The 60,948-nt window shown below is 43.1% G+C and overlaps 1 protein-coding gene across 1 annotated transcript; it reads left to right on the plus strand.

Annotated features, from left to right (window-relative positions):
- The first annotated feature begins 31,627 nt into the window (after nucleotides 1-31,627).
- On the plus strand, nucleotides 31,628-60,354 carry apln (apelin). The gene is made up of 3 exons (XM_023992771.2): nucleotides 31,628-32,235; nucleotides 47,518-47,693; nucleotides 55,956-60,354. The coding sequence occupies exons 1-2, from the start codon at nucleotides 32,169-32,171 to the stop codon at nucleotides 47,685-47,687; spliced, it is 237 nt and encodes a 78-aa protein (XP_023848539.1). The 5' UTR covers nucleotides 31,628-32,168; the 3' UTR covers nucleotides 47,688-47,693; nucleotides 55,956-60,354.
- The last annotated feature ends 594 nt before the right edge of the window (nucleotides 60,355-60,948 follow it).

Raw genomic sequence — 60,948 nt, forward strand, 5'->3', positions numbered from 1 at the left:
CTATCATTACAGGGTACAATAATGGGGGGGGGGGAATTGCCTGAGGTGTTCTTGGCCTCTCTTGGAATAATTTTCCAGAACAGGAACATCCGTCTTGAGTCTCTGTACTCTCCCTGCTCACCCTGTTCAAAGAGCGCTTGTCAACAGCAGGATGCCATTTTAATATAAGCCTGCTAGCCACTCTGTACCCACCAGCAYCCCTAATCTGGTCGAGGAGGAGGTGATTTGATCTCAGTAGAAAAGCAGGGGCATCTTTAAATCGAAAAGTTTGGGAACATAAAGGAAAAGCCCTGTCGGTTTGACCTCGAGTTGTTCTGATGTTGGAGGGACACTCTCCCGAGGCTGAGATGGTCACAGCATTCTGTCAGACACCTGGGTACTGAGGATCTCCTGTGGCAGCTAGCAAACCCTCTCATCTCCCCTTCTGAGTAATGCCTATCAGTGGCCATAGAAATGGTCGCCCAACAGGCCATTTCTCTTGGAATAAAWTAAATACAGTAAATGGATCACAATGTTAAAGACAGAATGCGAGGCCTGTTAAAGTATGGAATGTAAGAGGATTTAGAATGGGACGCATCGTATTTACAGTGACACCAATGTAACTTCTGTTCGGAGAAAGTGGCTCTCTTTTCAACAGCAAAATCTCTACGAGGTATATGTTACGTTCATTTGAGAGGAATGCTGTGTATATTCCAATTGTGATTCAAAGGGGATTACCAAACTGTGCTAAGAATGTGTCTCACCCTTGAACTTCCAGGGGAAAAGAGCATACTCAGTGTGTCATTGGGTTCAGCACAGGTGACTAATATGCATATCTGTCTGATTCAGTATTTAGAAGGTGTTTGACCCTTTCCATGCAGGTTCCTATTGCACTCTGTTCAATGTCAGAACACCTCACGCTTTCCCATGTGTCTTTTCTCTCCCAGACCCTGACTGCGGTCCCTGCGGTGTTTCCGTCATCCGCTCTGATTGTATTTGAAGTGTCGCCCCCACGGGTGTAGCTGCACCTCGCGCTCACCACCAGAGTTGCCCTTGGATGCCGTCTCAGGTTCCACTGCACATGAGACTGGGGGACACAAGGATCATGTTCATTAGGGCACATAATAAAAATGTTTAAAAACATTTACAATTTTAAATCCAGTTAGTCCCTCCTTGTTTTAGACTGATTTATTTAGTTTGATGCCTAATGGACACAGGGCTCCTCTGGAAACCAGGAAACACGTTCTCTCTGCTCTCTGGCAGGTGGCCAGGACCCCCTTTTTCCACAGGCAGGCAAGCTTCACATCTGGAGGCTCCGGCTGCAGCTGGGGTGGCCTGGATGGAAAGGGCAGATGGAAAGGTGCTTTGTGGCCTGGTGGAAGTCCTCATTGTCCTCTGTCCAGCCTTTACTCAAAGGTTCCTATTGGAGGTCATTAATCCTCTGGCCATCTCCAGGGTTTCGTGTCACTTCTGGTCAGACGCGCACACATGCGTGCATGCACAAATGAACGCACGCACAAAGGTTATTATAGTTTTGTGTTTTTATATTTGGTTTTTATTTCAGTTTTAAGATTTTATTTGAAATGAAGTTTAGTTTCAGTTAGTTTTCAGATCCACTTTATTCGTTGTTATTTTGTTTAAGTTTTCTAAACACATTTCTATTTTGATTTTATATTATATTAACACAACATGTAAGATCCCAGAAATGTTCCAAATGCACAAAAAGCTTATTTCTCTAAAATGTTGTGGACAAATTTGTTGACATCCCTGTTAGTGAGCATTTCTCATTTGCCAAGATAATCCATCCACCTGACAGGTGTGGCATATCAAGAAGCTGATTTAACAGCATGGTCATTGCACATGTGCAATGTGTGCTGGGGACAATAAAAGGCCACTCTAAAACGTGCAGTTTTGTCACACAACACAATGCCCCAGATGTCTCAAGTTTCGAGGGAGCGTACAATYGGAATGCTGACTGCAGGAATGTACAACAGAGCTGTTTCAAGATAATTGAATGTTCATTTCTCTTCCATAAGCCGCCACCAACGTCGGTTTAGAGAATTTGTCAGTACATCCAGCTGGCCTCACAACCGCAGACCACGTGTAACCACGCCAGCCCAGGACCTCCACATCCAGCTTTTTCACCTGCAGGATTGTCTGATGGGGGGGGGCGGGGGGTGTGTTTCTGTCTGCAATAAAGCCCTTTTGTGAGGAAAAAGTAATTCTGATTGGCTGGGCCTGGTGGACCTCACTACCAAGTGGGTGGGCCTATACCCTCCCGTGGCTGCTCCCCTGCCCTGTCATGTGAAATCCATAGATTAGRGCCTAATGAATTTATTTCAATTGATTGATTTCCTGAYATGAACTGTAACTCAGTACAATATTGAAATTGTTGCATGTTGCATTTATATTTTTGATCAGTATGATTTCAGTTTTAGTGTTAAGGACAGAAAGTTGCCTATGGGAAGATCTCAATTGAATACTCCTTGTGTCCTCATCTTCWTCTCAAAGCCCATTAGATGAGAAAACCAGAGGTCCCTCCACTTTGACCTTCTCCTCCTTTAAGTTTTGAGAAGGCGACGAGGAGAGAGGACGCGAGAAGTATGCAGTTGAGATTTTCCCATTGGCTACTTTCTGTCCCTAACACTAACAATAAAACTGATGTCTGGGAGGCTAGGAGACATTTATGTTTRGTTTTGATGTTTTTGGGGATGTTACTTCTTGCCACTGTGGGACAGTAATGCATAAGGTGATGGGTCAGGTTATAGGTTAGGTTTAAAGGTAGACTAAGTGAGATGCCGGGAGATGTCGTAGATGCAAGAAGTAAACCGTAGTAGTGGGTCAATTTCCACAATAACCAGCAGTGTTGACGCGCAAGGCTAAACTTCTCTGCTGTTTTTGGTCCTGTAGCTACCACGCTGTAGCAGCATGAAGCGCACCTGTGCACATGCCCAGATGCTCTGTGTGACTGTGGGCGCGTTCAACATTGCAGCTGACATTAAAGGAAGGTTGAGACTGACTGATCTACAAATCACCTTGCATCATTAAAGACTACTCAATATTATTTGTAGATCAGTCAGTCAAAATTGTATCATGGTTTTGATACTATCGAACATGGCCAGTGTGAGAGCAAAATCTTGTATCGTGCTCATCTCAATGGGCGTGTTCGAGTAGATCACTCTTGTCAAGTCGGTGACCACTGTTGGTCATCGCCTTTCAAAGTGTGCCGCATTCTGGGGATAAAAATATCCTGACATGTCAACTGCATGAACTTCATTAGGTCATTAAGGTCATTAAGTTTTGACTGCAAGTTTYTGCAGTTGCTCTTCACCAACYTCATCCTAYAGCCATCGCCTGCATTGTGGGAGGGTCTATTGTCACCCAATCATTAGGGTGTTTTTGTTTGCGAATGTGACCAAAGACATGACTGAAACAGCAACCAATTTGCAGAGATTTATCTGTTAAATGGACATATAAATAAATGTGATATTTGTGGCTCTCTCGCTAATTGATTGTACARTGTACAMGTCATGGTTCCACCTRTCACCAGAGGGTGGCAGAGACYGTYSTAGAGACATTAACRACACTCTGGTGTGTCCAATTTACTCATTATKATTTCCCTGTTAAAAGAGGCGTGTTTTCTGTTGTCCTTTGCAGAAGCTTGAATTGTTTACCGGGTATGGTTGTTTCCTGAGTGAGTTGTTGAGATGACGGCGTAGTTTCAAGTGTACTGTGATCCTGCGGCTTCTGGTTCTCAGTRAAGTATTATGTTTATCCTTAATCACTGATTCCTCGTCTGGTCTCTTCTCTGCACCTGGGTMCACCCAGGTTTTAGTTTGTGAGTGTGTGATATGGGCTTCAGATACATGTTTATTTTGACATTATAAAGAAAACCTTTTATAAACAATGGCAACACTAGTATGTTGATCTGAGCCTATGTTGATCTGAACTTCCGGCTGTCACAGATGCACATCCCCCGACTTCACTCCTCGACTTTCTGTTAGTCTGTTGCTTTAGCCTTACCACTCAAATGCGCCCAATATCTGAGGTGCTGCTCATGGCAACGTTATCTTGCTGAGTCTCCCTTTAAATTATAAAGGCAATCTCAATGTGACCAATCTCCCCCAAGATAAATAGTTTCAGTATAGTTTTTCAAACAGTTTTGTTTATTTTATTTCAGTTTACTAAATCATTTTTTCATGATTAGTTTTAGTTTTAGTTTACTATAATAACCTTGGCACACACGCATGCACACGCGCAGGTACGTACGCACACACACACACACACACACACAATCTTTCTATCTCTGCTGAGAGGTGTTGTGGTGGGACAGAGGCAGCCATGCATAAGGGGTCCGCTGGATGTTTTCACTACTGGCACCACGTGAGTCAGTGAGTGGTAACCGCATCAGCTCAATCACACTGAATGACTAACACTGTGTCTGTGTAATTCATCTGTTATGTCTTCATCATGTACATGGGATGTTCTGTAATTTCTGCAAAAACATTTTTAAAGATAAAGGTAGGATAACGTGAGAAACAATTTTATTTATGAGTAGAAAAAAAACAGATCTAGCTAACAGTACACTTGAAATGAAACCACTTTCTGTCAAAATTAGAAACGTGTAATATCTGAAAATGTAGCTAGCTAGACTATCTTACTAGTATACATCATGGTTGGACGCGTCTCCTGTCATGCCATGCATGGTTGCCCTTAGTTTGACGATGTAATCCAGGTGTTTTCTCCATCTCCTTAGCTATCACACTCTTATTCCACTGATTTCAAAACTCGGTCCTCCAGAAAGTGGAGAGCATACACAACGTCAGCTAGCGAGCCAGCCAGCTAACGTTAGCTARCTAACAGTACACTTTAACTTGACATTAGGTTTATGCAATTTTACTACGTGATACATTACAAAAAGCAGCGTTTGACATGATTACCTACACATACTAGGTAAATAAAAGTGAAATAAATAAAATAAATAAACGGGCATATCTTTTACTCCAGTGTTAATGCTAAATTGTAATTATTTCGCCTCCATGGCCTATTTATTGCCTTACCTCCCAACTCTTCTACATTTGCACACTGTACATAGATTTTTCTATTGTGTTATTGATTGTACGTTTGTTTGTGTAACTCTGTGTTGTTTGTCACACTGCTTTGCTTTATCTTGGCCAGGTCGCAATTGTAAATGAGAACTTGTTCTCAACTGGCCTACCTGGTTAAATAAAGGTGAAATAAAATAAAATAAAACAACTGACTAGCTCCAATAGACTATATGGCAGACCAATCCAAACTCATCTATCGGCATATCCAACCCACTCATTATCTCAGCCAATCATGGATAGCGGGAAGGTTGCTCAYTAAACAAACTAGGCTCGTAATTTAACAATTTTATTYGTATTTCCAAGGCACATGAAATTTCACATGTTCGAGAAKGCATTGCTGCCCAAAAAAACGCATTTTGATAAAAAAATATTTTTTACGTTCAAACAGCTCTCCTGTGAATTCGCAACTTGCGACATACGCCTAGTTTCCTGAATCGGGTCACATATTTGTATTGGCTGATATATATTGTACGGTATTCATATTCCCTAACRCCTCGTAAAAATAAGTGCTAAATAGGAACTTTCTGGGAATGCAGGTTATCATGGTTTCCCAGAGGTAGACCCAACTCTATCTAATGTACTCCTTTCCACAGTAGACAAACCAAAAATCTGTCAAAATCTATGTAGCCCTKTCCTGTAGTCAAATGATAAAATTAATAAATATTATACTTTTTTTTAACACCGAAAATACGTTGTTTCTATGTCAAASGATTTTGTTATATTTCAGTTTTCTGCGATGTATAAAGTGTATATAAAGTGTAATATTGGGATGCAACCTCAAAATTGAATACATTTCAAATCGATATATAACATGCTACAGGTGTCTTCTTTTTGTTAAGCCCATAACCATGTGTGTGAAGTGTATACTTTTGTTTCAAAGTAGATTTGTTTAAGATTACCAAGAAACACTCTGTGACCCTGATTTAGCCCACTGCAGTAAAAGAGTATAGCATAATACAGTAAGATGATGAAAGATCAATCAAAATGTCACTGAAACTACTGTATAGCTCCCTCATTGAACAAAATGTGGATGTAGAACAAGCTAAAATGAGGTACAGTATTTCCCGAGAATCCAGTCTGAACAAGAGCAACTTGTCATGTCATGCTGCTTCCCACAAATAGGTCTCTCTGTGTTTTAGTGGAGATAGCATTAGACTAAGTGCTCTACTAAATACCAGCAATAAGAGCCGATCAGGTGGAATGTAAATGTAAAATCTGGAAATTTTGGCTAATGACATATTGAACACATTTGTGATAATCCAACCACTTTTTAGGACGACGCAGTTAAATCATTTCATTTTGCAATTGTGAGGCTTAATCAATATCCAACAATACAGGTGCCTGAATGAACGAACTTGGCTTTTTAAATAGCATTTTATTTTCCATATTTTTACTGTGCATCAGGCCGAACAAATGGATTCCTCTGTAGTCCTCTGGTTCTACAGGAGGTGCAGATCCTCTCAAGGGAGCTTGGTCCTAGCCGTCAAAAAGTGATGACGACTCCAACAGCTGTCCTTCGTGTGCTTCTAAAACTATTCTAAAACCCTCGTCCTGTATGAGTGCACACGCGCACGACAGCCTCTCATCCTGCCTTCCTGCTCCCCGCTTGTTTTAGGTCTGTCTCTGCTTCAGGAAGAACRTTGTAATCTTGCCTCAATGTCAAATGTGGCACATCCACTCTCCCTTGTCCCCCAGAGAACATGCTCCTTGTCTTTGGGAATCATGTATCAAGTCAAAACAGCGGGGGAACTCGAAATAACATATGGGTTGAAAGTGCCTGGGACCCTTTGAAAACGCAGATTGACTACAAAAAACCATAGCTGCTCTGTGGCCCATGAACCCTGAGATAATTGGTCTGGTTTGCAGGGGCTAGAATCCTACTTTAATACCAAATGTTCATCACATGTGGGAAATGCCTCACTACCTCCTACGTGTCAGTATTTAGAATGGAAAACCTTATCTTAACTAGCCTTCTCAATTGGCTCGACACTACACCATGCACATGACTGCACGTACTGTGTATTACTGTATTGCTCCAAAGCTTTATGGCCTGCTGACTTCACTATTACTTCTAACCAGAACTGCTGGTAGTTGATGGAATCTTACAGGTGTGTTAGCTACTGTAGGGCACATTGTAGGCCTACTTAATGTTCACTCATGTGTGCCGTCCAACAAAGTCAGTGACAGTATATTCTTGTCAGTTGTTATTCTTTCCCCCCCCCCTCTCTTTGGTTTGGTTGTAGGAACAGATTATGTTCAGGAAGTTTAGTCAACACTTTAATGCCAGCCATAAATCAGCCACTCGGTGGATTATTGAACAGAATCCTATGGAGCAGGCTGTTGGTGCTGTTCCAACTCTCACGAACAAAGGGGTTCCTCTCTTCTAGCTTCTGCCAAACGCATCGCACTTGTTAAACTTGGCTTGAGGGTGGTCTTCTTTGGCTTTCTGTATTTAGCGCTGTAACTACACTTCTGGCTCTCTGCCTTTTAAATGATTTTCCCTCCTCAGTTTCGCCTCCATCCTCTTTTCTAAATTGTTGGTCACAGTTAGAAATCATCCAACTGAGACTTGCCAGTAATTGAAGTCTCCGCAGTGCCTCTGCTGCACTAAAGCGCACAGAACAGCACTTGTTGACAGCTGCCTGAAATAGACCCTGAAAAACACCTCCTCGCTCCCAAGAACAGAGAAATAATGAGACGAGTGTCCTTAGCATGTTAGATTTCAGTTTTTCCAAGGACGGAGGACGACATGAGAAGAACAACTGGGAATGGGCTACTCGCTATAGACAAATTGCATCAGGGTGAGGATGAATAAACTCACAGTCGGTCAAGTTGCCGGCTGACACCAATTTAAGTCCGGAATGTGGCCATAATCCAATTTGGAGCCATCAACATACTTTTCTGACATCCTCTGCTGTACCGAAATATTGACTGAGCTGCACTTGAGTAATAAAGGGCATTAAATGGTGATACTCCTTCCCCTTTGAGGATTATGTGCTTACTTGATAGCCTACTGGGCACCAGAGTGAGTGCAGGAAAAAAGTGTTAATTGCAAAAATGTATTCTCTGCCAACTCAGCAGTATAGCAAGTCCCCCCACTTCTCCACTAAGGTCTCGCCCCACGGCTAACAAAGAAGCGAGCAGTCGRCAAGGTTTCGTGGGGAAGAAAGGATAAAAAAAGAATTTCCCTCAAACAGCTTTTCCAATATATATATTGTTCTGCCTCTTAAGATTTGTCCCAATCTCTGGAAAGTTTAATGCACTGCGTCAACTAGGAAAACGAAAACCAGATCCCACTAGTGCAGTTCCGTCTCTCTAGAGTGTGAGTATACATTCTGACCTGAAGCCGAGCTTCTGGAGCCGAGAGCGTATACATTATGACATCCAGACCCACACTGCTAAAATGGATCAGAGCCAGTTGCGATCATTTCCTGATCGGGAGCCAAAAATGCTGGCACCCCTCTCACACCTGGCAATGCACGCTGGGAGCCTGACGGGCAGGCACACGGTGACAGTGATGAATGACTGGGTGATGGAACACAGAGGCTGGGTGACCCCCCCCCCCCCATCCACTCCAAACAGTACCGCCGACCCCTAGGAGGAGAGAATATATTACACTCAGAGCCTATGGCCTTGGAAAAATGTCAATATGATGAAGCAAAATTTGAGAGGGAGATGTTGGGCCTCACTCAGTTTGCCACACTGGACAGATTTCCTCTCATTATCAAGGGAGCCTGAATATGATACTGTATCCCCTCAGCAAGTCAAACAAAAACTTTTACTACTCGCAAAATTCAAGGCATATTAGGTCCCAGTGTGGCCCAAGCTGCAATGAACTCACACAGTTCCTTGTCTGTAATCATTGGTGGGGAAGGAAGCTGATGACGTGATTGTCCTGTCGAAAGGGCCAGCTCTTCCTAATTAAAACAGGAAGAGTGACGACTCGGTTCATCCTTGGTGAGTTATCGCTCTCCAGGCCTCTCTGCTCCTCAGTGACTCAGCTCTCTACATCTTCCTCCAAGATAGCAGAGCCAGGGCAGCAGACTTCGTGACAAGTCGCAGTTTCACGGTGTCACACCACCCTATATGAGCCACTGTCGACTACAGCTTGTTATGAAACAACCATTATCCAATGTTCAAAACCAAGGCACTGTAATGGGCACAAACATAGGGGCTGGAACAAAAAACTCCCCTGTAGATTATAGATTTAGTCTTCAATTAAGGACTCGAAGCAGGCTGAGGGAGTGAGTGACACTGATTTTTGAGGTGCTTTGGGGAACGTGCCTTAAGAGCCCAAATGGCCATAATTCAGGGCTATTTAAGGGTTCCCCTTGGCCTAATCTTTAATGAGTCTGTGTATATTTAAACAAGCGGCTCAGCCAAGTCACTCAAATGCAAGTCCACTGCTGCAGCACTGACATTAATCCTGAGGGTAACGTGGCCCTTCCTGTGGCTATTGAAATCTAAAGCCTAATGACACTCCCTAACAGATTTTGAATTAAGCAACCATAGCCATTGGGAGCATATTCATATTTCACCCAAAGCTGTCTCCATTCACTCACTTCATCTGATCCCTTCTCATCGCATGTTTCGGTCTGATCATTTAGATTGCTGCTGCCTCCTGTTAGCCTGCTACTATGATAAATCCGTAGGTGAGGACGTTTGCTAGCAAGCTATCAATGTGCATCATGTCTAAGAAGCGACCTGAGAGTAGGGAAAGAAGAAGAAACGCTAATGTGCATTCTGACTGACAGCCAACTTATTTGCCCGCTGCAAGTTGAGGACAGGACACAGACACACACACCTCCGTGCATTGCTCCAAATCTGGTCTATAAACCTGCAGGGAGATAGGTATATTTCCAACATCTACTACAGTTACGTTTTTTCTGATCACAAGTATCAACTGTCAATTTACGGATACAATTAGAAGTATAGCCAGATTTACCTAGGTTGTCACACCCCTGATAACAACACAGTAGATGAATCTGATACTTTGGCTAAAGGGGACACCCAACAGCGTGTGTCACGGTTGTCGTAAGAACGGGACCAAGGATGTTGAGTTACACATATTTATTACAAAGTGAAACTTTAAGCAAAATCAATAAACGAACAACGAAATGTGACTACGTGGTGCACATGCACAAAACAATATCCCACAAACACAGGTGGGAAAAATAGCTACTTAAATATGATCCCCAATTAGAGGCAACGATTACCAGCTGCCTCTAATTGGGAACCATACTAAAACACCAACATAGAAATTTTAAACTAGAACACCCCCTAGTCACGCCCTGACCTATTACACCATAGAGGCAACGAGAAACAATGTCTCTCTATGGTCAGGGCGTGACAGCGTGTTACTTTAGCACTTAGAGGTTCTAGTGTGTAGTTGCCTCAATCTCGCACTATCCCTTTAAGGCTTCTAGTAGTCACTGACCAAATGTAATAGATACCCCTAATTTAACATGAAACCAGCAAAAATGGGAATTGACAAGTTATCAACAAATGCACCATTACCAGATCCCACATAGGCCTACACTGTTTCCCACATAGGTCTTGCAATATTTCTATCCTTTTATTTGTAATGATACAGGACATGACTGATTCTCTACACCTGAAATACATTGTCGTTCAATTATTTCATCCAAATGAGATATACCCAGATGTATTTATTAATGCTACCAATTCTTAATTTTATTTAACTAAGCAAGTCAATTAAGAACAAAATCTTATTTACAATGACGGCCTACACTGGCCAAACCTGGGGGCAATTGTGCGCCGCCCTATGGGACTCCCAATCACAGCCGGTGTGATACAGCCTGGATTCAAACCAGGATGTTTGTAGTGACGCCTATAGCACTGAGATGCAGTGCCTTAGACCACTGCACCACTCAGGGCTACATATCTTGGGGCTAAACCCCGATTGGACATTTAAAGACATCCAAGACATTTCCTACATCCTGAATTATGCTGAAACTATCTGTAAACTTCCTGAAATAATAGTTGCTGCATAGAGATTAAAAAGCAACTGCCCCTGAAAACAACTTCAAATTTTGAAAACAGCCATTGTGGCATCGATAAGAGTCAGAAACATTTATTCTACTGTCAAAATTTACTACAAAGTGAAAATAGGATCATTTTGGTCATAAAGTCTCATCCAAAAGGATTGCAATGCCTGTGGTAAATTTCTGTTAACTTTGGATATCCCTGTAGGGCTAGTTAGGGACCATTGGTAAATTACACAATGTACATATGACAATATGTTAAAATTCCAATAATGAAACATTTTAATGACAACCTTAAACTAACTATAAATTGTGGAAATGCATATACAAATATTGAAAGCATTTAATTAGAAACCTAAAAGGTGTGCAACATGAAAATGTTGTCTAATTTACATTGTGTAATTTATTGAAGGCCCCTAACTATCCCCGTAGATAGGCTATCCAAAGTCTAATTAATTTTAAAAAATGCGATCTCACACCAGCCGGCTGAATCTAACTGGCAAAATTATTTGGCCAACTCTTCCCACCTGCAAACACACACACGAGACATCCACATCAAAACACACCCCGAAACCAACTCATGTTTCAATTCAGTCATGGCCGCTAGCATTTCTAAATTAACCAAATCTAAGCAAGGCAAAATCAGAAGGTGCAGTCGTCCTTTAATGTTACATTTCCTGGGCTCACGAGTTGCGCGGTGGTCTAAGGCACTGTATCGCAGTGCTAACTGTGCCACTAGAGATTCTGGGTTTGAGTCCAGGCTCTGTCGCAGCCGGCCRCAACCAGGAGACGCATGGGGCGGCGCACAATTGGCCCAGCGTCGTCCGGGTTAGGGGAGGGTTTGGCCGGCAGGCATGTCCTTGACCCATTGTGCAGTAGCGACTCCTGTGGCGGGCCCGGCACAGTGCACATTGACACGGTCGCCAGGTGTATGGTGTTTCCTCTGACACGTTTGTGCGGCTGGCTTCCAGGTTAAGTGGGCATTGTGTCAAGAAGCAGTGCGGCTTGGTTGGGTTGTGTTTCGGAGGACGCACGGCTCTCAACCTTCGCCTCTCCTGAGTCTGTATGGGAGTTGCAGCGATGAGACAAGACTGTAACTACCAATTGGGTATCATGAAAAATAAATACAAAACAGTTTAATAAAAAATAMATTTCCTGTTTGCAATTTGGCACCTTTTCTTCATCAACAAGTAGATGAAGGTACTAGAGAATATGGGAAAGCTATGGAATAAAGTTAATTATGTGCAAAACATAATCTTTATCACGTATAAATTATGGTATTTTCTTATCTGGTCCCAACTTCCATTTCACTTTACATATAACACTAAAAGGGTACAATTTACTACCTAGTATAACATGAATATARAGAATATACCATTCTTTAAAAAACATCTTACATAAATCGCCTTGAGCATGAAACGGGGAGAATCATGCCGTTTTAGAAGTCATACTGACAGAGCTAACTTGATAAGGAACCATGGCAACAAATAATGACAGGACCAGTCGTTTATGCAGGGGAGCAATCATTGTTCTCCCACATATAACATCATTTTGACGATAACGGCGCTCTAACAGAAAGGCAGATTGCTTTGAGATTCAGGATATAAATCAGGATATTAAGATCAATGTTTAGTTTACATGTAATCCGTTATGTTACCAGCAAAAGTATTGAAATTCGATTACAGATACTTTTTAAAAACTAGATGATTACTTCTAGGACTACTTTAAAATTCAGAAAGTATTTTTGATAAAAATCTTTCTGTTTCCTCAATGACATTCAAATAAGCATTGAAAAAAGGCACAGGTTTAAAGGAAAACTACACCCAAAAACGATCTCAAGATGTATAACTTTCACAATACAGAAATACAGCTGGTATGATGCATTTTGCGTCATATGATGCTGCTTTTTCTTTTTTTACATATAATTAAGAGCCACCCCTCTGTTTTGGTAAAAAGATGAAGGATTGACCTGGATCAATGTAACCACTCTCAGATTAATAGATAGAGCCATGGATGCTCTATCTATTAAAATTATTGTTWGAAACATGTTTTGAGGCTGTACAGTGTTTGTTTAATTTACAATGTTTACAAACATTGGAGATAACAAGCCTATACAGAATTTTGGGTTTTCACGGGGTGTGATAGTCGAACTAAAATCATGAGGCATTAAGCGGTTAAYCTCTCTTGGGTACGTGAGACGTTAGCGTCCCACCTCTTCAACAGCCAGTGAAACTGCTGGGCGCCAAATTCAAATACAGAAATACTCATTATAAAAATTCAGAAAACAAAACATATTTTACATAGGTTTAAAGATTAACTTCTTGTGAATCCAAGCACGGTGTCAGATTTTAAAAATGCTTTACGTCAAAAGCATACCTTACGATTATTTGAGAACATAGCCCAGCAGACAAATCATTACAAACAGTAACCAGCCAAGTAGAAGAGTTACACAAGTCAGAAATAGAGATAAAATTAATCCCTTACCTTTGATGATCTTCATATGGTTGCACTCAGCAGACATTCATTTACTCAATAAATGTTCCTTTTGTTCGATAAAGTCTCTTTATATCCAAAAACCTTGTTTGTGCGTTTTCTTCAGTAACCCCACAGGCTCAAACGCAGTCAAACAGGCAGACAAAAAATCCAAATTGTATCCGTAAAGTTCATAGAAACATGTCAAACGATGTTTATTTCATTTAGTTGTTTTTGCCTAAATAATCGATAATATTTCAACACGGACAATAACGTCGTCAATATAAAAGGTAAACAAGAAAGAACTCTCTCGGTCGGCGCTCATGAAAAAAGCTCTGTGACACTTTAGGGCCACTCATTCAGATTGCTCTTACTTCCTAATTTTTCAGAATACAAGCCGTGAAACAATTTCTAAAGACTGTTGACATCTAGTGGAATGCATAGGAAACGCAAAATTGAGTCCTAAGTCAATGGATACTGTAATGGCATTGAATAGAAAACACAACAACAAAAAAAAACGACTTCCCGAATGGATTTTTCTCAGGTTTTCGCCTGCCAAATCAGTTCTGTTATACTCAAGAGCACTATTTTAACAGTTTTGGAAACTTTAGAGTTTTTCTATCCAAATCACCAGTTATATGCATACATATCTTCTGGGCCCGCAGAAGCAGGCAGTTTAATTTTGGGCATGCTTTCATCCAAAATTCCGAATGCCTACCCTAGAGAAGCTAAGGGAAAGTCATCTAAAAGTAACTGAAAGTAATCCGATTATGTTACTGAGTTTAGGTAATCCAAAAGTTACATTACCGATAACAATTTTGGACAGGTAACTAGTAACTGTAACAGATTACGTTTAGAAAGTAACTTACCCAACCCTGCCAGTAGCAGTGTCCACTAGAAACATTAGGATTTTATATTCAACATTTTCATTCATTCTTGAGATTAATAATATTTTCGGACCAAAATGTCTTTCAAATAATTCTCACATTTCGATTAAGGATCGGCCCCTTTTTTTTTTTTTTTTTGCCTAAAAGGACATACCCAAATCTAACTGCCTGTACCTCAGGCCCTGAAGCAAGGATATGCATTTCTTGGTACCATTTGAAAGAACACTTTGAAGTTTTTGGAAATGTGAAAGGAATGTAGGAGAATATAACACTGCTAAAAGTTAATACAAAGAAAAAAAACTTTTCTTGTATTGTTTTTACCATCATCTTTGAAATGCAAGAGAAAGGCCATAATGTATTATTCCAGCCCAGGTGCAATTTAGATATTGGCCACTAGATGGCAGCAGTGTATGTGCACATTTTTAGGACTAATCCAATGAACCATTGCATTTCTGTTCAAAATGATGTATCAAGTCTGCCCAAATGTGTCTAATTTGTTTATTAATAACTTTTCATGTTCAAAACTGCGCACTCTCCTCAAACAATAGCATGGTATTCTTTCACTGTAATAGCTACTGTAAATTGGACAGTGCAGTTAGATTAACACAAATTTAAGCTTTCTGACAATATCAGATATGTTTATGTCCTGGGAAATGTTCTTGTTACATTCTAATCACATTAGCCTACGTTAGCTCAACCGTCCCGCAGGGGACCCACTAATCCTGAAGAAGTTTAAGAAGATTAAACCTTTAAGACAGTTAAACTTCTATTTGATATGCATCTACAGCCAGGTGCGTAACTTGCAGGAGACAGGGGGGTCATGACCCCCCCCCCCCAATATTAGAGACAGGACAATTTGACCTCCTCAATAATATACCATGATGAATTTGATAGATTGGAAATGATTTTCCCACTGTATCTTCTGGCAATCTGCGGCTTTACAGTACACAATACTACTCAATTCCTTATTTCACGATTGGATCTCCCGGCCGCGAATTATGCTTTGGTTTGGCCCGATCCTCAAAGGCCTGCACAAGGCTTGTAAGGAGAACAATGCAATAGCTCCTAAAGAAGTACAGTCACTGTCGTCATACGGAATGGACCAAGGCGCAGCGTGGTATGCGTACATTCTCTTTTAATGAATGAACACTGAACAAAAAACAGCAAAATCAACAAACGAAACGTGAAGCTATACAAATAGTCCTGACAGGCAACTAAACATAGACAAGATCCCACAAACACACATGAGGAAWTGGCTACCTAATTAGGATCCCAAATCAGAGACAAGGATAAACAGCTGCCTCTGATTGGGAACCATATCAGGCCACCATAGAAATCCAAAAACACCTAGATGACCCACCCAAGTCACTATCACGCCCCAACCAACACAGAGAATAAACAGCGTACTATGGTCAGGGCGTGACAGTCACATTTGACATGGTAAATTCATAAGCAAGAATAAGAATTATATAAGATATTTTTCAAATGGAGAAAGTTTCTATTGCCAAGTGATGAGATCTGGCATGTGAGCACTGGGCAAAAACTAGTTGAATCAGCAGTGTTTCCACGTCATTTCAATTTAACCAAAATCAAATGACATGGTGACATTTACTGTTGATTTCACGTTGAATTCATGTTAGTTGACAACTCAACCAAATGTAAATCAAAACTATACTGAACAAAATTATGAACGCCACATGTAAAGTGTTGGTTTCATGAGCTGAAATAAAAGGTCCAGAAATKTTCCATACACACAAAAAGTTTATTTCTCAAAAATTGTGTGCACGAATGTGCCAAAATAATCCATTCACCTGACAGGTGCGGCATATCAAGAAGCTGATTAAACAGCATGGTCATTACACAGGTGCATCTTGTGCTGGGGACAATCAAAGGCCACTCTAAAATCTGCTGTTTTGTTGCACAACACAATGCCACAGATGTCAACATTTTTGAGGGAGCATGCAATTAGCATGCTGACTATGGGAATGTCCAACAGAGCTGTTGCCAGAGAATTGAATGTTCATTTCTCTACCATAAGCCAACTCCAACATCGTTTTAGAGAATTTGGCAGTACGTCCTACTGGCCTCACAACCACAGACCATGTGTAACCACGCCAGCTCAGGACCTCGACATCTGCGTTCTTCACCTGCAGGATCATCTGAGGGTGGGTGCTGAGGATTATTTCTGTCTGTAATAAAGCCCCTTTGTGGGGAAAAACTCATTCTGATTGACTGGTATGGCTCCCCAGTGGGTGAGCCTGGCTCCCCAGTGGATGGGCCTATGCCCTCCCAGGCCCACCCATGGCTGCGCCCCGGCCCAGTCATGTGATATCCATAAAATAGGATCTCTTTAATTTATTTCAATTGACTGATTTCCTTAAATGAACTGTAACTCAGTAAAATATATATTTTTTTTTAATGTTGCATTTATATTAGTGTTCAGTATAAATAAACTGATGTCTGTGCCCAGTGGGCTATTTCTCAAAACAAGTGATAATATATATATATATATATATATATAGAATGTTCCCCCATGATGAAAGGGGGTCATGGCTGAAAAAGTTTGGCAAGTACTGATTTACTAATGATATGCAAAAATACAGATGGGCAACCCCGTGCTTCAATCTATTTATTTATAGCCACTATGCTATCCGTTGGGCTAYAGGTAATAATGTACAGGTAATAATGTTTATCGCTAAATAACACACCAGCCTGATAATATGGACCAGTATGTTGTTAGGCTAGGGGACATAGTATTTTAATGATGTCACCATCATTTTATTTTCATACATTTTGGAGTAGAAAAGTCACCAGGGCTGCATTCAGTATGAAAAAACATAATGCAACGTTCAATTAAATGGAAACGGTGCTGTTCTGAACGACCAGTTGAAAAACGGGCAGGGGTTGGGTTGTGGGTTGAAAACGCACCGCTGCCCTTCAAATATGTCACTCATTGCTTCAAGCCACACCCACCAAATGGAGAAAAGGTAGACTACCTCAAAGTCTGTTCAAGAACATTGAAGAACGTTTTGGGGAAACGTGTCGTTCAGTACAAGCCATTACACAAACGTAGCAAACGTTAATTTAAACTGAACCTTCACCAGAACTGACTTTCTCACATTTGATCAACAAAACAATTGCCAAGCATGGTTACTTTCTGAACTGTTAAGAGTTAGACCAGCAGTTTAAAGTAATACAGAAATTATTGGTATTTCAGTTGTGGGTTGGGATATATTGACCAAACTATCAGGAAAGTGTGGGATGTATTTTACCTTCAGAATTCAACAGAAACAACCATTTCACAGCTATTTTTTTTATATATTTTTTTATTGACCCCTCCAATATGCAACATTATGCTGTATACATTTAGTCACATTTTGCTACCTTTGAAAAAAAATATTGGTTGCACTGTGGCGAGCTGCGCATTCTACCCGGGCATCTCAATCAAAACGTCCTATTTGTTAGGCGGATAAAATCATGAAACAGGAAAGTGCTCGTGATCGTCGCTGTGCCTGCCTGTTTCGCTGAGGCCAGCTGCTGTAATGATGAGAAGAGCCTCAGACAATCTCTCTCCACCCTCAACATTTCAAAATGTAAATTGTGCCTAACAAACACAACTAGTTGTCCATATTAAAGAGAAGATGTTCTCAGCTTTCTGCAGGTATMATTTTTTCCCTCAACTATCATTATTGAGCTTAGAGCACACGGTTTTACAATCAAGATATCTGATATAGCTGCTTTAAAATACGAAGTGAGCAAAATACGCATCGGCCAATCTCGAGTGCACTAGGCTTCATTGCAAAGTTCTTTTTTGGATATTACGTTCACTGTTAGATGAATAAATGGCTACKAGCAGTTGTGGGTATATTTAGAGTTAGCAAACTAAATAATGTGTTTTGAGTTTCCACTTCCTCAGGTGGTGAATGAGCACCAACTGAATTAGGCCTTTATATGTTATTAATGCACATAAAGATGAAGGCAAATTCATCTCTGTTGAAAAAATAAAATAAAATTCTGGAGCTCTATTTTCAGGGTAAAATTTAACAAAAATATTCTAATTGTCAACCCAAAATTCATAACAATCACATTTTGAATCATGCATTCCCGCTTGGACAAGTTAGATGTAACAACATATTTATTGAATGCCATCTCAGTAGCCTATTACACTTCTTAGTTAAGCATTGTGAAAGACTTTATAAGGACTTTATGAGATGATTATTCAAAATGTTTCTATTGTGCGATGCTGCAAATGTTTTTTGGGGAGGTGCCGTGCCACCAAATCATGGGCTGGTGCCATCAACTGAAAAAGTTAGTGGCACCAGTGCTACCAGGGAAATATGTTAGTCTGAAGCCCCGATCTGCAGTATGAATCTGTAGGCCTATACCTGTATCCTACATCGCTGTAGTGTTGTACAGTACATGCATTGGATTCAATGAACACGATCACAGTACAAAAGAGTTACAGTGCCTAGTAAAAGTCTACACAGTCCTTGCACGGTTGTCCAATTTTGCTGCCTTAACTCTGGGGTTTGAAGACATAAACAATGAAGACATCGTGGTTTTTTATTTGAAATTAATTTCGAAAATGGTCAATTGCTTTTCTTTCACTTTGAAAGTCTGGAGCAGGTTGCCTAGATCAGTAKGAAAAACATGTAATTGAATCCCTTTTAGGCACTGTAAATTGTCATACAACACAATGGCTGTTCAAAGTTTGACTCGTGTATTATCTAACTATAGGCAAGTTCTATAGAGATCCTCTTTTGTGCGTCACCAACAAGAAAGACATTCTCTGTCACAATTAGGTTGTCTGAGCTCGGCATTATCAGTGGCAAATGTAGCATTGCTAATTTGTCATGTTACTACAAATGCCCAGGATTCAGAGAGCTAATAGGGACCGAGAATTTTGACTTGCACACCTGACGGTTAGGATGTCTGACAGCCCCCTCTTTGCTGTGTTAGCTATCACGGTAATAAAGARACGGTGACTCATCAATTCTCAAATGATAATAAGGATATATGCCAAAGTATACGTGTGGGGAGATTGATCTTATTGTATTATAAACATACAGTACATGCCTGTAATTCAATACATAACAAATTACAACTCCAGCTATGTTGTTGACATATTCTACATTGACACCTCCATGTTCTTCCCATGTGTATACATTCTTTCCTGTGGTTAGAGGCCTCCAGAAAAATGGGTAAAACATATTTTCTCCTCAAATTGCCAAAGATGTCATATTCCACACCACGAGAAATTATGATGAGAATACCAGAGACCAATAAATGAACGACCTGCTGAAATATACACCCAAAAGCATCACCAAATGCATACAGGAGCACATTCATAGCAGATTTTTGTTTTCTTTGCAGTATAAATATCTTGTATTGTCTTGCCTGTTTTCAAGTTGTCAAGCATACAGCTATTTACAACTGTGGTGCAACCAGCCAAACGGCTCCTGAAGATAGTCAAGCTTGTCATAGCTGGGTATAAACATGACATTTGAACCCACATAATTTCAGACATACAGTAGTTTATCCAAGTATGTAATGTTGTGTGCAATCTTCCACAGCCAAATAAAGCAGTCCATTTACCAACAGCAAACCACAGAAGGAGGTTTCTCTTGGAGATTTCCTACACTGTGCCATGGTGAATACACATCTGTTGAGGAGCACTCAAGCCTATTTCTTTCATGTACAACAAACAAACCATTCCAGCAAACCACCGAGGCACAGGCTGCAGCTGGCAGCCAGGGGAGATTAAGTGTGAAAATGGACAAGAGAAGCAAAGCAACAGCATCAGAAGAAAAAGAGAAAGATGATAAAACAGTTTTTCACATACACTCCGGGAATGAAATTCTGAAGGGAGCGTTTTCGAGAAAACTGTCAAGTGATGCTCGAGGAAGAGAACCTCCCTTTTGATGGGAAAGGGTACTTCTCAATACGAACAAAATCGATGCGTATTTTAAAGTAACACTTATAGAAAGCATTCCAGGCTTATCTGAACTACACCCTCCCACAGTACGAAGTAGTGTCCTGACAGTGAACAAGCCTCGCAGGTCCAGATACTTCACTACCTAAACCTGCTCACTCAACTATGTTGGCAGTAGCCAGAGTGATGACCCACTACCTAAACCTGCTCACTCAACTATGTTGGCATTAGCCAGAGTGATGACCCACTACCTAAACCTGCTCACTCAACTATGTTGGCAGTAGCCAGAGTGATGACCCACTACCTAAACCTGCTCACTCAACTATGTTGGCAGTAGCCAGAGTGATGACCCACTACCTATACCTGCTCACTCAACTATGTTGGCAGTAGCCAGAGTGATGACCCACACCTATACCTGCTCACTCAACTATGTTGGCAGTAGCCAGAGTGATGACCCACTACCTATACCTGCTCACTCAACTATGTTGGCAGTAGCCAGAGTGATGGGAAAGGAATGTGCTACCATGCTGGAGCCCTTGCCAGGCACACATGGGGCTGCTTTCCCAGCAAATGCAGCTGTTGCCCTGGATAGACTTTAACACAGTTTGCAGCCTGGGGGATAACGTCATCCTCCCACCCTCTTCGACACCCTTCCGGGACAGACAGGGGCTGTCAGAAGGCTGGGGTGGCGAGACAGATCTGGAACACTCTTCTCAGTGAGAGACCCCAGGGCCAAGGGATCCACACCCAATGACACAGAATACAGTGAGCCATGTGACCATGGAGGAACATGTCCACCAATGACCCAATCATGTGCTGTCCTACAGCCCTTAAGTTACAGTCAAGAGTCAGTTACAGTGTTCTTGACCTAGGCTACATAATGACTGTCCATTTATTTTCTCAATTCATCAGTTGTAAACTGTAATTCAAGGTATAGTGAATTTGGGGGACTCCACACACTACACACTCCAGCCACGTTCCTCTTCCATGGTTTGTAACCAGCGGGTTATGCCACATGGGCAGGGTAAGGTTCTGAGCCATGTTTCCTATTGGGTGGTGAGAGGTTGTGTTGGCACGAGTGAAATTAAACATGAACCCGATAGCTGTGACATGAGGCAGTGGCATTCGGGATGTGGTGTGAGCCCAGATTCAAAACACCCTGGGCTTTAAGTGACAGCCTTGTCATCAGTTTCACTCTCACAACAACTGAGTAGTCCTCTAACTTCAGTGGTTACAGAGATAGGCTGGCATCTCATGTGTGTCAACATGGTTTTGGATTGTAAGTGTCTCTGAATATCGCCCTCTCAAGGAATTGACTTACCAACACTAGTTTTCATTTCCCCATAGTTTTCCTGGTCGGCCTCATACTCTGATGAAATTGCTGAAATTGAAATTGCTAGCCTCCAGTTTGTGCTCATTCGATTTTTTCTCCTCCAAGGATGAGTTTTTGGCTTTCTCTCTCAAAAACGTAGCAAATTTAGCGAGCAGGCATTTCGGSATACCTCACAGCAAAACGACTCCACACAGAGTCTCTCAAGCTGGAAGTCGGTGATTGCATAATCTATTGGGAGGCTGGAATTCCCAGTACAGTAACCATAAATGTTTTTCTCATAATTGCTTTGGATGGTGGCCTGGAGCCTTTGAATTAAAGTCTATTTTATAATAAATTGTCTGATTCAACTGGTAACATTTATGCACTTCAAATCAGATTTTTGGGGGTTGATTTCACTAAACAATAACAAATATTTGAATAATTGTCCCAAATGTTTTAAWTGTCYCAAATGTCCCAAATGTTTTAATTGTCCCAAATGTCCCAAATGTTTTAATTGTCCACTTTTATCATGAGATCAGAACAGTCAAGTCTGAGGGGTTGGTGGGAAACGTTGTGTTATTAGATATTGCTACTAGTGCTGACATGGGGTTCAAGAAAATGTGAACACATGCCCACTTAGATTTATGATTTGTGTTCGCTAATAGACAAAAATTATGTGAAATACAATTCCTGTCGAAAGTCTAGTTTCTACGTAACTGAGAAGGGTCATACACGCTGTTCTTTCACCAGAGAAGTCCATTTATCAAGTGCCGCCAACGTGCCAAACACACAAAGGACAACACATCCTTCGCTGGCTACATTTCCCTTTTTCTGTCTCTTTCTCTGCTATTTTATTATTTTGAACTCCATTGCAAAGGTTTCTTTAAAACCTTAACAACTACTCACAAAACAAAGAAACAACCCTATTTCTTCTTTGTGAGAAGGACATGGACTTGACTCGAGAACTGATATGTATCTTTAACTGTGAAGAATTAAGTTATTTAGGTCTAGTGTTTTCCTTTCTCTAGGGGCCCTATCCTTCCTTTCCTACCAAACCAAACACGCTTTCAACTACTAGACTACAGTTCTTAAACAAATGTAGCTGCTTTATATATTCTATTGAATTTAACTGCCATGTGGGAAATGTTCAGGTTTTCCCATCTGTATTTCGTTGAGGTACAAAGTAAACTTTTCTTAATGGGTCCCTGAGCCCATGTTGAGAAATGCCTTGAAACTATACTGCCGGAGGCAGGTGAAGACCAGAGTGGCACAACACAAAAATAAATGATTCATGATTGGGATATCTGAAGTTCCAAGTTGGCCATGAMACATAGGTCATCAATGGAGTTGSCTTATCRTGCCCGTTTCTCTTTCAGTTGATARCAATACACAGCTGGGGGGAAAAGTGTCACAAGACCTATTGGCTTTGACTTTACATGTGACGGAATATAAATTACTTTTATTACACACCATATAGCAGAGAAAATGGTTCATTATGAATTGTGACTCGTGATATTATTCTTCCCAAATGTGAGCAAAGATAATTMTTTGAAGAAAAAGTGACAGCGCGTCAAAGACAAACTTCACAAAGGCATAAGAGACAAAAAAACAATGGGTTCAAAACACCGCCGGTCTGCTGTGGCTTTTGTAGAGCCTGTTTATTTTCCACTGACTCAAGTCGAAAAGGAAAAGTTTCCCATTTCATCCTACTGCTCCTTCTACCTCACGCCAAACTCAGACGCGAATCTCTGACCATGACACAGGGGGCACTCAAAGAAGCACAATGGCAAACCATCAACGAGCGGTCCAAGAGGAGGGCGGTTTCAGCAGAAAGGAGGCCGTGAAAAAAAGAGACCTCTTTTTAAGTCGGCATACCCCGTAGCGGCACTCGCTAAACCCTTCTCTTTATTGACTCTTCTCCCTCTCTCTGCTTTTGTTCACCTTGGCCTGGTTGCATCAGCACCAGAATCACCTCTGAGAGAATGGCTGCAATTTTCCTGTGAAAGTCTCTCTGCATTTGCAAAGCATCGAAAAGAGAACGTTGGCTAATGATGAAATTTACAACACGACTCAGTACAGCGGTAATGAGGACAGGAAAAGGATCATTTAAAAAAGGGCCAAATCAGCTCACAATAACATGCTGGTTTTTATAATTACTTTTTGAGTGTTTTTAAGGCTGCCCACTGAGCATAAACTGGTTGAATCCACGTTTTTTCCATGCCATTTCAACAAAACAATGTATTGTGATGACGAATCAACATGGAAATGGACTGGATTTACAAAAAGTCATAAACTTAAAGGAATCCGGGAATTGTTGTCTTTTTTTCACCCAACTTTTACTCTAAATCCAATGAGATGGTTACATTTTTCGCTGATTTCCCTTTGAATTGACGTTAGTTGACAMCTCAGKGTTGAACTGAAATCTGTGCCCAGTGGGTGCTGTTCAACAGSTAATTCTGCCAGCCTTAGATTACCATCTTTTGGGACATGTTAGCCGAGTTTCATGCTCAGAACTGAGTTTATCCTTGAACTTTTCCGAACTTGTATCAGAAAGGAAGAAAAAAATKTAAACAGGAAAAACTTCCAATGAAAGGTTGAGTGTGTAGAGAGCGTAGAGAGACAGCAATCTTCAAGCTCTTATTAACTGATGGAGGCTCGGGCTTTGTGCACTTTCAAAAACCCATTCAGCAACACCTTACGCCTGTCTGCCTAGTCTTTCCTCCCCCATTCCTCTTATCTCTCATCTGTCAAGTCGCATCTCTCCGTCTCTCAATGTGTCAGAGAGACCAAGCCAGAGCACGCTCGGTCCCCCTCCCTCCAAACCCCCAGCACTTTAAATCCCGGGATCCATAAGAAACAAGCAGTCCGTTTCCAAACTGCGTGCCACTGCGCTCAACAGATAGAAATCCCGATAAGCACAACAATATTGGAGGGGAAGAGAGCACTATCCGCTTTGGCTACTTCACACCAACCGTTTAATTTGTTTTGACTCCATTTGATCTCCTGCTACAATAAAGGAACTGTGGATGATCAACATATCTCCTCGCCAGAAAGAGACAGAAAATACTCTAAGCATGAAGTGCACTTGAAGTGCATGGAGGCAGGTGAAAAGCTGGCAGCCTTTCACACTCSACGAGGACACACACCCATACCCACAAGTACAGCAAAGTCAGGAGTGAGGATCGAACTCTAAGCTTCAGATGATTTCTCTGGCACCCTGATCACTTCCACAGGGCATTCAACACTGCCACTGAGACGTACAGTACCGTAGGTGACGGCAGGAGCAGTGCTCCTCTTACCTGTCACCTGGAGAGAGAAAAAACTCTGAAGATCTAAGGTTTGATTAGAGTCACTGGGGAAATCCTTCAAAAGCCAGCCTTTGTTTGTTGTTTTAAGATATCTATAGAGAATCTCAATCTGACAGGCTTATGAGGGCGTGGAGCAGTTTTTATACATTCCCTTGGGGTTTGATCATGCCCCAGCTGCAGGATAGAGCAACACATGCACAGTACACGCATGCTCGTCGACCAAGCAGGCTTCCATGACGTAAGTGCATAGGTAAAAGAGACGACTCCTGCAGGTGCAACATCACAGGAGACGAACTCTGGTCCCTTTACCACAAATCAGCAGAGGCGGAAGTCACCTAACATAAATATTATGATTTATTAAACTACTTGAAAGGCCCATAGCGGTGCATAGTGGTGCACAGTTTCCCAGTGATCATTTCCGTTCCCTCTGTCGACGCGGCCCTAAACTGTCAATTCCCATATCGGAGACTCAATTACTGCTCTGGGACGGGATAGCCTGGATTATGGAGACAGCAGCTGTGGAGTCACGCAACACTGGAGCAAATGGTCATAGGGGATAATTGTCCCAGGGTCGGCTGAAAGTGTGTGTTAGATATTGGGTAGTGAGGGGATATGTGAAACAAGCCCCATGTTATACCTTATACGTGATGGGATGAATGGCAAATATTCCCATCAGTCAGTAGAAAAGCAAGAGTGTTCATTCATTATTTGGATGTTGGAAAAGAAGGCCGTTATCTTGTGACATTTGCACCCGCCTGCTTCCTACGTCAACACTACTGAGGATGTTGTATGCATTTGTTACAATGGGAAGAGGAAGARGAGGAAAAGGAAGAAGAAAAAGATTAGGATGGAGAGTTGATATCTATTGTTGGGATTGCGGAATTGGTGRGAATACAGAAACGTTTGGGGACACGTTGAGTAACTGTGTACGTGAAGTGTCTATGATTACTCTTAAGGGCTTTGTGTGTATTTGTTCATGACCCCCCCAGACTTACAAGATAAAACCCAGACATCTTTCCAGATAGAGACAAAAACAGAGCATCTCACACATTTTTCATTCCGTTAGCACAGCAGACTAAACCATTTCAAGACACCTCTGCCTGTTGCCTGTTGTTCCAAGAAACCCTTCATACTACTGCAGCGGTGCTACTGTATACTGAGAGTGACCTTATGGAAGAAATGGTACTGTGATTGTTCAGAGGCGAGGTGACTGAGTGAGAATCAAAGACGGGGCAGCAATTTTCTGCCAATCTTCCATCCAGGGCCTCGGGGAGCAGAGCACATTYCTCAGTTGAATTTCAGAGCCACCGATAATGTTACGATTAAAAGGCAGAGAAGTTAATCCACCGGCCCTGTGATTCTTGACATTTGTGATATGAAGCACTGYGCCGCCTGAGGGGAGTATCGTGTTTGTTTAAAGCATCTGTGAAGAAGTGGAGAGCGATGGCTCAGCTCCCTCAGATCCCCTTCATAAGAAAGACTTAAACAAGTCTTAATGAAGATGTCAACAGTTCCCCCTTCTCATTACGGATCACAAGAGAACCACATCTTACTTACTGTCTTACTAACAACTTGCATACAGTAGCAGGCTTTGTGCCTATGGTTGGTGAATGAGACTCCACCTTACTCGGTCTCGATATGTTCTCCATTTTACAGTAGGCTGATTATGACGGGGGCCTGGGGAATAGTGCCGGATGGTCAGGTATTCTCACCTCTGCACAACAACAATAACAACAACAGCCCTCCCCTTCTGCTCATTCAATCATCGGGACAATTAAAACAAACATCCGCCCACTTAAGGTCAGACATCTTTTCGAGACAGGAGGTCTGCCATTGGCACATTCAGACTTTCAGATTCTTAATTTAGAGTCCGATAGTAAACAGGAAACACAATCTTGAATCCGGAAAATAATGCCGGAATTATTCCACACAGATCGGTGACCTCGTTGTATCTGTATATTAAAGGGAACCTGTTGATTGTTCCACAGTAATGATGGATAGGAATGGAAAAACATGCTTTCGGAGAGAAGCACCTATTTCCTCCACTCCTTCCGATTACACACGTCACTGGAATTATGGAATTCAAGTTGAACTATTAATAATACAAGTTAACAAATCAGGAAAGCCTAGTCATTTRCAGACCACAAGGGCATCACCAGTATCGTCATTGCTGACCAAATCCAAGCATAGATGGAATTCTTTTTATCAGACGGGTTTCCTGTTAACTTCCAAGTGCTTCCTGTGTCAGGGCAGATGTGGTTGTATTGCGGTTCTTTGACTCACTCTGCTCCCGGGAGGTGCCAATCTTGCAGATCCCCACTGGTCCATCAGGAAGACCTCCACTGGCCCATCAGGCAGACCGTTACTGGCCTACACTCACGTCACCACAACAGACCGCATCCTGCGACGGCATTTTGGGGAAATCTCCAACTCTCTCGTCATTAGCTTTATTTCAACATTACAAGCTTTTCTTCACGCAAACATAATTAAAGATAATACGATTGCAAATGTTTTGATCTTTATTGCCAAGTTTGTGTCGACTCATACATTCTTATGTTAATAACTCGGGACGTTTTAACGATTTGTAAATCCACAAGCAGTCCATTTCCGCAGCCAGATGCACCTGGATCCCCGCAAGTATGCACAAGCTCACTCAATATAAAAACAGACAAATCCCTACTGATATTCGGCAGTAAATTTAAAAAAAGCATCTTAATACAGTCATCCCAAAAGGCATAGAAATGAGTCCTAAAACACGGAACATGTAAAAATTGGAGTATGATGGAATGTGGGAATTATACGCCCAACCCCAGACTGAGCAGGGAATATGCTATTTCCMAAAATGTCAGTCATTGTGCAACTTCAGGAAAAAACATCATGTTTTCTGGTAAAGTGGTAATGAGAGCACCTGTATGGGAGAATGCATGCCTTGGACTGATTCTTCAAATTAATTAACTCAAAAACAAAACAAAAAAATGTATTAATTAAGGCAACAACAAAAAAAAAGTAAAGGCTGATGGGAAAATATCTTTAGGCTTGGCCTCAGTCATCAGCCAGCCCCGAGGCGAGAGGACTACTACACACATAAAGTGAAGGTTTCAAGTGCTGTATGTAAAAATGGAAGGTGCTCCTGTTATTGGCTCTCAAGTGGGTGGCGCGGACATGCTGGCCCCTGGGACAGAGGGGCTTCAAGAGACAAAGGCTGGGCTATGTGAGGTTTAGGGCGGGGCCTTGGGGGCCRTTCTCAGTTCTCTACAGCAGTAAAGTCCCTTTTTTCGTGACAGCACATGGTTGTGACCAAGGGCACAGCATCCATCATGTGTCACTGTTCCCCCTTTAGTGACTCTCTAGCACTGTAGGCCACCAGTGCTAGAGAGTCACCATATATCAACCACCATATATCAACTAACATATTATAGCAAACGTGGTTTGTGTTTGAATGACTGAAAGGTCAAATAATGAGCTACGCTTTCCAATTTATGAACTATTTTCTATATGGTGTTAACCATTTCCCTGTTCGATCGCTAACATTGATTGTTCAGTCACATTTTGACTGCAGCCTCTGTATTCTGCTGAAAAGGGTGGACCTAAGCAAACCTGAAAAAACAATGTGAAGGGTTGGGTAAGGGTGAAATTATGTAGATATTTCTGATCAGAACAAATATGTTTTTACCCCCCCAAAAATATACATATCCTTTTTGGAAATCAACCAGCTGTATTTGTATGTATWATGGATCCTCATTAGCTGGTGCCAAGGCAGCAGGTACTGTTCTTGGGGTCCAGCAAAATTAAGGCAATTATACCATTTTAAAAACATGACAATAAATTCACAACAGATTTCACAACACATTACGTGTGTGCCCTCAGGCCCCTAATCTACTACCACATACTGTATCTATAACACAAATCCATGTGTACGTGTGTGTATAGTGCATATGTTATCGTGTGTGTGTGTATGTCAAGGGTGGCAGGCAAGCCTGRAGGAGTGGGCCCACTCCAGGACCGAGGAGTGGACAGAGTCAGGAACAAACATCCAGTTATCTGGGCCCGCCTGGGTTCGGCTGGGAACGCTGCTCCTCACGGACCTACTTCCCTATTCCCCAGCTGAGTGCCATTGCCAGGCACGAGGTGGGAAGGATGGTCTCGGGGCCCGAGGGTGTAGCCGCGGGGCTATAGCGGTGTGACAGCGCATCCGGCTTGATATTCTTGGATCCCGGTCGGTAGGAGAGGGAGAAGTTCAACTGGGTGAAAAGCAGGGCCCACCTAGCTTGCCTGGAATTGAGACACTTGGCGGTGCGGAGATACTCCAGGTTCTTGTGATCCGTCCACACAATGAACGAATGTTCCGCCCCCTCCAACCAGTGTCTCCACTCCTCCAACTCCATCTTCACCGCGAGAAGATCACGATTTCCCACATCGTAATTCCTCTTGAGGCAATGGGAGAAGAAGGGGCAGGGATGTAAGTTGAGGTCCAGGTCAAAACGGGACAGGACCGTCCCCACTCTGACATCCGAATCATCGGCCCCCACCACGAACTGACGGGACGGGTCAGGATGAACCAATATGGGAGCTGTGGTGAAGTGGTGCTTGAGGTCCCGGAACACCCGGTCAGCAGCTGGGGACCACGTGAACGGAACCTTGGGGAGAGGTGAGTGCAGAAAGGGGGGAAGCCAGGGAGCTGTGGCCCCAGATAAAGCGGCGATAGAAGTTGGCAAATCCCAGGAAACATTGCACTGCACTCTAGACGTAGGCTGGGGCCAATCCACCACCGTTCTCACCTTCCCGAGATCCATCTGTACATTCCCTGCAGCGATGATGTAACTAAGGAAGGGGAGGGAATTTGCATTTCTCCACTTTCAAGAAAATCTGGTTCTCCAGGAGGTGCTGGAGGACCTGTCGGATGTGGAGCACATGTTCTTGGGCTGAGTGGAGAAAACGAGGATGTCGTCAAGGTAGACGAAGACGAACCGGTTCAACATGTCGCGGAGAACATCATTGAACAGGGCCTGTAACACTGCTGATGCTTTGGTAAGGCCAAATGGCATGACCAGATATTTGTAGTGACAGCTGGCCGTGTTGAAGGCAGTCTTCCACACATACCTCTTCCGTTTCTGCACCAGGTGGTAGGCGTTCCACAGGTCCAACTTGGAGAAAACGGTGGCCCCCTGGAGCGGCTCGAAGGCCGAGGCGATGAGTGGTACCGGGTAGCGGTTCTTCACTGTGATGTCATCGATGAACAGGCGCAGAGTTTTGTCCTTCTCCACAAAGAAGAACCCTGCGTCGGCAGGGGAGGCARAAGGACAGATACACCCTGCAGTCAAGACTCAGGAGAAGACCCAGATGCAGACAGTTTCGAAGTAACAAAAGTTTATTTCCAAAACAGGGGAGCAGGCAAAGAACAGGTCAAGGGCAGGCAGAGGTCAGTAGTCCAGAGCAGAGTCCGAAAGGWACAGAACGACAGGCAGGGTCAKGGCAGGCAGAATGGTCAAAAACCGGGAAAGCTCGAAAACAGGAACTAGAGAAAGAAAGGAGCATGGGAAAAACCGCTGGTAGGCTTGACAAAACAAAATGAACTGGCAACAAACAAACAGAGAACACAGGTATAAATACACTGRGGATAATGAGGAAGATGGATGACACCTGAAGGGGGTGGAGACAAGCACAAAGACAGGTGAATACAGATCAGGGTGTGACAGTGTATGCATGTGTCTGTGCCTATGTTTGTGTTGCTTCACAGTMCCCATTGTTMCTTAAGGTGCATTGTTATCAGTTTTTTTATATCTAATTTTACTGCTTGCATGAGTTACTTGATGTGGGAAAAATGTCCATGTAGTCATGGCTCCATGTAGTACTGTGTGCCTCCCATAGTCTGTTCTGGACTTGGGGACTGTGAAGAGACCTCTGGTGGCATGTCTTGTAAGTATAGTTTGTCAGTATAGTGACAAACTATACTTATTGCTCCAATGGCGATAGTGAAACAGGTTRCATTCAACATGATGTGACAAACTATTCCTCCTATCTATGGACAAAGCTGATAAGAGTACTTGTTACAGTTGTAGTGGTCGCACGGATAGTTCTCACAATTCAGTACCAGAAATGCAACCTTTCCTGTTTACCGTCTAATAAACAAATGAAAAAACAAGTGTACTTATTTCAGAGCCTTACAGGGAGGGTAGCTTTCTGGTTGCTTTGTTCACCAAAGAATATAACATTGGAAATGAAACCAAACAAATTACTCAGAGTCAGTGAAACAAACAACAAGAGATTGGATCAAGCCAATGAGTCTGCTAAGTTTTTCCTAAGGGTACTCCCAATGTCGCGGACATTGACTTGAAATAYCGCAAAACATTTAACGCCATGCCCTTAGTCTCTAAGGACTGGAGTTTTAGACAGAGAATAAGGGAAGGGAGCTACATTCAAAGACTACTTTATCAACAAGAGCATGTGGTTGGTTATTATGATAAACCTGGACACCCCCCACCACTCCTCCTTTCCTACCCCCGCCTGCCTTTCCTTCCCTCTCCTTCTTTAGTGGGAGGGTCGATGTATGTGTGTGTGGGGGGCAACATTGTGGGTGGGGTGGCCCCCTTTTCCAGGACCCACAGAGTCAATGATACATAAGCCACATGAGCGACTGGGCTCCTGTTATCCAAGGCAAACAGAGGACTTGCACACACACACAGCCAGACAGACCTGCATCGAACTGCAAGCTGACTCCCAGCACATTCACAGCTCTACTGAACTTGGCACTGGCTGCCGTGTTCTCCGAGAAGGGAAAAAAAAACTGCACACCTCCGTGGGAGAGCTCAGATAAAGACGTGCCTTCAGTCTTGGAGTGGCGTTGTCACACACTGATATACAAATACGCATTTAGACACACACACACATACAGAAATACACACACGCACCAGGCAGGCAGGCAGCCAGACACACACACACACAAACACACGCACACACCAGGGTGCATACAGAGGCACGCGCACACTCACTCTTACACACACACAGAGAGAGAAGCAAACAGTCTTGCTCTCTCCCTCTCTCTCTCTCTCTCCCTTGCTCGCTCAGTCGCTCTCTCTGCCTCTCTCCCTCCCTCCCATCCACACACACACACACCACTACAGTATATCAGCTAGCGACTACCGGAGAGCCAGAGGGGAGTGCAGAAATGAATGTGAAGATCCTGACGCTGGTGATTGTGCTCTTGGTGTCTCTGCTGTGTTCTGCCAGTGCTGGTGAGTACAGGGCTCGCTCGGGCTTCTGCCTGTAGCCTCCCTATGCTTTCTATTTTCTCCCTCGTTATCGGCCATAAGGCTCGGCTAAGGCAGYTGTAGTTGATCAGTTACCCAGTGTGATTAGCCTTGTGTGCCACTAAAAGGGAAGGAATATCTGTTCAGCACCTGACTGTGTACAGTACTGCAGTGCAGTGGTTTCCATGTTATTGTTGCTGGGGCTGTATTTTGTATTGAAGTGTATAAGGTGCTCTAGGTCATATGCTTTTCACTTGATTCAGCTTGAGGGACAGCAGAGATTGTGGCTCATATGAAATATTTAGGGGCTTTTATTGATGGTCATTGCTGTCTATGCTGAGTGCTGTGGCTGAGTGTTGTCAAGGCTGTGTTGCTATATGACTGTTGTGACTGTTATGAAATGGACAGTGGACATGGCATGGCACATGTACTGCAAGGTAGTGTGGGGAAATAAATCAACCATAGCTGGTAGAGGCATAACTGGTTGTACAATCCTAATTCCACCTGACTAAATGCATTTATAATGTATTAGTGTATTGTTTTTAACCACATTATAGCAACAGCATGCCTGTTCCCGTGGTAATCCAATGCTCTGATTCATTTGGTGTGCTGTTGATGAGGATTGTATTTAGAATGTCTATGGGGGAGGCACATAATCCTAGATGCATGGTTGGATGGTCTCTTGAGGAGCTCAATTTGTGCTCCTTTGTCACAGTACATTTCCGTAAAGTGCTGCCGCAGCTCTGGAGCCATTGTGTTGGACTCGGGTGTGAAATGAGAATCCCTGTGCGTACAAATTACAACAAGCCACAACGAACGTGGAGCATAGTGTCTAGAGGTATTTCTCAGTGGTGGCTCATGGGAGTAGGAGCCTTTAGTGATGTGGGAGGGGTGGGGGGGTCAGTTAGCTGACCATTGGCCAGCCTGCAGATGTGGTGCAGGTAACAGTGGTGTGTGAAAACACAACAGTGGGTCTTGTGTCAATGCTTCTAGCTACCTCTCTGAGGATTGACATCTATCTATTAACCACTGCTGGTCGGCACGTGCGTGTACATAATTGTGTATCTGTGTATATCTACTTGTATTATGTGCCTGACTGTACATGCATCTGTGAGGTGTACTGGCCACACTTGGCGTATAAAACTACAAGGTGCAGCAGTGAGACGCTCATCGTCTCCCATGCTTCCGAGCGTTGCATTCATTACGGCGTGTGACGTGCTATTTTTGTCTCGGCCACACGAGTACATGGGAAGCAATTATCCTGCATTATACGGTCAGTGTCGTTTTTTTCACAGCCCCTGCGTGTGTCTGACCATGTTCCACGCCCGAGAGCTCAGCACCGCCCTACACTTCCCCTTCCCTGTGCTCTGATGACGGAGGAAAAGAAGCTGTGTGGGCTCAAAAATTCTTATTCAAATGTCTTTCAGGACATGCTGCCTGTATCTGCTCTTTCTCCTTGCCTGTTTCCCTGGCTGGTACTGTAGTATTGTCTACATTGAGAGGGAGAAAGGGGAGGCTACTGTATAGCAGCGTTAGTGGGTGTGGGGAGAGATGGATGCTGCTAGTTCGAGCTGGAGTCTGTGTCTGTGCCTGTGCAGCACCAGCCTCTGCTATATGCGCTGTGCTGTCGCGGGAAGGTGTCGGGAGAAGGTTCTGTGTGTAGGAAGTGGGTGTGAAGCCTTTCATCTCGAGACAAATGCTTTTTCCAGTTCACCAGGAGTTTTCCCGGGTTATCTGTTTTCAGGYGTGTGTGTGTGTAGTCTGAAGCACTGGCATGGTCAGGCAGAGAAAGGGTGGGGACCTGTGTGTGTATGTGACTGCTTGTGTGCCTGTGTGTGTGTGTTTGGCAGTCAGAGCTCATGGTGCAACAGGCGACAGAACCTCAATCTAACACTCCCCTCCGGCAGTCCTTCGGTGTCACTGAGTAGATTCAGTAGCACTACAGTGGCCTTGCTGGTTCTATATCACCATCCCTGAACAGCATACCGTACCTCAATTACCCATCTTCAAAAAGGCACAGTCTACCTTGAAAGCAAGAGAGAGCAGGCAAAGCCTCAGATGTGGTATTCATGATTCATTCTGAAGGCGATCACTTGTCTTCCTCCCCCTCTAACTCTTAAGGGCTGGTATGTAAACAATCCGTATTGTGGAAACAGTCTGGCCTCTCAGGCCTGTCAGCCGAGATATCAAAACCCCATCTTTCACAGGCACGGAAACACCCCGCCCAATCCTAAATGCAGAGAGTTGCACAGGAGGAAAACAACAGATGCTGACACACACACACACACACACCACCACACCACACACACACACACACACACACACACACACACAACATCACACACACACACACACACACACACACACACACACACAAAAGGCACAATGCTTCTGAGGTGTGTGATGTTAGAGGCCTGGTTGACTCCGGGTTGAGTCAGGCACATTTGAACAGGTGAGGTGGTTGGTGGTTTTGTGAGGTGGGCATGATAGGGGGGCTCCTCTTACTGGAATTATATATGGGAGAAATCATCTGCCTTACAGTAGGGAGGCAATTTCCCGTGAGCTGTCAGCAATGCTATTATTCCGTGTTAAACTTTGATGTATTGTCGGTTCTCGGGATTCGGCACCAGCATAGTYCCAATTCAGCTGCACCTGTGGTGCGTTCTGGGTCAGGGAGAGCCACAGAGAGGCCGGAGAAAATAAATACAGGCCCTCATTAAGGCACCTACATCCATACAATGTTTCTTTTCAACAATAAAAAAAGGGAAAAGGGAGGCGGCGAGGAAAAGCCAGGATATTTGGTGAAACAACATCAATGGGACCTATGCTAACAGTACCCAGGAAGCCTTAAATCATAATCCCAGCTCCTTCACACTGGCTCTGGTAATGTAAAGAGTTTTTTTGTGTCCGCTGTTGCTGCAGTGATTATATGGGCCGTAGAGAGAACAAAAACAGGAAAACTTTTCCAGATGTCCTGCAATAACATAATAATGGTGGGCAAACATTTGCGACAGAGTGGGCGCAGTAGTTAGGTTATTAGGGGATTATGGRGAATCATTCAGAGGGTCTTTGAGGCACGGGGGCTAGCTTAGTTGGGCGAGTGAGTGGCAGCTGGGTTTGTCTTGTTCTCTCCCACACACACAGATACACATGAAGAATAACACATTGTGAATAACCTGGATTTCCTCTCTGCGCAACGCTGGCAGAGAATCAGAGCCAAACCATCAGTTTCAAGATAGGACAGCTAGTCTGAGAGACACGACACAGACACTCACGGCTCTGTCTCTTTACAGAGGCAACCAGACATGCTCAATAGACAGCAAGAATGTTTGACCATTGGCTACAGTATGGTGCATGGTGGCAATCCTGAATGGACACATCATGTAGGCCTAGTTTCATTCTTCAACCCCCAAATCAGGAAGAGCTAATTATTTTATTAGCAACCTCTACTAACTGCTAACTACTTGTTGCACTCTGCCATGTAAATGAATGACAAACATGGAGAAATCGAAATAAAGTCCTAAATCCCTAGTAAAAACCCATAGCCTGCGATTTACTGTATTGAAAAAACAGTCTGGTCTTGTTGACTTCAATAATAAAGTCTTGGGACTTTATTAATGTTGTTTGTGATAAGCCACTTTAWACTGTACATTGGTATAACTCCCACTCACCGTGGACTTCATATAAACCGTCCACAATTGCGTTAGAGGAGAGGGAAGAGATTTGGGGGGGAAAWCGTCAATTGGTAGGCTCCAAGACGTTAGCATATGCGACTGCTGAGGCGCTGTAATGTAATTCAGAAATCCTTTGAATGAATAAATCAACTCACTTAGAACATCGGTCAGAAGTGTAGGCCTATGCATAAGGAGAAAGACACAGGGAGCGAAAAATWGAAAAAAAGAAAGGAAAGACAGAGAGAGAGCGGCCATCTTGGAGCACAAGGGTCGTTTAAGCTTTCAGTGGCGAGGGGAGCGCCATGCACGACACTGAAATATTAAAAAGCCTCTAAAAACTTCACAGCTGGTGGTCTCACTTGCCTTCCCAAATTTCTGCAGGTGGACGAACAAGAGCAATAAAAGGTGGCATGCAACGGTAGTAAAACAATTAGTCTTGAAACGCTCTCTGCCTCTGCCTGACCCTGAATCCATTATGTGGCCCTAGCTGTTCCGGAGTCGGGCCTTAGTCTGTCTCCCTCATATGAGAGCTATGAGAATGCTGCCCTGGGGCAGATGGTTGGGGTTACTCACCATGCTAGCCAGGCCTCTTCTGAGCACCACCAGATCCCTATCCCCAGGCCCAGGTTACTCCCATTCTCGCACCCAATAGCTTAATCAAAGCCAGATATTTTCAAAACCTGTGCTAGCTCCACCAGGGGCTCAATATTAACGTGATTTATGACTCCCTGTTCAAACATTAAGTGTTACATTTAAAGTGGGTGTCAATTGTGATACGATCGGAGTGGACATTTTTATTAACAGCACACCAAAAAMMCCTGAATAAATATTCTGGAGTCGTTGGAATGAATGAATGGAGCTTTAATTACTTACACGGTCAATTTACRCAAAACATGGAATGGGAAAATATTACTCTTGAACAGTGGTGGTCACAGATATCATTTCCCATMATTTCTTGTGGCCAAACATTGTTTTGTTTCATCTCGTTCTTTCATGACAGATATCCATWATTCAATGCATGGAAATATAGGAGCAGCTGGACATCACTTTAGAATGAGGTAAAACAGAAAGAGAGTGGAATGAAAATATAACCAATGTATCCCTATTAATGCTAAAACCACGTACAGTACATTCATTACGGACACCTGGTCCAAAGCAAGACACAGCTGGCACTTGTTAGGGACTGTTATAGATAAGGAGGACTGGGGAGATTCATGCGAACTCTGAAGTAGTGGATCATACATTGGAACGATGGGCCATGCAAAGGGGGCTTAGCAGAGTTTGGGAACACTTACCAGTGCCCCCACCGTGTTTAGTCTTACCTCCCAGGCCCTAGACCACAGGATATCCTTATTTCGGCTATACCTCTTTATTCTCTCAAAGACACACATACAAAGTCAAGGTGGTGGAGGTGTACCTCATTTCTCTCCCCACCCCTCCCRATTTAAATTAAATGCATGGAACTAGAAACCATTAGATCACTTTCCCTTCCTATACCCAAGTGGGCTACACGTGGAATCATTCATTCATGAAACAATACGTTATTCATGGCGGGAGGAAGTTGCCATTGTGCGTAGTTTGTTAACTAATGATATTTTACTATTTCACGCATGCAGAAGAGAGAGAGAGCTCCAACGTGGGTCAATCAGCCTGTGACTGATAGGTGGAATCTCTCAATATGTTTCCTAATGGCTATATTTGGTGTAGGGCTGGACCTCCCACAGTGCCTCTTTCTCGATCTCATTTACTGATGAGGAGAGAGAAAGGTTCCCTCCTTTCTTTGCTGGCCCCTGACCATGAACAGATGTTTGTGAAAGGGKAAAACAAGAAGTGGGATTCATAACCATATATCTCGATCAGGCAGAACGTCGAGTCAAGTAGCAGCGGAACATCTCACGGATGCTTCAGGACAAACACACACAGGTTAGCATGTGCAGTACATTTGTCAACAAAACGCCGTAAGAAGCTTATATATTTCAGTTTTATGTGACACAATGTGACCCAGGGGACAGGTATCTGACAGGTATACCACAGTTTGTATATAAAACCCTTTCAGAAAAGCATTACCCCTTGACTCGAACGTTTATACTAATGTTGTTATAAATGCAGGTGGCATAAGTCCTGCTACTACTAGGATGTCTGCCAGTCAGGTAAGAGTAGCTGACTTGGCTGTTCACCTATGTGTGCGTTTGCTGTTTACCTAACCATGACGTCAAAATGCCCTCATTAGCTGAGAAACAGCCTTATGCAATGTTGATGCTATTTTCCTTTAAATCCTACCCTATGGGAGAAGCACTGATCCCTAAAGTAGCAGAGCTGCAGTGAACCTTTGGCGTCTCACATACACAACTCCCCTATAACATGGGAGAGGGCACGTCAGTTCACAGCAGGGGGGYAGTGATGACACAAGAGAGGGGAGGGGCTAGAGCTGGTGCTTCACATTTGATTAGCGTGCCCATGGAAACGGGCGGTTGGAGGATCCCTCTGCCCTTGCCACGCTGTTTCTGGAGATTAAGGCGACACCCACCTCACCTCCTCGCTGATTAGTCTACACACCGACCGATGTGCTGGGCCTCAGCCCACTACTGCTTACTGGAATATCCAGGTCTAAAAYGCCATTCGCCTATTGTTACCTCCAGCCTCCTACTTGGGGTGTTAAATCCTCTTTCAGACAGCAGGCTGCTACCGTCCTGGAAGCCAGTTCAGGGAGAAATCTCTCTTCAAATGCTATGCATGACCGGCTCTCTGGTTTTGCCTGTATTTAAAAGACTCTAAAATGCAGTAAACTCCTAGCCATAGATTCACACCAATCCATTGAGTTGGATGGTGGATGAATGAAAGCAGCCAGGCGGTCCAGTGGTGGACTCCATTGCTTCATTAGTTGGCCCTTCAGCGTCGCTGCCGCCGCCCGAGGCCCTTTGAACACGCAGAGCTCTGATCATAGCTACCAGAGCAGGCTGCCCAGTCTCACACCTCATCACGAAACACTCTCACTAATTTGGGAGCATGTGTAGTTCACTCAAAGGGCTGCAACTTCACAGCCGACATAGGGGGTAAGGTCATGCTCAAAGGGACATCTGCAGAAACAGAGCGGTCTGCCAAATCTGTTCAAATTTTTCTGAGCCCTCAACTTAAGTGAGCGATAGTTAGCGTAGTTTAGAAAGGGGGTTACGTTAGAGCTGGGAATATGCAGCGGGCGCTATGTTTAATGCACTTCCGTTTCCTCTAGGGAGTGGTTAGGGACAAAGCCAGCCTTCATTTCACCCCCACAACCCATTATTACCACAGACAAGTACCACAATACTACATATCAAACAGGGCCGAGCAGCAGTGGAACACACTGCTTGGAACACTCTGCTCGCCATGAAAGCAAAGGGCTGACACACACATACAGGACCCAAGCCCTCTCGCCCAGGGGAAACAGTTGAAAAAAAATAAGCTGCCCAGTCAGGTTAATTATGCGCTGAAATTTGTAAACTGGGAAACCTGATCCATTCCAACTGACAATGTCATTCTTTTTGCTCCCTGAGTGCCTTTCACAGTGGCTGCCATGGTAACGTGGGTCTGAAAGTCCGCTAGGGAATGGCACCAGTTTCTGCCAAGGCCCAGAGTTACTGGTAGGCATGCGATTAGCAGCACACTGACAGACTCCGGCTTCAACAGGCAGAACATTTCCAAATGGGGGTTCTGAATGCTGAACAGGGCAGGGGTGTCTGCTTCTTCCACTGCATTTCCATATCTGAGGTAGTGATAGATGCAAAGGCGAAAGCTAGACTAGCAGACGGCTAGCAAATCCACCACCATACTTTAGCAGCATCAGCAGAAGCTTTGCTCATGCTAGGGCTAAAATAGCGATGCGAGGAAAACGGTATGATTAACATGTCTCATTTCTGCCTAAATATTCTTGATCCCCTCATATACTCCTGGAGGGTGCATCCCTGGGCACAGTATGTGTGGTGTGTCTGTGTGTGTCTGTGTGTGTCTGGGTCTGTGGGTTAGTGTGTCTGTGGGAGTACTAAACACACAGGGAATCACTGGCTGCAGGTCCATGCCTTGTTTTAGTGAATGAGGGAAGCATGTGATGGAGACAGTGTGGGCTCACTCCTCTTACCGTACGTCACACTAATAACCATAGCTACACTCACTAGGGTATTTACTCTTACTCTCACGCAAACACATCCCTAGCAGTGTTACCCATAAGGATCACCCAGGCAAATGCACGGAATTAGGTACAAAGCAAACTGTCTCAATGTTCTGTATATACAGCTACAGACTATGTATATACAATGATGTGTATAAAATGCTGCAGATGATGTTAATGGTATTACATACATATATTACATACATATAAACTGCTATCGCTCTTCCCTCGGCTAAGTGGACTACCATGAAACAGTGTCTGTTCTGCCGGGCTTATTACTTCCACGGAAAAGGGACATGCTGTACTGTAAGCTGCACTGAACCATGGTCCTCTGGCTCAGTAGGTTTTGAACAGAAAATGTATCTCTGTCTGAATCAATGGAGCTCATTATCACGTCCCCGTCACCTGTGACATGAGGCACTTAGCCGTTGCCAGCATCAAATAGGAGCCTGATGATGCCCCATGGTAGATGTGGCATCAAGCGGCGAGGCACTGGGCTAGGCACTGGAGCCAGTGTTTTACCAAGCAAGGATGCTGGTTCTCTTCTTTTCTGTTCTTTCCTGTTCTCTCCTCTACCTTCTGGTCCCTCCCCTTCTCATCTCTTCTGTTCTCCTCTCCTCTTTCTTCCACTCTCTTCTCTCCTGTTCTCTCATTGTCCTCCACCCTCATCTCTCGCCATGGTTACTACAGAGCAGAGCCCAGTTCCAGTCCGATGCTCTCGTTTCCACTCTATGGCAGCTGCTTGTTTACACATCAAGGGCCTCTCAGGCTGCCTCATCCTCTGCTTCGTGGAAGGATAGAACGGAGAGCAAGATGTAGGGTGTGGAGGAGCAGGAGGAAGGAGGGATGGAGGGACAGATGAAGAAAGAGAGAAAACAGAGAAAGAGGGATTGTTTTCCAATCGCTCTGTGAACCGTGAAAGATAATCGATGAGACAGTGCACTGATTTATAATCAGTTTAGCTGAGCAATGAGCAAAGACTATTCCAGTTAAGAAACAGATAAGATTAGTTGAAACGATGTATTAGTTCGCTTTTACGCACAGAAAATGAAACACTGCAAGGATTCAATTTCAGTGCGACACGCTTGAGGAACCTTGTTGATTCTGTATCAATCCATAAATAACCAGTTCAACCTTCTCACCTGTTGCTGGTTTACTCATGGACCTGGAAAGAGAGAAAATGTCATATTTCCTGGCGACCGAGTTAAGTCTAAAGCCATTGGTAAATGTACAAGACCAGAGATATGTTATGTGGGCCTCTTGGCATCCTACACAAATCAGCTTTTCTCTACAAAAGAAACAGTGCTCCTCATTCTCCATTCCCTGTGTGCTTCCTCCATCGGCGTGCCACGTCTCAGCAATGTGATATCCAATTTACCCATGCGGCTATCGATCGATAGACTTGGCACCAGACAGCAGGCATCCATTTCTCCCTACTACTCCCCTCTCTCTCTCTGACAGAACGGCGAGCGCTGGGAGACGTACAACTCTGCCCGGGTGATGGGGCTGCAGGGGCATTGACAGGGAAGGGCTGTCAGAAACGCTGTGTATCGGCCGGTTCTGAAATGAGATAAAGTGAAAAAGGCAACGTAATGGATGGCACCTGAGGAGTGTGGTGAAACAAAGGAAGGGGAACTAGATAGCAGTCGACTGGCGATCTATCATTAAGCCTGGAAGCAGGCCAGTTTGTGACACAGCTCTGCTTCTCTCAGTCTTGCTCTCGCTCTCTTTCTCCCTCTCTCTCACCACTTCCCTCTCAGATAGGTCTGGAGAGGCAGCAGCGGTAGCTGCAATATTTCCGGCATTCCAGAAATTCCCTATTAATTCGAGTTTACTTAGGGAATTACCAGAAGGGGGAGAAATGCCTGAGTTTGGTTGTGATGAGGGCCTGGGCTCTGGGGTCAGATGTTGAGATAAGGAGGAGTGGTATCGTGAGAAATATSTCATCTCTGCCATATTGCTTCCTTACCCGCTTATCATGTTTGTGGGAATCCCACAGTGGGAAAATATCAAATGGAATGCTACATATGCTGGATCCAATTTCACAGCAATACGATAGTATAGTGGGTTTTGTTTATGGAGATGAAATGTGCATTAACAAATTATTACTTTGAGTTGGGCCTCAATTACAAGGTCTTATGTCATTTGGATGGCTGCCTTCTCATCCCATCTATCCAGATATGGCTAAAGATACATGCCTGGAACTGGAAGTTGCTATATCATGTCTGGCTCAGCTTGATACCTTCTCTCCTGGTGGGAAGAGTCAATCCATAACTGCCAGTCTTATCACTGGGCCCTGGCTTATTTTTAGAAGCTTTCATTACACCTTTCTTTCCTGTGGCCAGACGGGCGGTAGGGCTGAGATCTGTCAGGAGATGTGCTCCCCTCAGAGCCCAGAGTTGAGCAGCAGCTGACAGCTCGCCGTGGCAGGAAACATCTACATTGTCTCATTACAGACCCGGTTAATGACAGACTGAGCCGCCCAGAGCAAGTGATGAGTTGTGTTCAGCACAGGCGGCCCAGGTGTAATTACAGTGTGTGTGTGTGTGTGTGTGTGTGTGTGTGTGCATATGTCAAAGTGCCAGTTCCAACAGCACAGCCTTCACACATCAGCCGTAGTGGGGGGATGCTGTTTTAGATGCTGAAATACGCAACAGAGCCTTTTCCCCGGTGCAAATGAATTAGCCCACTGTTTCCTGCAAATATGCTATATGTGCCCAGAAGAAGATTAGCCCAGGAAATTAAACTTCAGACGTCTGGCATTTCATGGGGATATACATGGAAAACATTTTTTTTTAATTACATTTGCCTTCTGGTACAATAACAGTAATTCACCATTGTGTAAAACCATTCAAATCGTGGCGCTGTCTCGATTTCCTGATTCTAATGCTATTCTAAACTGTTTAGAACATGATCAATGAATATCAAGTGTCAAAACATGGTGGGGGTTCAACCAATGTACATGATATGTGTGCTGATACGTGTGCTTTCACTGTGATGGCATGTGGATAATGAATTCAATTCAGGCAAAAGCTGTTCCCCATTCAAATGAGTTTACCTTGTCAGCTGGAGAAGGGGTCCGCATGTGTGCAGCGGAGAGATGTTAATTAAACCCTAGTCTGAAAGCTCCTTAACAGAAAATGAGGATCCACCATCCACCACCCCATTGACACCCCTTGCTAGTTTATTCATCAGCCTCAGTTTCTCCAGTTGTGTTTTGCTGTGCTGGATACAGGAAGCAGACATGGGGAGACAGGAATGGTCTCCAGACACTTTCCATAAACCTWGTCAATTAGGAGAATCACTAGAGGCTAACGTAATCATGACTTTGACAACTGCTCTATTGCAGCCCTTAAGTATCTCCGCTCCTTTTCCCACCTGTACGGGAGGATGTGGATGATTGTCCAGTTTTAGGAGAAGACATAAAACCTAAAAGGAAGGTTCTTCCCAGGAGAATTCTAAAAATGGTGCCAGTCTCTCCTATGGGAGGAGCCTGGAATGTCATGACACCATGTGAGTGATGTCACTTTGGTTTTTGACAAGAAAAGCCTAATGGGAATTGTTGTTTATTTTTCAGGAAAGGTATTTATGTGTCTCTCAGCAAAAGATGCCTCTTTTAGGAACGCACACGCATAGTGAAGTTGAGAACGGAAATGTGTGACGAATTCTGATAGACGAAGTATAGCTTAGATTTAAAATGCAAAACATGTTTACTGGGTCGGAAATAACCCAGCTAGCACATTTGGTTCCTTGGACGTTTTGGGAACATACTATGTTTTTGGTTTCACATTGGTTGTGGGAATGAAGCCAGATGTTTCTTGACCGGTAAACAGAACGATTTTAAAACGTTCTGAAAACAGAAGTGAACATTTTGAACTGTTCTGGGAACGTTCGTTAGGTTGCAGAGGAGGTCCTAAAAAGGTTTTACTGTGATTCCTTGAAGGTTTCCCTGGGAGGTTTTATTWACGCTCTGAGAATGGAAATKATAGGTTATTTGGAGGTGTTTGAATAAGTTCCTTAAAACGTTCACTGAATGTTTCAACAAGACTTTTCATAACAACTGCTAGGTTATTTGGGGTTGACTTTTTTGAACTCCAAACACAGATAGGACACATGGAAATGAATTTCCTTAGGCGTTAATCATGCAAACACATTTATTTTTTATTGTGACACGGCATCATTGACATTGTTCTCTATCCACTGCGCCATACAAAGCTGTTAATGTTTGTATATTCAAACAGACCACATTTCAAAAGGAAACAAGCACTCATTAACCCTTTACACTTGTACCTGTATACGGGTTGAAAATGGCAGATTTGAACACTGACAAGTGCCTAAACTGAAACGCAATGGCTGTACGGTAACATGCTATACATGACGTCAGAGCTCAGGTTCTCCGCTTCACAGCTCTGTGTGGGTTTTGACTGACAGCCATTCTGAACATGCCCCCATCCCTCCCACAAATTTGGCAACTTTTGCAAATATTTTTGTCTGACAGAGAAATGCTGTAAATTAAGAGGACTGAATGTACTTTGAAAGCAAGCCAAACACAAGCCGAATGAGCACTTCAAACTTCCATATCTCAAAATCAATGTAATATACAGTGTCAACGTTTATGATCACTATGTTTGATGTACAGTTACAAGATGACATGGCATTATAACCTGGGTTATTCTWAACAGAATGAGCCTATGTTTGTTGTATTGTGGAGAAGATCTGCTACGGACCACGCACCTGAATGCACTCATGACTCCTTTCTATGCCCACTAAAATTACCATCTGCTTCTCTGAATTGCCTTGTGAAAGCCTAACACTGTAAGATCGGATTTTATAATTTAGCTAGGCATGTTGGCAACAGAACAAGCTTTCAAATGAGCCCCACCTGACCCAGAAWGCAATTTATAATGGACCGTTTTTGGATTGCGTAAACAACAACAGTACTTGTGTGATGGTGGGGATGCAGTGATTGCTCTAGTTCCTCCACGGCACAGCTAGGAGTGCACTTTATAGAGTCTTCTTTGAGTCATAAAAGTGCATTGAAATTACACTTGGAGACACCAGTTTGACCTCTAACTCAAACCTTTGTCATTTCTTGTGTCTCATGTTGCACCTACCCCAAGTTTTTCAATAATATTTTTATGTTACTTAATGTATCCAGAGTATTTTCACACAGGAAATGTAAAACACAAATAAAATTTAAAAAATGTAATGTTTGGATTCAGTCTTGTATCCATATAGACCAATTCCTACAAGTTATTATTATTATTTTTTATTACACCTTTATTTAACCAGGTAGGCCAGTTGAGAACAAGTTCTCATTTACAACTGCGACCTGGCCAAGATAAAGCAAAGCAGTGCAACACAAACAACAACACAGAGTTACACATGGAATAAACAAACGTACAGTCAATAACACAATAGAAAAATCTATATACAGTGTGTGCAAATGAAGTAAGGAGGTAAGGCAATAAATAGGCCAATAGTGGCGAAGTAATTACAATTTAGCAATTAACACTGGAGTGATATATGTGCAGATGAGGATGTGCAAGTAGAAATACTGGTGTGCAAAAGAGAAGAAAAACTAAAACAAAATATGGGGATGAGGTAGGTAGTTGGATGGGCTATTTACAAATGGGCTGTGTACAGCTGTAGCGATCGGTAAGCTGCTCTGACAGCTGACGCTTAAAGTTAGTGAGGGAGAWATGTCTCCAACTTCAGTGTTGAGTTAAGATCACTTGTGGCCAATCAGTGGGTGTGGCCAACACAGTTGAACACACTTAACAAGATAGAGGATAGACAGTTTTGTTAATGCTAAGAACGGAATGTATCTGTTTTAAAATAACAGTCTTAAAACATTCTCTGAATGTTACTTAAGTTTTCTTGTGGTTTTTATAGAAMGTTTTTTTCACGTTCTGAGAACGGAATGTAGGTTTTTAAATAACATTCTTAGAACGTTACAAAAGTTCTCGTGTTTTTTTATGGAAAGGTTTCTTAATGTTCTCGGAACAATTTGAGAACATGACTTTAAATAGAACCATGAGGAAACCTGTGTAGGCAATGTTATCGTCAAGTACTGAAATTCCCACAGAAGAATGTTGTTTCTTAACATTCTCTGAACTATTTGAGAAAATTCCCAATGTCCAACCAGTTGGAGAACGTTCCTAGAACATTACCACAATTGGGATTAAATGTAACCATGTTTGAACTTTTAGGAAAAGTTCTGTTAAAGTCATGAAATACTAAGAAAATAACATTTACTTGTCAAGTTCCTTAAATGTGCTGAGAATGTTCCAAAGTCAAGCTATCCTACACCATTTCCAATTGTGGGAAGGTTGTATGCAAAATAACACATAGGACAACCACGCTTTCACCAAGCTCTAAGAACATTATACGCTAGCTAGGAAGGGTTGTGATTGATGGATGACATGTTTTACGAGGTTGTCAACTTGTTCAGTTAATTAGGTTAGCAAATTGTAAATGAATTGCATACAAGAGTTTATTTCATCCATCTATTAGTTACTATAATTTTTTTCTTTTATTTATTTTTTAACAAAGCCTTACTAGAATTTTCCACTGTGAGACATTCAATCTTTTTGACARGCTCACACAAAAATTCCAAATAAACTAAGTACTGACATTTTATGCGACTAAAGCAATGAATGGGGGTTGTGTGAAAGATCACCCACATTAAATATCATATAATGGTATCGAGATACTCAACAACAAAAAACTTGAAAGTCTGTACTCTCTCAAGAACGTCTTTGAGTTTGCAAAAAGGTCGAAGAGGTTACGGAGACACTGAGGTGGATCAAACCATTTGGAGTAGAGGCTTAAAAGATCAAGCCACACTTATTGAGAAATGACTAGAAACATCTGGGTTCACTCTCTGACACACACACACACACACTGTGGGACGCATACTACTATTTAGCCTGTCCCTAATCTTGGGTCAAACACAGGGTGCTGTGGTATGTACCTTCACCAAACCTGGTGTGTGAGACATCTGTAATCTTGAAGTGAGTCACACGGGACATGAGACACTACGGTTTGAGTTTCTCACCGAGGTCGAGCTACATCTGCTGTGTTTTGGTTCCACCACATTGACTTGATGAACTTCAATGCATGGGTGGGCTAAGAGGCCCACACAGATGCTAGCTTTGCATATCTTCGATTGGCTCATCCGCTATAGCTCTTATCCATATTTGTGTCTTATGTACACATGACAGAGTGAGATTACGGAAGTCACAATCAAAATGAGGATCAATCTAGCTGAGGATAGAAGTAGCGAGACTCATTGATAGGCTTCATACAGTACATGTCTACAGGGAGGCCATTTTAGGGTGCTAACATGCATCACCTCTGGTCCTACAGAAGTAGCAAAACTCATTGATAAAGTACATGTGTGTAGTGGTGGCCATTTTGGGGTGCTAACAAGAGTTTGTCATTCTACAGGTCCCATTATGGCCTCCACGGAGCATGGCACAGCACTAGAAGAGGCGGGCGCCGTGAGAAGGCTGGTCCAGCAGAACCCCGGCAGGGGTGGCCAGAGCCACAGACCAGCCGGCTGGAAGAGGAGACGCCCACGACCCCGTCTCTCCCACAAGGGGCCCATGCCATTCTAGAGCAAGGTGAGTTCCATACCGCATCACACATCTCGATGCATAGGCCCCTGWTGCCAAAGTTCATTCCCTTTCAAGAGAGTATCTTACCCGTTATCTGGTCATCAGGGCTGATGATGAAAACTGAGGTCTAGTGTGAGATCCAGCCTTCATGACTGATCCCTCTCTTGAACGTATCACTCAGCATGTTTAGTCAGTGTGTGGAAAAGTTAAACTGTAACAGGAAGAAAAGGACATCTGTAAATGGCTATCACGTCCTCCCCTCTCAACTTAATCACAACACAGGGACGTTATTGTTGGCACAGGCAAAGCCTACTGGTTTAATGTATTCATCTTACTCCAGAAGTGTTGTTGACACAGTGAAAGCTAATATACTGCTTTTTGTGGGAGGTCGATTATACTCAGAAACATAATCTGGGTGAGTCAACTCTAGAGGAACAAACGTTTTCCTTCAATCTGATAATGTCAATTAAAATAATTTACCAAAGATAATACTTAGCGGGGTTGAGTTCGTAGCAGTGCCACAGTAGTGTATCTTTCACATGAAAGAATATTTTACTTTCCGTCAAGAAAAACAAGACTTTGTATGAAGCGTCTTTCATCCCAAAATGTGTGAAAATATTGTCTTTTCACCTTCTACCGGCACTGTCTGCACACACTTTTCAACGCTATTACAAAAACATACCGTGTCATTCAATTAACTCCAAGCAGGTTTATGGGAAAAATAGCACTCATGAAAATCACACAACACCACAGCTAGCATCTGAGCAGACAATCAGTGCACTTGGTTAATATACGTAATCAGAGCTGTAATTCGAAAGCCTCAGTGTGCTCTTGTTGACCGATAGTACTGGTGAAGGTACACTATCGTTCAAAAGTTTGGGGTCACTTAGAAAAGTCCTTGTTTTTGAAAGAAAAGCAAAAACAATTGTCCATTAAAATAACATAACATTTATCAGAAATACAGTGTAGAAATTGTTAATGTTGTAAATGACTATTGGAATGTTGTAAATGACTACTGGAAATGGCTGATTTTGAATGGAATATCTAGATAGGTGTACAAAGGGCCATTATCAGCAACCATCACTCCTGTGTTCCAATGGCAAGTTGTGTTAGCTAATCCAAGTTTATCATTTTAAAAGGCTAATTGATCATTAGAAAACCCTTTTGCAATTATGTTAGCACAGCTGAAAACTGTTGTGCTGATAAAATAATCAATAAAACTGGCCTTATTTAGACTAGTTGAGTATCTGGAGCATCAGCATTTGTGGGTTCGATTACAGGCTCAAAATGGCAAGAAACAAAKAACTTTCTTCTGAAACTCGTCAGTCTATTCTTGTTCTGAGAAGTGAAGGCTATTCCAGCTAACTTGGATTAGCTAACACAACGTGCCATTGGAACACAGGAGTGATGGTTGCTGATAATGGGCCTCTGTACACCTATGTAGATATTCCATTCAAAATCAGMCGTTTCCAGATACAATAGTCATTTACAACATTATCAATTTCTACACTGTATTTCCTATCAATTTGATGTTATTTTAATGGACAAAAAATGTGTTTTTCTTTTAAAAACAAGGACTTTTCTAAGTGACCCCAAACTTCTGAACAGTAGTGTATGTTCTACCATGATGGTCTTGAATGGAGGGCYATTCGCCCAGGCATGTGCAAGAACTGCCATGAATTGAGGAACCCAAGACCCATTGTCACACATGAGACACATGTCTCTCCCAGACCACATGAGATACAGGGGGAGCTTGGCAGGATACAACATCCCTGCAGGAGGTGCCAGCCACACAACGCCAGCCTGCCATAAATGAATCCCAGTAATAGACGAGGCTTGGGATGAGGCAGATGTGTCATTCCCCTTAAGGCATGCTTAATCAGTTTAAAAGGGAAGTGGATAAAAGCCCTAGAAGGTGAGAAGCTCCACTTTCTTTTGTCCCCACATGGGTTTTACAATCTATGGAAAATTATGGATTGTTATTGTTATATGTAGCATTTTTGGAGAGAATTATTTAGACTTTCCTCTCCAAGCCCAGGGGAACTTCAGATACAGTGGCACAAAGGTACAAGCAAGGAACAAGCCCCAAGCTAGGGCACACGTGCTYGTGGGACAACACAGGACCTCGAAGGTTCAATGCTCTGCGCAGCCCAAAAAATGTAGCGTTGCGCGGTCAATGGCTTGTTTTCAGTGTCAGAATGGCGGCCGCACAATGAGGGAAACTTCAGGAAGTTGGTAGAGCTCTATAGAAGAGAACGGCTCACTGACTCACAATGCTTTCACCGCTAACATCACTTCAATCACAACAAGACGATGATTTCTATTTTCTCTGGCTCCTCTCGCCTTGCTAAGTTCATAGTTCACCTCATTYAGAGCTTTTTCCCTGCAAATCAATCAAATGTATTTATAAAGCCCTTCTTACATCAGCTGATGTCCCAAAGTGCTGTACAGAAACCCAGCCTAAAACCCCAAACAGCAAGCAATGCAGGTGTAGAAACACAGTGGCTAGGAAAAACTCCCTAGAAAGGCCAGAACCTAGGAAGAAACCTAGAGAGGACGCAGGCTATTGAGGGATGGCCAGTCTTCTTCTGGCTGTGCCGGGTGGAGATTATAAACAGAACATGGCCAAGATTGTCAATGTTTATAGATGACCAGCAGGGTCAAATAATATAATCACAGCAGTTTGAGGGTGCAACAGGTCAGCAACCTCAGGTGTAAATGTCAGTTGGCTTTCATAGCGATCATTCAGAGTATCTCTACTGCTCTTGCTGTCTCTAGAGAGTTGAAAACAGCAGGTCTGGGACAGGAAGCACATCCAGTGAACAGGTCAGGGTTCCATAGCCGCGCAGGAGACAGTTGAAACTGGAGCAGCAGCACGGCCAGGTGGCTGGTGACAGCAAGGAGTCATCAGGCCAGGTAGTCCTGAAGCATGGTTCTCGGGCTCAGGTCCTCCGAAGAGAGAGAAAAATAAAAAATAAAGATAGAAAGAGAGAGAGAGAATGAGAGAAAGCATACTTAAATTCACACAGGACACCAGATAGGACAGGAGAATACTTCAGATATAAAGACTGACCCTAGCCCCCGACACAAACTACTGCAGCATAAATACTGGAGGCTGAGACAGGTGGGGTTGTGAGACACCGTGGCCCCATCGACGATACCCCCGACAGGGCCAAACAGGCAGGATATAACCCCACCCACTTGCCAAAGCACAGCCACCACACCACTAAGAGGGATATTTCAACCACCAACCTTACCATCCTGAGCCAAGGACGAGTATAGCCCACAAAGATCTCCGCCACGGCACCACCCAAGGGGGGCGCCAACCGGACAGGAAGATCACGTCAGTGACTCAACCCACTCAAGTGACGCACCCTCCTAGGGACGGCATGGAAGAGCACTAGTAAGCCTGTGACTCAACCCCTGTCACTGGCTAGTCAAGATTGGTTCTAGTCAAGATTCTAGCAGCCTTGTTTAGCACTAACTGAAGTTTATTTAGTGCTTTATCTGAGTAGCCGGAAAGTAGAGCATTGCAGTAGTCTAACCTAGAAGTGACAAAAGCATGGATATTTTTTCTGCATCTTTTTGGACAGAAAGTTTCAGATTCTTGCAATGTTACGTAGATGGAAAAAGCTGTCCTTAAACAGGAAACAGCTCTTGATATGTTCGTCAAAAGAGAGATCAGGGTCCAGATTAACGCCGAGGTCTTTCACAGTTTTATTTGAGACGACTGTACAACCATCAAGATTAATTGTCAGATTCAACAGAAGATCTCTTTGTTTCTTGGGACCTAGAACAAGCATCTCTCTTTTGTCCGAGTTTAAAAGTAGAACATTTGCAGCCATCCACTTCCTTATGTCTGGAACACAGACTTCCAAGGAGGGCAATTTTGGGGCTTCACCATGTTTCATCGAAATGTACAGCTGTGTGTCATCTGCATAGCAGTGAAAGTTAACATTATGTTTCCGAATGCATCCTCATAACAAGGCATTCCAGTTAGCTCAACCTGACCAGCATGCCTATCAAGCCATTAAATTTGCCTTGGTTGGAATGTTGAGAAAGTTAGGAGACCCTATAGGAGGATGCCATTGTCTACTGTCCTCCATTGACTCCATGATAAAACCATCAAAACCCTTCATAAAAAAGAATCTTCTTTTATCAACATGTTCAACTGAACCAGAGAATAAATGAAACATTCTCCCCCAGTTGAGTGCAGTCTGGGAATTATCTCTTCACGAGGCCTGATAACCAGCAGGGATATAGCATCATTGAAACCACTCTGTCTTTGTTCTTGTCTCCTCCTTTCTTTTCTTTTTCTGATGGTAGGATGCATGTCTTGAGAAAAAGCTGTTGCAGCACATTCTTTTACCCTGGAGGAAAGATCTAAGCTCGACCGAGTTCAACGGAGGCACGAGTTGGAGAAAAAATTTGATTTCTCAATATGCCAGAATATGGATCCAAGTCATAATTGGCCCTAATTAGTGTACGTTATGAGTAGGGAAGGTGCTTCACTTGACAATATCCATCACTCTACTTAAACCACACCRGATCCAGAACCACAACCTCCACCTCCCTCCGTTTCATTGTCAAAGGCAGCTCATCCATTATATTCTGACACCTCAGGCAAGAGGGAGGTGAACTTGACTTTTAGCACGTGACACAAACAAGATGTGCAGAAATATTAGAGAGGAGACTGAGACCCGGGTCATCCCTTTGAGATGCTGTTGAGTCTCCGAGTTGAGGAGGTGCTACAGGATTACAAAAATGTTGAACGACAGTATTGCAACAGAAGCAAGTTTTCAACAGTTCCTTAGGGAGTCTCCATAAATTGGGCAAATGAGTCGTACAGTTAGCTCTCTATCAAAACAATATAGAGACTGTCTGCGACTTTTTGTCCAAAAATTATTTGTTAAATATGCTTATTCAGAGTAAATATTGCTAGTTAGCAAGCTCGCAATCAAGCTGAAATGTTTTTATTTATTTATTGAAAAGTTCTCATTCAACTTACCTCTTGGATATGGCTAGCACAAAATAACTTTTCTAGTTAGCACGCTAACAKGCACCTGCCGTGGTGGATTGTGATGACGGTCAGACTTCTTGCCGTTGCCTCACAKAAACCATACCTCCTTTTTGCAACAAGAAATGATAACTCTTCTGCCCAAAGAATAGAGTTCGCTACACTTTGTCAATCTGCACCTCTGACACTGACTCTCTATTATACATTCAGAAAATCCTACCATACTGAGATCATACCAGAGAGAAAATAAACAATAGAGTACAGACACAAACAATGACCCAGAGGATGAGTAGATTCACATCAGTACACTGGCATTACACAACCACAGAAATATGCCATCTGGAAAAAAGGACGGGCTCTCGTCAATCAATGAACCCTGTTGTCGAGCAACAAAGTTCACCGAGAGCACTAGCCATCTAAAAACATAAAAGGCCAGGGAAAGATAAAAGATTGTCCCATTGACAGGAACTCATCAAATCAAATCAAATCCATTTTTATTTGTCACATACACATGGTTAGCAGATGTTAATGCGAGTGTAGCGAAATGCTTGTGCTTCTAGTTCCGACCATGCAGTAATATCTAACAAGTAATCTAACAATTTCACAACAACTACCTTATACACACAAGTGTAAAGGAATGAATAAGAATATGTACATAAAAATATATATGGATGAGCGATGGCTGAACGGCATAGGCRAGATGCAGTAGAAGGTATAGAGTACAGTATATACATATSAGATGAGTAGTGTGGGGTATGTAAAYATTATATAAAGTGGCATAGTTTAAAGTGACTAGTGATACATTTATTACATCCAATTTKTAATTATTAAAGTGGCTAGAGATTGAGTCAGTATGTTGGCAGCAGCCACTCAATGTTAGTGATGGCTGTTTAACAGTCTGATGGCCTTGAGATAGAAGCTGTTTTTCAGTCTCTCGGTCCCAGCTTTGATGCACCTGTACTGACCTCGCCTTTTGGATGATAGTGGGGTGAACAGGCAGTGGCTCGGGTGGTTGTTGTCCTTGATGATCTTTTTGGCCTTCCTGTGAAATCGGGTGGTGTAGGTGTCCTGGAGCGGCAGTAGTTTGCCCCGGTGATGCGTTTGGCAGACCTCACTACCCTCTGGAGAGCCTTACGGTTGTGGGCGGAGCAGTTTGCCTACCAGGCGGTGATACGAGCCGACAGGCATGCCTCTCAATTTTGCATCTGTAAAAGTTTGTGAGGTTTTTGTGACAAGCGAATTTCTTCAGCCTCCTGAGGTTGAAGAGGCGCTGTTGGACTTCTTCGCCAAGCTGTCTGTGTGGGTGGACCATTTCAGTTTTGTCCGTGATGTGTACGCCGAGGAATAACATACGGTGCCGCCAGAGATGGCTGCCTCGCTTTGCGTTTCTCAGGAAACTATGCAGTTTTCGTTTTTTTATGTAATTATTTCTTACATTGTTACCCAGCAGGAAATTAGTTTTATTATACCAGCCGGGAGAACTATGGAATAAGAGCAAACGTCACTCCAACATTATGACCAGGATACAACTTTCTCGAAGCGGATCCTCTGTATGGTCCACCACCCAGGACAATGGATCAGATCCCAGCCGCGACCCAAAACAACGGCGCCAGAGGGCAGAAGAAGCGGTCTTCGGTCAGCTCCGTAGACGGCACATCGCGCACCCTCCCAAGTCCAGTCTTTGACAACAGGTAGACGAAATCCAAGAAGGTTGGCTTCCAAGAGAGTCATCAGAGACTGTAACTTTTTGTCTCATGAAACGTGCTCACTCGAGACACGCTATCGGAGTCGGTACAGCCACCTGTTCTTCAAGCCGACAGACAACATCTTGTAAGAAGAAGGCGGGGGGGGGGGGGGGGGGTATGCCTTATGATTAACGAGCGTGGTGTGATCATAACAACATACAGGAACTCAAGTCCTTTTGCTCACCTGACCTAGAACTCCTTACAATCAAATATAGACCGCATTTCTACCAAGAGAATTCCTTCGATTATAATCACAGCCGTATATATCCCAAGCAGACACATCGATGGCCCTGAATGAACTTCATTGGACTCGATGTAAACTGGAAACCACATATCCTGAGGCTGCGTTCATTTTAGCTGGGGATTTTAACAAGGAAAATCTGACCACGACTCCATTTTGTTGCTCCCAGCCTATAGACAGAAAAACAGGAAACGCCTGTGCTCAGGTCTGTTCAACGCTGGTCCGACCAATCTGATTCCAAGCTTCAAGATTGCTTCGATCACGTGGACTGGGAAATGTTCCGCATAGCGTCGGACAATTACATTGATGAATACGCTGATTCGGTGAGCGAGTTTATTAGCAAGTGCATCGGTGMTGTTGTGCCCACAGCAACTATTAAAACCTTCCCCAACCAGAAACCGTGGATTGAATGCAGCATTCGTGCAAAACTGAAAGCGCGAACCACTGATTTTAATCAGGGCAAGGCGACCGGAAACATGACCGAATACTATCAGTGTAGCTATTCCCTCCGCAAGGCATTCAAACAAACTAAGCGTCAGTATAGAGACAAAGTAGAGTAGCAATTCAACGGCTCGGACACGAGAGGTATGTGGCAGGGTCTACAGTCAATCACGGACTACAAAAAGAAAACCAGCCCCGTCGCGGACCACGATGTCCTGCTCCCAGACAAACTAAACAACTTCTTTGCTCGCTTTGAGGACAATACAGTGCCAACGACGCGGTCCGCTACCAAAACCTGCAGGCTCTCCTTCGCCGCAGCCAACATGAGTAAAGCATTTAAACGTGTTAACCCTCGCAAGGCTGCCGGCCCAGACGGCATCCCTAGCCGTAAGCATAGTACAATAGAAACAAGTAGTGTTCTTTTCCACAATGGTTTTTTAAATCGTTTTTTTATCCCTTCAGACAGTAAACTGCAATTTCTGTGTTTTAATCAGCTGCTTCTACACCTGCATTACTAGCTGTTTGGGGTTTTAGGCTGGGTGTCTGTACAGCACTTCGAGATATTAGCTGATGTACGAAGGGCTATATAAAATAAAATTGATTGATTGATTGATTGATTGATTGATTGGATATATCTTTGTGTTTGAGGGCGATTTGAGTCGACATTACTATTTCCAATCAAACATTGCATTATTTAACTCAAGAACAAATGTTGTGAAAATTACACCAACCAACACTGAATCCTAGAGGGCTTTCTATTGTAAAGGGGGAAATAAAATGCCTGGACTTACGGCACTTTTGTCGTCTCTGTTTTTGTTTTGCAGGCACTGCTTCGAGCGCCCACCCCCAAGTTCTGATTTCTATGCTCTTCCTTTGCCTTGGGGGGCCTTGCAACGATGGGCCTACGCTTGCCCAGCCTGAAGAGTGATGTCCCATAGCACCTGCTGGTTCTTCAAGCAACTCTTCTCTGTCCACAAAACAATCAGGACAAGCCACTCACCCTCAGCTCTAAGAAGAATTGGGGGCAGGGAAAGGGGGGGTGGGGGGTACTGAGCCCAAGCTATCAGATTCTATTTCGCTCTCTCTCTCTCACTCCCTATCTCTGTCTCCTCCCCCAAGTGTTTTCTATAATTTGCTTTCTAGAGCCCTGTCATAGCTGGTCTCGTCGGTGTTGCCCACTTTGCATGATGTGTGGTTGACAGGGAGCCTGGTTCCAAACAGTCTTAGTCTTAAAGCGTCAGTCACTTCTCCATGGTGTGGTATTCCCATCCTCTCAGATCCAAGGTGACCACAGCCATTAGTTCCATTGCCGTGTAACTACTTCTGGCTTTACTAGTAAACGGGTGGTGATAGTGAGGAAAGGCAGTGGCAGAGTTCCACAAGTTGACTGCATTTATTCTACAACATGTTTCGCAGATCCATTAAAGCCAGGTTAGCAAATTCACTCAAGGCATTCTCACCTGTCTGCAGCAAAACTCAATCCGAGGTTTTCCTTTCAGAAAGTAGAGAAAGGATAAAATCATTATCCTTTTTATTTCATGATAATTTCAGCAAAAGATGTGAAGTAAACAAAAATTGGACCCGAGTGAGGATGCCATTTTACCATTTGAAACAGCACATGTAGTCAAAACAATCATGATAATTACTTCACCTGAAAGATTCTTTAATCCAAAGCTCTTTACATGTTACTAACCCCATTAACACCTCGCGGGGGGGGGTTAAGCAATTTTCCCAACGTTACAGACACGTTGTCCCACCTGAGATAAGAGTCCTCTGATCCCAATTCCCAATCCTCAGCCTCCTCGCCACTCTGAAGCCCCCGGTAGCTTCTCTACACGACTGTTAACTGGCAGGGGTGGTCTGGTCTGCTCTCTGAACGACAGACTCCCTTGCCTTTTAATGAAGTGCCAAATAATAAACTACTCCACAATGCTGCCAGGAACGAAGGAACGAAAGGAAGAGAGAAATGAGAAACACATTACCTCTCGTTTGAAGTCTCGATAACACTGACACATATGCATTATGATACATTTCTAGACAACAAGAAAAATCCCATTTTACAGGCAGTGGTAGCAAGGAGTCCAGTTAAATTAGACCAAAAACACGTTTCAAGCAAACTTGCTGTCAGCTCARTAAATCTACCACCATGTTCAGCCTACCAATAGTGCTCTCTTCTCTGACTGTTTAGTGAGGCTGTTTCGACCCTTTGACCGAGATCTTTGATTGATGGAATGTGCTATGCCTTTCCATCATACTGGAATATATTACTGTTTTGTTCAGATTTTTTTTGTTTCTATTTTCATTTCTTTTTTTCTCAGGGTGCTGTGATAGAAGCTTGTGCCAGAGCAGTCTCTATTTTGCACATTTATTTAAGACACACAAACATTTATATATGATAAGCATATTGACGTATACTGTATCTTTACTCTCCCTGCCTATGTATAACACCACTATAGCCATGTATCCAGATTCAGTCCTTGCTAAGTCATTATGGTTCTTTATGCCTCTGTTGGGTACAGTTGCCTTTTTAGCTTGCGCTTCCACAGCACAGGTGGTCATGGCTTTGATCATGATGTTCATCAAATCCCATGGCTAATTTCTCTCAGATGGGCCTCCCCATAGGCTGGCAGGGGCCACTCACAGGCTGAGCTTATTGTCAAATTGGCGGAGATTGGAACCACACCCTTCCCCCCCCTCTACAACCTTAAACCCCCTGTTGATTTATGTAACATGCTACAATTGGGACATGTAGAGCAGATGCCATCCAATCAGCATCCAGTTTGCTATTAGATGTGGAGGGATGGGGGAAATCTGTTTTTTCGGTTGGTCTCTTAATCCAAATCTGGTTTCAACCTACAGTAAGAATGGCTTTCACTACTAGACTGTTAACAATCACCCCCCAATTTTTTTTTTTACACGTGACCAAGAGAGGAAATTGTAAGGTTGTTTTTTAAGCTGCTTGGTTTCAACCAAGAAATCCAATATGTTATCTTTCCCCCATTACTGTTTCTCACCCAGAGATTAGAATTAAAAAGCAGTTTCCCGGCACCTCTGCCTCCCAGCATGAGACGCTCTTAATAAGAGAGCATCTCAAATCACAGTGGTAACTCGCCCGGCCGAGCTCACCTTGATTAAAAATGTATTCAATCTTAAGGGCACTGTGAAATCATAATTTCAGTCGCACCATGATTATTTCATACCCTCTCAGACAGAGCATTCATTACTGCTCCTTCTAAATAAAGACAGCGTTTGCTCAGTATCTTTGCTCACGTATTATTATGGGGGGAGGTAGCTAGTAGGGAGATAGGAGCTGGGGATGGGCATTCTAAGCCACAGGAGTCGGGCTGGATTGGCTCAAAATAATAGGTTTAAAAATCACTATTTTCCGGTCTGAGAAGCTAGTGTTAAGGAAGCAAAGCAATGTCTGTATCCGCACTGTTCTTCATGAATGTATCCCCCACCATCTGCACCAGCCGAGCCGCCCCTCCAAATGCAGACCCAATGTTTATGTATWGAGTACAATTTGAGTCTTGGTCTCCCCAAATCACTGCTAGTCCACCCTGGTTGGTTATCAGTTGGATCCAAACTTCCAAAGCCAAATATCAATCACCTGGCTTTGCTCCAAGACTTCTTTGTACGGGCAAGCTAGGCTGCACTTTTGCAATTCAATTATGCTGCTGGTAAAAAAAAAAATGAAAACCCTTGGTATAAAATGGCTCTCCAGTGTTTTGTGACAATTTTTGGTCRTCTGATTCTTGTCTAGCTGGTTGTCCAAAGCGTACTTTTTTTAAATACAGTGTGGAATACAGCTGTATATTTTGTGGTCGTAAACAATAATAGAACATTTTGTCTGCAGTACAATATGKTGTAGACAGGTGAGAGCTTCACGCATTCTTCTCCTATACAACATACCCCACAGGCCTCCATTTTAGGTTAATGGAGCTTGTGGTGTAGAAGGACAAGCACATCCAGGCTCAAACTGAAATGGGAAACCAATACGTTTTCCTTAATGGTCTTTTCCAGCAAAGCTACCRCAAGAGAAACGATTCCCATCCTCTCATCTTGTTTCCTCTCAATCCTCTTATGTGTTACATCTCAAGGCCTGAGTAATGTTCCTATGCACATGTTAGCATGTTTTCACTGGTTTGTTTGTTCCGAGAAGAACGTACCATGTTTGTGCTCAGCTCATTTTCCACTTTTAGAAATGTGCACTTGGCTGGGAGTGTGTATGGAGTAGGAAGCAGTGGAGGGATAAATGTGTATGACTGGTGGAGAAAGGAGTCTAGCAAGCTAGTGATGAAAACTGCAGCTTAACCATGGGTCACTGTCTCGCTCGAGCTGTAGGCAGTCCCCACAAAGAGTCAATCAAAACCACTAGGTTTTTAATCTTTGATGTCGCTGTCACTTTCTCTCAGCTCTTGACAAGCTCCAGTAAAACTCCTTTCCAAACGTWACACGACCCACCAAGAAAAACGACTTAGCTAGCATGCAATACATTCCATGGTTTTACCTTATGCATCTAAACCCGCCATACCCCCACTCTGTGTGTGTGTGTTGTATCTGCAGGATCAAGTGGCTAAGATTCAATCCCGATGCAGTCACACAATTCCACAGGCGGGACAATCCGAAGGATAACTAGATTTGATCTCCCGCGGGAGATGAAAATTATCTGTCATTATCTCGCTGCCTCAAATGAGACCTTCATACCCCAGAATAGAGAAGGCCCCTCCTCCCATTGATTATGACAATGTTCTCCATCTACATGGCAAACTGGGTCCACCATCAATACCATTCAGAGTAGTTGAGGGAGCTCCAGAGTGTTTAGGCTGAAATGCCATTGCAACAGTGTTACTTACTAGGTCACAAGCAAACTGCAGTTAAAAAGACAACGTATTACACCTGAACTTCTTTACTACTGTCGAAGGTATGTGCTCATATTACTCACCAGGCCAACTGTACAGTCCCTGTCTCTGTTTTGATGTTGAACTGGGCAAAAATTAAACAAATAAATGAAGAAAACAAGTGTCAGAAATGGTTGAAATACTGTGTACATATTTGAACTTTTGGTTTCTAATTTATAAAATATAAGCTTTAGCTCTTGGAGTACTTATTTTATTTTTTCCTTTCACGCGTAGCTTTGTGTTTTTATTTTCTATTTCTGTAAAGTGTGTAAATATATCTTTATGATAATAAGTCATATTAAAAAATCTTATTTTAAGAATCTATTGTGTTTTGTCCTCTTTGCGTTGGTCCCTCCGAAACGAGGCATGTTAATGGGTGTTACTACTGAAAGCAATTGATAACATTGCAGCATTATTGCAGAGGACACTGGGTGTGATAATTAAARTATGTACACTACCGGTCAAAAGTTTTTGAACACCTACTCATTCAAAGGTTTTTCTTAATTTTTGACTATTTTCTACATTTTAGAATAATAGTGAAGACGTTCAAAACTATGAAATAACACATATGGAATCATGTAGTAACCGAAAAAGTGTTAAATAAATTAAAATCTATTTTATATTTGAGATTCTTCAATTGTCCACCCTTTGCCTTGATGACAGCTTTGCACACTTGTCATTCTCTCAACCAGATTCATGAGGTAGTCACCTGGAATGCATTTCAATTAACAGGTGTGCCTTCTTAAAAGTACATTTGTGGAATGTATTTCCTTCTTAATGCGTTTGAGACAATTAGTTGTGTTGTGACAAGGTAGGGGTGGTATACAGAAGATARCCCTACTTGGTAAAAGACCAAGTTCATATTATGKCAAGAACCGTTCAAATAAGCAGAGAAACGACAGTCAATCATTACTTG

This window comes from Salvelinus sp. IW2-2015, linkage group LG8 (genome assembly GCF_002910315.2).
Source record: "Salvelinus sp. IW2-2015 linkage group LG8, ASM291031v2, whole genome shotgun sequence".
NCBI lineage: Eukaryota > Metazoa > Chordata > Actinopteri > Salmoniformes > Salmonidae > Salvelinus > Salvelinus sp. IW2-2015.

Bases quoted from the DNA above. Each gene is read 5' to 3' on its own strand.
- apln (XM_023992771.2), top strand. From the start codon at position 32,169: ATGAATGTGAAGATCCTGACGCTGGTGATTGTGCTCTTGGTGTCTCTG. The intron at 32,236-47,517 runs GTGAGTACAGGG...GTCATTCTACAG, and splicing joins GCTGTGTTCTGCCAGTGCTG to GTCCCATTATGGCCTCCACG.